Genomic DNA, 70,891 nt, shown 5'->3' with positions numbered 1-70,891 from the left:
GGGTGAGGCTGCCTCAGCCCGGAGACCGAGCGGTTAATTTGTTTGTTTCCTTTCTGTATAGGATATTGTTACCAAAAAAAGAAAAGGGGGGTGGGCGGGAAGAATGGGGGAAAAAAAAAAAAAAAAAAAAAAAAAAAGAGGAAAAAAAGCTGAGGCTGAATGATGAAAAGCCCTCTCTCCCGCAGCTATGAAATCTCACCCGGAAGGCGGCGAGGGGAAGTGTCTTCCAGCGGGGTACAAAGTCAGCAGCAGAGCTTTGAACTCGGGGGAACTCCGCGGCGGCGCAGAGCCCTGCCAGCGAGCCCCAGCTGTGCATACCTCAGCCGCAGCTGAAGGCGCACGGGGCCGCATCCTGCACCCCTGCACCAAGCCGGGATGAGCCCAGCACCCGGCTTCAGACCTGTTGCTGGAAAGGGGGTTTTCGCTGGACGGGCAAGAGAAAGGCACGTTCCCTAGGCCAATAACCTACCCGCCTTGAAGTCCTGTCTTGTTTTGAGGTGGGTTACCCTGAGCTGCTGCTGATGGGAAGGCTGGCCCTGGAGCGTGGTCCGTGGCCAACACCTTCCTCTGGCCAGGACGGGACTTTGCTGTCCCCTCCCCTGTCCCCTGGCAGCTCACACGTCCCCCCTCCGTGCCTCCATCGTTGCCATCGGACTCTGAAAGCACCTGGTTCCCCTTCACGCAGGTGCTCCGAATACGCCAAACGGGAAGGTTTTACTCAAAAATGGTAACCAGAAAGCTGGGGTTTGGGAGAGATCCCAAGCTACTTGGGGGAATTTGGGCAATTAACCGACCATGCTTTTTTAAAAATTTTAATTTCACTCTAATGATTTCAGGGGTACCCTTTTCCCATCTCATTTCCAAGTGAAAATGCTCAGTTACTGAACCGAGGAAGGAGTTTAAAAATGGGTTTAGGTGCCTCAAAATGAAAGTAAGCTTTGGGATGAGCAACAGGCTCTGGGTGGAGCTGGAAGCCAGGTGGAGGTGCTGCTGCTGGGCTTTGCTTTTGGCTGAAGTGTCCCTCACCCTGACATCAGGCCTGGCTGGATCTCTGGGGAAAACACATGAATCTGTGGCCCCATTTTTTGGGGGGGATCACAAGTGGGTCAAGCGGGAGGAAAGCAACACTGTGAGCATCCAGGCAAGGTACGAAGCAGCACAGCATCAGGTTTGGAGCTTCTTCTCCAGATTACCCCCAATATCCTCAGCAGCAGCCTTTGCTGCAAGGGTCTGCCAGCTGCAACACTTCTCCTCCCTTATCTGCAGCTAATCCCATAAACAGGCATTTGAAGATTTTTTGCGGTATTTGCCCATGAAACAACTCTCAAAGTTGCTGTTTTCTCAATGACTTACAGCTGCCGGATCATGCCGCTGCTCCCAGGGATCCGGTGACAGGCGCACCTCCTCCCCTGGGAAAACACTGCCCAGCCCAGAATGGATGAGACGCCACAAAATAAATCTCCATGTCATAGGTATTTCTTAGGGTTGTAATCCCCGAATAAACATCCTGCCACTTGAACCTGTTGTGCGCTGCGTGATGGTCAGCATCCCCAGCAAAGATGCCGTGACAAGCTGCCACCGGTCCAGGGATGGAGCAGGAGGGTGGAGGTGACGAGCGTGGCTTTTTGGCTGTTTTGAGGCTGATGGTTTGGCTGGGGTTTGACCTGTCCTGGTGCCGAGGAGCGGTGCCACCAGGTTAGGGAGGTTAGGGAAGCGGTGCCATGATTTCTGGGGTACCCACACTTAGACCCACCGCGCAAACAGTTTTATTCTTTGAGTTGAGGGATGAAGTCTGGAGAGCCTGCGAAGGACGGGCAAAGGAAATTCCCCATCCTTGCACCACCGAGGTGGTGCAAACCGTTGTGCCTCAATTGCTCGTCCCAAGGCTGACTGGGGCAAATCCCGATCCCCCGCACAGCCACTGGAAAGCATCTGCCTTACAGCATCGGTGCAGGGACACCCTCGGACCACTCTTGAGCCATCCGGAGATGGAGGGGATGTCCCAGGAGCACACGCCCCACCAGAGTGGGAGCACTGCGTGGCCGAGGCTTCCAGCTTCAACCTTGCATTGATAGTGAAACAATGCCATCATTTGAGCAGGGTGGTGTTTAACTAGCTTTTACTTGAAGGAAAAGGGGGTGGTGGTGGATGGAAGGAGGTGTGGGGGGGTGTGGGGAGCGAAGCAAAAGACCAAGAGAAAATCCCCTTTTCTCGATGCGGAGAGGACGTTGCCTGGGTGCTGCAGACCGAAACACCTGCTGCCCGGAGGGAAAGCGAGTTCCCAGGAAATGCAAGAAAGGCACTTTCCAACATGGAATATGTTGAAAAGCAAAGAGGAGGTGAAGGGGAGGGGGGGGGTGGAATGGCTGCGGAGATGCATGAATATTAAAACGATTATAGCGCTTAATAAAGCGCCGCACAGGGGAGGAACAATAACAGGTATTGTTGGCAAGCCTGACGCTCAGCTTCCCCTTGATTTGATGGGGGCGATAACCATCGCAGTATCTCTTTCATGATCCCTGGCTCCGTATCTCTCGCAGCCCGGCAGAGCCACACACATTCCAAGGCGAGACTTTGATGTCTCTCGCAAGGCGCAGACCTGCCAGCCCTGGGCAGGCTGCGCCGCGCGGCGGCTCCCCCGGCGAAGGGCCGTGGGTGGGAGACGTGGGGAGGGGGCTGCAGAGGGCAGGGGGGGGGGGGGGGGGGAAGCAGCCAGCAGCCGTTCCCCTGAGCCCATGGGTTTGCCGCCCCTGACCCCCAGGGTGGCCCAAAATACCCGGTCGCCTCTTTAGGGTCACCCCCAAGAGCTGAAACCCCAAGAGACCGAGTTGCTGGATGCCGTGGTCCTATGAGTGTCCAGTGAGAGATGCCCAAGGGGGTCGGCCAGGAGGGAAAAGGGCACGTTCCACTCCTCCATCTCCCCAGACAGGCCAGGATTTGGGATGGACAGAGAGACCCAGTTAAAAAAAAAAAAAAAAAAAAGAACAATTTAGGGATTTTTTTAAACGGTTGAGCAGCACAGCTTACACGCTATCAGGTGATAGTTGTGGTGGGTGAGCAAGGCTGGCCTCAGGGACAGGCTGGGGGGTTTTATCCCCTGGGAGAAGGTCTGGAGCCCAGCAATGCATTTTGAGGGCTGGCAGAGCAAGCCCCTCTGTCCACCCCTTCAGAGGGACACAGATGTGCCTGGTGTGACATGGGAGTTCACCCATGCCAAAGGGATGAGCTGGTGGCTGTAGCACAGAAAGACACGGCTGTCTGTTGGCAGGAACTTTGGTTTGGGCTGACTTGGTGGCCGGGACCAAAAAGGCACCAAACTTTCTGCAACAGATGAGGAGGGCAGATGGGCAGGAACAGGAAGGGACAGTGGGATTTTATCCCCGGAGAAGAGGATGCCCCAAAAATATGTTTAGCGGGGACGAGTGATGCAACTGCACCCATGAACACAGCATCTCCCAAGCATTTCTCCCTGCTCCTCTAGGTCTGAGAGCTCTCTGATTTGGGGGCAAAGTTGCCTTATTTCGGGCAAGGTTTTGAGCAACCTTGTGGATGCTGGCGATGGTGGAGTGGAGCCAGTGCCGCTCAGCCACAGCCACCCAAATGCTCCTTTGGTGCAAACCGAGAGGGGGAAAAGTGCTGCCGTAACCCACATGCCAACTCCAGAGGGTCCCATGCCTTCTGCAGGTCATACCCCGCGTTAGCCGTGGTTTCTCACCCGCTTTCCCTCCCTCCCTCGCTCTTTCTGACCATCTGTACGAGACAAACTATCAGGGCTCCCAACCAGAAGTGCTTGCTTTGCTGTTTTCAAATCAAACTTCTGCCGGTAGCTTAGACCTCACATTTAATTTGCTTTAATTGTTGTTGGGTTATTTTTTAAATTTAATTATTGGTTTCAGAACGCAACAGAAAAAAAAAAAAATTCCAGCCCTTTTTTTTTTTTTTGTGTGTGCGTGTTTTCTTTCTCGTGGGAGGCAGCCGCAGTGGGTTCACTCCTCCATGGGTCCGGCTGGAGAATTGGGGTGCCGAGAGCCGGGAGGGAGCCGGGGCGAAGCCGCCCCGTGCTTCCATCCTCCCCGGCACTGCGTCCCAGGGCTGCGGCGCAGCCGGATTCGGGAGAAGAGGCCGCGATGCCTTTGATGCCTGCTCTTCCCCCGCGAGACCGTGGCGATAGGTGTGCGTGTCTCGCGCGTTGGCTTTGCCTTTGAGATTTGCCCCTGGTCATTTCTGCTGGGAGGGAGCTGAGGTTGGTGCTCTGATGTGGGTGGCCCGGAGTTTGTTACCCGAGGACAGCTGGCTTACCTCTGAACTCCTGCCTTCCCAACGGTTGTTTCTCTGCTTGTGCCTGCTTGCATTTTTGCCGTGTGTCTTGCTGGTACGCCTTGACCAAGCTAAAGCTAAAGCTGTTCCCCGGGGAAGGGGCCGGGGTCTGGACGCCGGGGTGGTGGTGGGAGCATCTCCTACCCCAAGGCTTCCACCCTTTAGGCACACGTAAAGGTTTAATCTGGGTGAATCCAGCACCCATAGGGATTTGGAGTTGAAAAGGAAGGACCTAAAGGCAGAAAACTCCCACCATGCCACGGAGGGAGAACGGGAGATCAGACGGAGGCAGCCAAAAACCCTGAGAGAAAAGGCAGCCTGATGCTGGTGCAGGGCTTTGTCCCGAGGTCCAGCAGAGCCATGAGCAGCTCCCCCAGCCCCGCTCGCTGCAGGTGCTAATGGGGATGTTCCTCAGGGACCCCAGAAGCACCTATCATTCCCTCTGTAATTCTTCATAGGTATGCAATGTGGCAAAGAAAAAGAAGAGTTGTAAGAACAAGAGAGTTTTTTGGGGTGAGGCTCAAACTGTGCTGATGCTGAGCAGCTTCCGAGCCCAAGAGGGAAGGGAGGGCGAAATTCCTCCCTGACCCTGCAGGCAACCAGCTTATGCCTTGGAGCAGAAGATTTGATTGCCTTTTACCATTAGCTCTGCTTGCGTCGGTACAAAGAGTTATAAAAATGATCCCCCCCCGCTCCCGCCACCTCCCAAAGCACAAAGGCAGAAGAGCGGCAGCACGCAGCCCTCCCGACAGCCCAGGCTGCGGCGGTGACCTGCAGCGGGGGGAGGATGGGGACGGGGCGGGGGGGTTGGTGGAAACACAGTGAAACAGAAAAAGATTGACCCAATATCACCCAAGCTGGAGAGACGTTGTTATTCCATTTAAACCCGCTGAACAGTGCCACAGCAGGGAATCTGTCTGTCTTGGTTAAGGGTCTCGCTGCCAGCCCAGCCTTGGAAGTGCCAACACTAATCTGCAAATTGTTGCAAACCCTAAAGAGCCGCGGAGCTGGGAACCTTCCTTCAGCCCAGACCCCTATGGACCGGGATGCCCTTCCCCATTAACGTTCCGCTCCCCGCCGCCGCCAGGCAGGCTCGGTCAGGCACCGCTCGCTCCAGACGGGCTGTAGTAAAACTCCCGGGCATTAAAATACCAGCTCCTGCTGGCAGCCCCGTTGCAGTGGGAATGGGATGTTTGCCACCGACGGAGGTTAGATTCAGCCCGGGGAAACTCTTGCGTGCTCTGGACTAAATTTGTGCACGTCTTTCTGATTAGTGTCTTTCGGCAGGTCCCCAAATAGATGATGATTCCCTTGTCCTCTTCTGACCCCACAGATCACATTCAGAGCCTCTAGCTTTTGCTGAAATGCCTGGGTTTTGGCCTGGAAATCTCTGGTGCAACCTCTGGTGTTGGCCAGGAAGAGGGTTGTCACATGTGCTCTTAGACTAACAAACAGCACTGTTCTTCTAAGACCATGGGTAGCAATAATTCAGGGTCAGTGAAAAGGGCATATCTAATAAGAGGGCCTGGTCTAAAGGATAAAAAAAAAAAGCAAAAAAAAAAAGCAGCTAAAAAAACCTGGCTAGCATGATGGAAGGAGACGGATGTGGAAACCTGGCTGTGGAGCTGGAGACAAGCTGCATCAGGGAAAACAAAGTGATTCATGGAGAGGGATTGAGGATTGGGAAAGCCTGGGCTTAGCCGTGTAAATCACTGCCCCTCCGAGCTGCCAGGTGGGTAGGAGGCTGCAGCACACCAGCACCCGGGCTGGCTCCTTGCTGCACATCCTAAGGACACCAGACAACTTGCTGGGAGTGTCCCCACAGAGTCTTTATACGGCGCTGATTTTTGTTCAAGACAAACGGTTAACCCAAGGATGAGATCTGAGTCCAAATAAAAGACCGGGGCTGACAGAGGTGGTAAACAGCTATTCTTAGTAACCATATTTATTATTAAAAATATCAGTTGGAAGGAGAAATGTGAAGAGCAAATTTAGAGGAGCATGAATTCCTTTTGGCAGGAGCTTTAGAAGCAACCAGGGTTTTAGTCAGGTTTTCTGAGGTATGTAATAAGATGCCAAAAAAAGCACAAACATTCTTAAGAACATTAAAAAAACCAAAACCTAACAAAACCTCCAGTCAATCACAAAAGGGGAAAAAACAACATTACTATAAAAAAAAATTGCACAAAGAAAAAAAGAAGGCTCCTAGAGCATTATCCTTAAGTCATGTAAAAATCAAAAAACCACTATGCAAAAAATAACCTGTCTGCGCAGAGACTTGCTTATGCATATGACTGTAGCGTGTGCCTTTGCTTGTAGTAAACATGCCCTTTGCCTTCCGCTGATGACATGACACTGGCATGTCACAGCTGATTTATAAACACAATTGGATTTTCAATCTTAAGGTCTAAATTCATTGCAGCAGACCCCAGCAGGCAATGTATCTCTGTTTATCTGTAAATACCAGTTACTGTGCTTTCCTGGATAGAGGCAGGTACAGTAGGATGTTGTTTATTTTTACTTGCTTGCAATAAGAGGAAACGGTGTTTGGTATCAGTCGTCATCATGAGCTAAGTGGCTGCAGGGCTCTTTCGAGGGCTCTGAACTGCATAATCAAAAATGCAAACAATGCTCTGCAGTGAATCCTTCAGCTATCGCTGGGGACTCACCTTGCAGCTCAGCGAGACCGAGGAAGAGGAGGAGTGAGAAAGGCTTAGAAAATACAGCAGTGATCAAGACTGGGGTGCAGGCTGCAGATATTCCCAAGCCATGGGCGAGCTGGATTCAGTGGGAGCTGCCGTGCTCATGCACTGAGGTTCCCAAACAGCAACGGTTCACGTGGGGTGGGTTGGGTAAGGGTCTCGGACTCAGCTCCTGGAGGTCCCTGCCAGGGTGGACACTACACAGGTGCATGCAGGGGAGCCAGGTTGATTTGGTTCCTCCAGCCTCCAGCTCAGGATCGCAACGGCCGCAGTCACAGGACGCTGCAAGTGGCACGCTGTAGAAACATGCCAAATTGCTTATCCTCAGATATTCCCTCTGCAAGGGAAGCAAGCTTTCCTGGACCAGAAGCGGAAGCCTAGGCATGTAGGTTGAAGGTGGAGAGGTGAACCTACCTCTACGCTTTCAGCCTCCCTGTTGCAAGCCAAGACCCAAAAAGCCCTGGGACCCCCCTCTCGCACCCCACAAAGTTACTTCCCTTGGAAGCTACCAGACCTCCAGCTCCAGGCTTGAGCTTGAGATCCAGACATTCTGGGATGGGCTCTTAGGATCCTGCGTAACCTGACATGGGTTTGGGGAACCTTGGACATCTGGGTCCGGCAGCTGTCCCTGGGCTTGTGGCATCTCCTGGGCTCCCCCAGGAGGGTACCAGCTCACCTCGCAGCCTGCAAGCCCTGAAATCTCCAGTTCACATGGAAAGCTGGGAGCTGCTCAAGAAAATGGTCATCCTTGCTAAAGCTCCTGCAGCTAGAGGTGGTGGAGCATCAAGTTCATGTAGTAGCCACCAGGGAGAACCTTGGTCTGCAGAGATGCCCATCAGAGTCGAAAGGAGCCAAGCTTTTGCTGTAGGCAATATGCTGGTTAGACTTGACAGGAACAGAAAAGGTAAAAATGGGCAAGGATTTAAAGGTGCTTGAAAAAGACTGAGCACAGGGAGAAACAAAGCTGGGAAACAGCTCTTGATGGTCCCTGAGCTATTTAAAAGGGGCTTAAGGAGATATAGTCAAAAAAATGACAACAGATTAGAAATAAAATCGAATAACAGCAGCTATGTGTAGCCCTGTGTGGCTGAATAAGCGTGAGCATCAGAGATGATCAGTATCCAGGATGGTTTAATTTTGGCAGAAGAAGAAGAGGAGGGAAACAGGGGAAGAGGTGTTCCCAAGTTTGGTTATCAGATTGCCCATGGAGGGGCTGATTCTACTTCCAGGACATGGGTCCAGTACCGGAGCAGAGCCTTGGGTTAGACAGAGCTTGTGCTGCACGTGCCCCTGAAGGGATTCAGGATACCCCAAGGGCTCATCTCCCTGGTAGACCTGTCCTTCCTCAACTCTGCAATGCAATGGACTACACCAATTACACATCGATCCTGCGATCTGCCTGTGATGTGTGTCCATCCTTATTTTTCCGAAGGTGACCGGTTCTCGGTGCCCTCAGCACCGCATCAAGCAGTGACGTCCAGGCAGTTCCCCTGGCAGTGATAACGAACTCAAATGCCACAGGCTGCAACCACTGAAACAATGGCATGAAAGGCAGCTCATCTAGGCTCTCCTCTTCTGCGTGCAAGGAAGAGCCTTCCCGGACTCCACGACATACCACCAGCCTATGGGGGTGAGGAAACCAAACCACTGTTTAGATAAAGAAAGCCCTTATCAAGCAGAAAGGAATTTTTAATGAGAGCTCCTGCCGGTGGCTTCATGTTAACAAGATTTTCCCATAAGCGGTGATGGTTTATATCTTAATGTTTTCTAGTATGGTAACGTTCCCAGAAAACATATTTAGAAATAGCCATAGGTCCTCAAAGCCTTGCCAGATGGAAAATAACAGCAATAACTGCCTCGGTCTAAGAAAAACTTCAAAGCCTTGGTGTCTTCTTGTCTGTCTCATGCAAAATCGGGAATGTGCATGCCGGAGAGTGTGAAAACACAGTATGGGTCAGTATACCACAGAGCTTAGTCCCTTCCTCAGGAATTTCATGTATAGCACAGCATGGCTTGGCAGAGAGATGGTGGGACTGTTCCTCACTCTTGCCCTGTTTTATCAAGTGATCCTGGACACATGGCTGGTGTCCCATGACTTGAGATGATCTGTCTGGATCATCCAACGGATACAGGTTTTAAAGTCCAGTCCCGAGTTAAGTGTCTCCTGAGATGGACTCAGTATCAGTAGACTTTCCTGGATGATTTCCATGTGGATTTAGGTCTCCTTAGGCAACATCCATAAGTAGGTCACCGTAACAAAGTGCCTCCATTCACTGTGTGCTGATGTCATTACACTTTCTCCTGCTGCCACCAGAAAAGCAGACCTTTGTTGTTTCAAGGTTTGGTGATCAGGTTTACAGCTTGTAGATAAAGTCTCCAGGAGCTGCAGTGAGGTGGTGGGAGAGCTTAGGATGCCCCAAGACCCTCACGTCACTGCCTAGGAGTGGTCCTGGTCATGCTGGGGGCTTGTTCGTGGGCTGAGTGGTGGAGGCCAGGAGAGCCAGGCAGCTTCTGCAGGCTTGCAAGAAAGCCAGATGACATCCAAGAGTGGAGCAGGCCAGCCCACGTACTGAATGCAGGCAGAGAAAAGCTCAGCAGGCAAGCTGCACACAAACAGCGCGCATGGCAAACAAACAAACAAGTCGAGCAAAGGCCACGCGAGCAAGCCAGAAATCACCGCTTGGTGCAAAGGGTGCTTGGGCCAATGGTTTGAAGACGTGAGAGAAGGGCATCTGCCTTGTCTACAGGGAAAAGCGATTGCAGCTGGACCGAAATGGGCTGTAGACGGACGCGTGGACAACCGCATGTGGACACTTCTAGATGGGCGTGCGAGACAGCTTGGGTGTGCAAACATGTTCGTGCAAGATACGGGCGTCCTGAGCAGCGCACCCTTGGCACGATCCTTCCTCCAAGCCTGCTGTACCTGGCCACGCTCCCTGGAAAGGCGGCAAGTAATTTGGCCATTGGGTTGAAGAGTGAAGAGCGTGAAGCTACCACAAGAGCAGCTGAGCTCCAAGTCAAAGCTCTGTGTGCGACCCGTTTCGTCTTGGAGCGAGGCTGCCCTCAACAGTCTTAATTGCATCAGAGGAGGAAGCCGTTATCGTCAGCCAGATCCCAAGGTGTCCACCCAGTGGTACGGGCAGGGTTGACTCAATCGGGCTAAACCGCGTGGAGCTCCCCGGGGTTGCTGTGCCCTTCGTACTACTTACCCCTGGAGGAAGCCCGGTTTCGGGGTGAGGGGCACGCAGCGATGGGTGGGACGTGCCTCTCGATCACGTCGCAAGGGCGGGAAGCCTGATTAGAGGAGGGCTCTGAGATCACAAAAGCCTTTTCAACATTGGGAGAGGGGAATTTTCAAAAAACACCCCGAGCGGAGAGAGAACGTGTGCTGTTTGGGTGTAGGACTGGATCTCCAGCACGTTCACCTCTGGCGTTTGTTTTGGGCCCATCTCTTCTCCCCAGGGCCTTGGGGCAAGCAGGAGTGCCATAACAGGGAGCCATGAAGAGAGCGGAGCCAGCCAGCGGCAAGGATTTTGTTAGTGTTTGGAGGAGAAAACAGGGAATTTCCACATATGGAAAAATGTTCCTTTAAACTGTGATTATGTAAAAATACAAAGCCACAACTGATAATATCTCTCACTCTGGGGAATGATGGAGAGTGTTTGTTTCTTTAATTGCTTTTAATACTCATGAAAGTTACCAGCTTGCCACCACTGCAAGCGAAGCTCGTTTGTTAGATTGCAGCATGCACAACACCAGCTTCCTTTCCGTGCTCCTTCAGCAACGCATTTTGCCCTCGTTATTAAAAGGCAGCTCCTAATTTGCCACACATGTTTGATCACTGGTGTTTTGCCTGCAAATTGCCCGTAGAGGTGTGAACTAAAATTAGGTGTATGATGAGTTTCTAAATGAGGACCCTTGACTAGTCAAAAGCGGGCTGACTCCTGTTAGGCGGGAGCAAAGCCACGAGCCAGGCTCTGACGCTTGCCCCGGGCCGAGCATCCCGTATCTTAGGTGGCTGCAGACATTCTCATTATCCCTCTGAACGGTCATCACCTTTTTGAATCTCACCCATTTTTTGGTCTCAAATTTTTAACAAGTTAACCAAGGCCTGGGTGGAAAAGTATTTCCCGCATTGGTTTTGGATGTGCCACCTTGGGATTTTGCTTTGATTCCCATTCAGAAGCTCCCCATCCTCCTTCCCTCGGTATGCTTTTAGCCCATCCTCTCCTGTATGCCTCCTCGCTAAGGTAAATGATTTGGGCTAACGTATAAAGCGACGCAGAGGAAATTCAGAGCGCAGGCAGGAGCCTGTGAGAGCTACGCCTGACACAGGCTACGCTCCTGTTGCTGCTTTAATTCATCAGCATTCGAGCATGTAAAACCAGGACAGTCGCCGAAGCTGCAGCACATGAATCACCCTTTGAAAGAAACGTGTCTCTGCGTGCTCCGACAAGCCCTTCTTTTCAAAGTGCCATTGACAAACCTGGCTTGCTAAAAGCGTGGATTTAAAAAGCTCTCACTGCAAAGGTAAATTATATACTGATCCCTGCCTGGAGTTTGGTGCTGTGCCAAATAGGTGCCGAAACCTCCCAGTGAGTCATATAAATCATAGACCAAAACCCCGAGGGAGTTGGATTAATACTGGATCAATGTGAACGTGCCACAGAGTTATTTGATCGCTACAATGCTGGTATTGACTGTTATACACCTGTTATATCATTATGGATTACATCTGTTGTAAACATGCTGTTTGATGTTGCAGGCTGTGCTAACCACATGCACCATAATCGTGGCTTGTAGCTGCTGTGGTGGCCTCAACATGCCCGAATGATGCTAATTTTCTTGTTGTGTGGGGTGGCCCGACAAAAGAGGTTTGTTCAGGGTGAGCCTGTGCAGAGGGAGAGTGAGTGCGGCGCACGGGGGGAGACGGGAGAAGGGATGGGACGACAGTCTGCATTGCGATGGAGATGACTGGGGAGGAAGGTGGGAATAAAAATAATACCAGACTACGACAGACACCGGCTGAAGGAGGGAGTTTCCCAGTTCTGGCTGAAGTTTATGTATGACCAGGGTAAGGTCTGAAAGGATGAAAAAAATCAAATAAGAATGGGCACACGGCCGGACAGACATGAGGCAGGGTTTAGCCGCAGCAGGGGCTGTTGGTGATGGGAAGGAGTGAAGTGAGGTTGTTCAGCTGGGGTTTCACACCTCGGTGGGGTGGTGAAGCAGACTAGCTGAGGGTCCACTGCCACCAACAGCAGTAGCAGCCTCGACAGTCCCTCCTTCAGTAGCGTGGGCCTGCAATTTGGGACCTTAATGGAGCAATTTTGAGCTCACGCCAGTGGTTCCCAAGACAGTATCAAACCCTTCCTTGCTGGGTGTATTTCTGTGATCTCTGTTTTGGCAACTTAACACTTTCTTAAGCCTGAGAGACGAGTTACCTCATGCCGGCAACTTTCCTAATCCTTTCTCATTTTTCCCGTCTCAGACGCCAGGTTTCTCCCCCTTACACTTCTGCTTCCTGCCCCGGAGAGGAGCCAGGCTTTCTCCAGAAACTATCTCCACAACGTCCCAATTGGACATGCTGATGGCAGGACTGGGAACCAACCTCTCCACCTGGTGTTGCTCTTCCAGCTGAGCATCCAACACAGATGGAGGACCTGACCTAAACCCCTGCATTTATATGAGCCATGTCATGACTTCAGTGTAAAGAACAATCTGTCCATGCTTCCAGATGGTGGAGCAGAGTAGGACACCCTTCCGCCTCCTATATCTGGGTGAGGGCATAGGCCAAGGGCATGTGGTTATTCTGTTCCCACATGGGGACTCGCCTTCCTTGGTCCCCCGGGGGCATAGTGCCATTGCAGTAACAGGGCTCAGCCAGAGGAATGGGGGGTGAAACATTTAGAATTAGAAGTGGCATCTCAAAAAAAAACCCCAGAAAGGATCTCTGTGAAAAGTTCTTTCCTTCTACATTTGCCATGGGCTGAAGGTCCAGCCAATATCTATAGCCTCCTAAATTCAACCCTTTCTCTCCCTCTCCAACTTACCTGTGGTTTTTTTTCTTTTTTTTCCCTAGTGACATTCCAGGCCTAACCCAATACCAGCTGGAAAACTCATAAAGACTTGGGGAAGAAGACAATGCAGGAGGTATTCCCCAAATATTTCAAAACTTTTGGGTCATAATTTTTAAGCAGTCCCAAAACTTTATTTGCCTGAAACTGAAAAAGAAGGATGATGCTAAGACTTTTGAGCTTGGAGGGATGAAAAGTCAGTACCATTTTGCAGTCCCCTCCTGGAGGTATCTAGTGAAGGGTTGAGTTGGCTGCCTGACACATTTGGCCAGTCCAAAGCTGTGCTGGAAACAGGGTGTCTGAGACTTTCTGCCCAACTCTGCTCCACGCTGACCCTGCCCCAGGCTAGCGCTGACAGTCAGACACTCCTTTGTGTCCAGACGTCAGTTCAGTGATGTAACTTATTGCAGGCTAGAAAGAGAGAGAACAAAAGTGATATTTTGGAAGAAGCAGGTGAAGAGAGAAAAGGACACCTGAACAAGGTCTGACCAGGGGAAGGGTCCTGGGCTGGCAGCAGCCTGGGGCTCAGGGCAAGCCCTGCCTATGATGTTTGAAATACAATGTTCAGGGTGGGAGGAATGATGGATGAAGAGGATTAAAGTCCTTCTTTTACCCTAACCCCTAGAGATGGCTCAACGGTGGAGTAAGAAGGGCTCTGATTAGGTGGGAAATGCTGAGAAACCCCACCAGCTATGAATGAGAGCACCTCAGCTCTTACCCCATCCCAGGTAAGCATGAGTCAGGGTCAGAGAGGGCTCTGAGAGCTGTGGTGTGCAGACCTGGGTGGGAGCATGTGGGACTGTGTCTCACTGGGGTTCCTGCCACCCCTCCGTTCACCTCCTCCTGCAATCTTTTCCAATGCTTCAAGAGTGTATGCATGAGTCCAGGTTGTCTTTTCTGAACTTTCCCTGGGAATTCTGAGTAAAAACATGCCCTACAACTGTTGTGATGCCCTGGAAGTACCATCAGAGCCCTTCAACTTGTGACAAGGTTTTCCACTGAACTTTGTTCCCCCAAAACAACACACAGTCAAAGTTGGTCTGTTTGGCTTTTGGCCAATTTAATTTTGGCCAATGTTTTAGCTTTTACCCAGCATCAACCCAATGGGTACAAGACCCAAAGGGTGTACTTCTTTGAACTTGCCTTGCTGTCATGAGGAGGAAAGCAGGGAGCAGGGTGTCCTGAACTTTGGTTTGGAAAACAAGGCTCTGAGTGAGTATCACCCCGTTGAGCCTGGTGGCACCCCTGCTCCTGCCCTTCTCCTGACTTGCTCACGCGAGGCAGATATTTGGGGCATGTCCGCCTTGGTCCAGTGCATTACTAAGGCAGTTTGGAGGCTGTGGGCAGCGAAGGCAGAGCATTGCAAAGGGAGCTGTGGCAGCAGAACCGTCCCCACATCGGTGGTCACCTGCGTCTCTCCTGGACCGGGCTCTGGGCTCACGCCATTCCTTCTTGGGCCACCAGCCAAGCGCTGCACTGGGGAAGTTGACTCACAACCAGGGATTATCAAAGCCATGATCACAACAATCAGTTCAGTCTGGCCCAGCTGCATCAATGTGACATCCAGCCTTCGTCACCCAGCAGTGTATTACCCAAGGACAAACTGACCCATCAGGCAACTTCTGGGATCTTTTCTGCTTGTCCAGGCAGTGCAGAAGTACCCTGAGACACCTTCCCGAGGTGCCCTGAGCTCTTCCTCATGCCAGGTCCTGACACAGGGGCACAAGCCTTGCAAGCTGGGCTGCTCCATGGGTAGTGATGTGAACTTACCCCGCCAGAGCAGATGTACCGTTTAACCGCTTCATACCAGGGAGGGCATAGATGGGTTCTCGCTTTCTGGGAGCGCTGACTCACACTTTGGGGCAGCAGCATCCTTCTTCCATGCTGAGACCTTACCACAGAGCTCCCCATCCACCCTGGCATCCCAGTAGCCTTTCCTCATCCATCACCTTATTTCCACCCTTTGGGTACCTGGGCCCTCCATATGCTGCATATACGACCATGGCCCAAAAAATCACATTCCCATTTCCCCTGTCCTCCCTCTCCCCTGTGTCTCACCCCCCTCCCCCAAGCTGGGGATGAATGAGACGCTCGCTGTGGCTGCAATATATCATTCTTACTATTTGTTATGAGGTTTTAATGAGTGCGGAAGATTAGGATGTTTGCAACAGCGTAACAATAAAATACATATCTCGCTCATTCCTTGCCAAAAAGTACTTACAAATAATAAAAGTGAGGCTAGCTGAATGCATAAATCTCCTTTCACAAGCCCCCACCCACTGTGCAATAATTAGTACAAAGTGCAGTGCTAATAGATCATCTTACTTGTGTGGGAAACTTGACATTATGCTTTGTTTATATTATCCCTTTGGCAAGAATCTGCATGGCAAATCCTGGCAGCCAGCAAACAAGAGGCTCTCAAGGAAGGTTTCCAGACTGTCGTGCAGAACAGCAAGCCACAGGATTGCGTGCTGGTCAGGATGCCGAAACCAGCTGGGGAGCTGAAGCGTTAGATCCAGCTTTTATGGAGTTGAGCTACCAAGTTTCCAGCTGACTAGGAGCAACATCCTGCGACTGATTTGCAAAGGGCTGTTCCCACCCCAGCCACAACAAATCAGTGTGAACCTTGGCTTCAGGATGGTGCCCTTTGCTTAATTATATATTCAGGGCCCAATTTACCGCCTGGGCCTCCTAATGGGAACAGACGGGGTCGCCCAGACTTGAGACAGGCACTGAATACGGCCCCTGCAGTCTCTGGCTGTGTAAGTAGAGGGTTTTCAGCCAGTGCCCAAATAGCTCCAGCTCCCAAGACCCTTCTCCTCCACTCAGCCCCTACGGAGACCTTAGCTGATGTGGGAATCACCTCCACTGGGACATCTGGCTGTGTCCCATGGTCCAGGGTTGCTGCAGTACGACTTGCCCAGGGCATGAGAGGTCTCAAAATGCTGCCGGTAGGTGCAAGGGCTGTCTTCAGCTCTCTGATGACCACAACGAGCGGTGGGTCGATGTGCTGGGTGGAAAGCCAGCCCTCACTCCCCGTGCCTGCTGCTCTTCACCCCACAGCCCCCCTCTCTCTGGTTGTGCTCAAGTTCCTTCCTTTTGCTTGTTCCTCCACCCCAGGGAGCAGTGGAAAAACCAGAGCCCAGTGCTTGGACGTAGAGATGCATTCCTGTCCAGTGAATCACAAACCATTAGCACCACAGGTCCAGGTATATTCACAGGAGGGCACATTCTAGGGAGGAAAAAAAGGATTTCTTGCCAGTTGGGAGAATGGGGAGGGGAAGCTTTCCTTTTTTCCTCTGAGAAACTTGGGAGTCACATGCAAGCTGGCTATTTTGGGAGTTTAGTGAGGGAGTGCCACCAGGCTGGACCCTGTCCTAAGGATATATCCCAACAGTGACAGCTTGTGTTTGCAAAGACCTTACAGCTCACCACCCAGCACTTTCCTCTGCTGAGGGTCTCCCCAGACTTGTCCCAGTGCTCCCCAGGAGGCTTTTTCCCGTATGCTGGTCTGGGCAATAACAGAAAGCCAACAATGCCAAGCTACATGCTTCCATGTGGGCTTTTTCACTGCTGTCTCATGAAGTTTCACTGCCTACACAATGTGCTCCGCCAGGTCCCTGTGTTCTGCCACGTGAGGTCCTGGAGCATCTACCCCTGACTCAAGCTGGCGTTGGGGTGTGCTAATCATGGTGACCTTCCCTTCCCTTTCTTCTGAAGGGCATTTGGAAGGACTATCCTGGGAGATGAGCTGATCTGCTAGACAAGCCCCAGCAGCCTTCACAGCGGCAGGTGTGGCTCGGACTCCACCTTCGGACAGGCTTTAGCCATGCACGTCCAGATTCACTCCTGCTCCGGCAAAGTCTCAGTGTGCCCTCGATTCCCCACTTCCCTGCTGGACCCCTCCTCATTACATCCCACCCACTGTTCTTGCTTCTTCCAAATGCACTGAGGTTGTCCTGCTTCATGGCTAGGGAATGGAGACGAGGTGTCTTATCCAGATGGAGAAGTGACTCAACCTCCTGGGAAATATGTGGCGGAGTCACCCAGTGCACGCTGCCCTCTGCCCTTCTCCTCCAGCTCTGTGGTGAAATCACCAGGAAAGGGAGAAGGTTTTTACCCACGGGCCCAGTGGACATGTTCATTTGCAAATTTACACCCTGCTTGCTTTTTTTCATTTGGGTATGCATTCTCCCATGGGTTCACAGCAGCGTACTCTACCGCTGGAAGAAATCTGGAACCAATTCCCTGACTTTGCATGGTATTTTTAAAGCTTTAAAATAAGAGTTGGCAACCGTGGCCCCACATGGGCATGACGAAGAGCTCGCTTTGTAAGGCGTTGGTCAACTGGGAAGAGTATTGCAAACATGTGCTCTTCCATGCCAGACCCAGCATGCTAGAACCACTTCAGATATATTTATTATTTTCTTTATGCCGGCGGGCTCAAGGAATCCCGGTAACGTGCGAGTAATCCTGAAAAAAGTGTGAACCACAGAGGCAGCATCGCCATGCTGACGAGGCTGGTTCAGGCAGGAGGAACTGGGCAGAGCCCTGACATTTCGATGACTGGTGAGGTTATTTGAGGGGAAAGCGCTGGGAGCCTGGCGTCCAGCAGCCAGTGCCGGCAGCAGCCTCTCCTGCTACCCGTGTTGACTCTGCTGGCTCAGGACAATGGCAAATGGGCTGAAACATTGACAGTTTCCTCACAGACTCTTCCCAGAGTTACTAAAATTAACCTTTTTATTCCCCCCCACTGGAGGAATATAAAGCTTTTACTTCCCTTAACCTCTCTTTCCCACCCAGTGGGAAAGAGTTTGTCAGACCTACAGTTAAAATAATAAGTTAAGGGTTTCCAATGGTGCAAGTCAAACTTCACATTTCCTAATGATTCCAGATGCCTTTTTTGTCCTCAGACATTTCGAGTTAAACCTCTATGAAACTGACCTTTTGGCTTGTCAGTCTCTGTAAGGACCCCAGAGATGAAACACTTCTTTCAGTCTGTCACTACTGTCCGTAGACTGCCCCCCCTCTTATCCCCCCTCCTCTATTTTATCAGCAAGAACCCATAATTGAGCCCCTTGACAATAGCAGGACTGTGCATTTCTTTGTCAACAACAATGGGCCGTCCAAGTTCATTACTGGAGATTGTTTAAAAATTGATTCATGGGCCAGTAGTAGTAGCTTATTATACAGCATAAGTGACAGTGTGATCTGGATGAAGGCCGAGTCATTCTTGACCAGTCATGTCCAATTAGAAAGAACATTGCACACATTCCTGTTGGAGCCACATTAATGAATTAGTCCTACCACAAACTGAGAGAAGCTTGCAGGACCCTAATACCTTTTGTTCCTAAGGATAATTCAGTAATTTATAAAGAGAACAGTGCAGAGCACATTAGCAAAAGAATAGTAATCCCAAGATTCAGACAGTCCTTACACTTGTCCTTCCTTTCAGGTTTCTGGTGAGCTCCGTTCCCTTCGAGCTCTACGTTTCCCCATATAGCACAAACCTCCACTAGCCACCTCTGCGGCTCCCAGGGTTGTGGTTGCAGTGCTGGTAGAGACCAGGGCTCTGCGGGCCTCTGTGCACCTGAACTTGGGCCAACATCTGGCATCCAGGCTCTGCTTCTCAGGATAACAGAACAGCCCGGGCACACGGTACGTCGTCATCATGCAAAAGTCACATCCAAGGGCATTAATGTATTGTGGTGCTTCCTCCTTGCTCTGCGGATGCGCACTGGCGTAACTCCGCTGTGTTGGCAGAGTTACGTCTGGCCAACACCTTGTGAAAAAGAAGAGAGGACCATTCAAGGCACAATTTTCAAGCTTAGAAGTCTAGAATTGGTGTTTAAGCTCTTAAATCACAAAGCTGATTTTTAGGCATGCCGAAATCAATTTAACTTGCAGGGAACAGCTCCCTGGGACGAGGAGACTTCAGTGGATTTGGGACATCAGACACCCAGACATCAGAGGACAGTTCGTGTGTATAAAGTCCTTGCAAGGGCTGTGTTAGGGGGAAAGATGGAAAGAGGTGAATGTGTCCGGCTTGCCAGGTGCTGACGAAGTCCATGAGTGGAAGGTAGGAACACCTTCAGCTGATATCTGAAGGATGCTGAGGAATTTCTTGCATAGGTACAAGCAAATGCAATTCATGGATTGAATTATTTCAGCAGAAAACATTTGTACTTTGCCATGGGAGCTGCAGAAAGAGCGAAATCGAAATAGTATAAACTCCCAAGGCAGAGAAGGTTATCAATCTTCTCCATTACAAAATCGACTCCCAAGAGGAATCCCCCTCCCCAGGGATGTTTAGATGTTAACTGCACAAAACACAGTTTAGTTTACCTACTCAGTGGATGTGATCACAAGTGGCTACTGCTGCCACTGCCTTCTAATATGTAACAATCTTTTATATGGAGCAGATTCTGCCTATTGCTTAGTAAATGTCCTTCGTTAAGGACCATAGAAACCCATTCTTGGTTGGCCCACATGTCCTTAAGTAGCATTAGTGGTAATAGAAGTAGAAGCAGTACAGTAATGTCATCTTCCTAATGACATAATAATATTAAGACTTCTAAAACCACCCGAGCAGATGAAAAGTAAGTAATTCACAGACAGCGATACCAAGCTGTGATATTTTAATAAGAAATGTTATTTGTCATCAAGCTGTCCTTGTTGTGGTTGTAATGTTCATATGCTGTCACTCAACAGCCTGTGAAATTTTAATGTTTACAACTTCAAAAGACCTGCGAATTTTTGTAGCTAGTAATCATTGATCTGCATTCTCCCTGTCTATGGAAAGTTTTAAAAATATACAGTTCACCATGTATGCTACATCATACCTGTCTAGGTCGTGCAGTTTTAACCCTGTGTAAGCAGAAATGTAGTGAATGTATATATGTAAATGATTGTTAAATTTGCCAGTATCTCAAAAAACAGAAGAAATAGCATATAATTCGTCTCTAATCTTAACACAGTCACAATTAAAAATGTATATAGATAAAAGTTCAGTGATGAGTCATGCTACTAAAACGTGTTTACATATCTGTTCTGAATGGAGCCTGCATCATCCTGAGGATGGATAAATAAACATTCGCTTTTGAATGAGAATATTTGTTGGAAAACAGAGATTCCACTCTGTATTCAGTACTACACCATTACCACCAGCAAAAAAAGTCTGAAAATGAGAGCATATACAAACACACATACATTCATAGTAGACTACTGAGTACATACACGTGCTGAAGGCTTACTGAACTGCAGGATTATATTCTTGTTCACTGTTTTGATAATACAAGGACTTAATGGAGGGCTTCAGCTCCTCTTCAGATTCAGGAACTTTTGGGTTTATGTCATGATTTTATAAATTATGTCTTTTATATCCTGGTCTGGCAAATGGTGGCATACAGGTAGTCCTGATGCCATTATTTTGCTTCTCCTCTGCCTAAACTTTTCAACCCAGGGGCATGAATTCTACCATCTCCCATTTAAAAACTCTAGGGAAAAAAGGTGCAGAGATATTAGAAATCCAATTCTCTAACCAATGCCTCAGTTTTTGGCAGCATCATTGGACTGGGAGGGACTTCAAAAAGTCTATCTCCACACCTCAAGGCTGTTCCACACATTGAGTATGCTTTCTGAAGGTGTCCAGTGATGCAGGCGTCCCAGCCCGCTCACCAAAACTACCCCACTGCTTCCTGACCTTACTGCTGGAAAGGTTTCCTAATGGCTAAAAGTAATTCAGAGACCATTACTGCTTGTGCTGCTCTATGGACATGGAGAACAGACCATTCCCTTCTTCTTCACAGCAGCCTTTTACATATTTGAAGGCCATCAGCCTATTCCCACTCTGTCTTCTCCTTAGGCTACGCAATCCCAGTTTGTCCAATCTTTCCGTGTAGGTTATGACTGATACAGACATTTTCTGTTAACAACTTCTAGAATCCTCCAGTGGCCCACATCTTCTTTGAACGGTTATGCTGAGAAACTGAAATACTATTCCAGCAAAGGACTGAAGGATTGCTTCAAGGGGCTGGTGTTTACACATCCCAGGATGGTGTTTGCTGCTTTCACAATGTGATGACTTCAACTCTTCAAGCAGCCTAATCCCCAGGTCCTGTCACAAAGACTACTACCCAACCAGGCATTGTATATCTGTGCGATTGAAGTAACAACATTTTGTTTTCTCCAGCCTAAATCTTTGACTTGGCAACCTCATTCCGAGTCCCTTTCCTCCAATGTGCTGGTGTTCCCTCACACTTGATCCTCAGTGCTGGCTTTCCATGACTATGGCTTGGCACATCATCCCCTGTGTTGAAGGGAGAGCAGATACTTCTGAAAACCTGGATGGGAACTAAAAGTCACTCTTTTGGTGAGCTAATACCAGTCTTCTGCTTCATGCACAGACTCAGTCTTTTCTGCAACCTGCTGTCCTTATGATCGAAGAACGTTCCCCTGAAGCCAACAGCTTTGATTGCAGAATGGTCTGCAGTACCGAATCCTTCCTAGCATGTCTCTGCTGCTTGACTGAGCCATTTAACCTCACCCTCAAGAGCATCCAAGGCTATTTATTTTTGAAGGAAGTACTGACTTTGCCCAAAGATCTTCCAACCTCCAAAATCCAAGGCTGAGTTCTGAAATGCATCTGCTCATTCCTCTCTGCCTGTACTCAGACTTGCAATTAGAGCTTCCTCCAGCAGATAAAGAAGACAGGAAAGACACAGAGGTGAGTCTTTTCAGATTCCACCTCTTGGAGTTGAGATTTACTACTCTGTTATTTGTAAAAGCTGCAAAAAGCAGCAGGGGACCTAAAGTGGGATCAGTTGAAGAGGGAAATAAGCAGTTATTGAATAGAGTGTGGACTCTGCAAATCATTAGACGGTGACCATAATGGCTTTTCACCCACAGTTAATTGTTACCTGCATTTGGATTTTGCTTTGCTCTCCCTGTTGATTCCATTGTACCCTGCATGTACATTTTGTACTGAATCATTAACAAAATCGTGAAGAACAGGACGGGCAGAGTAACTCTTTCAACATATGCCAATTTGCATGTGAAAGAATATCTCTAGTGTTTACTAAAATTATATGCGGAGTCATCTTACTGTCTCAGAGAAGTTTTTGGGAAGGGAAGCTATTTGTTTCTCAAGGTGAGCTATCGACTGTCTGTTGTGTGTATTGAACATACATGAGCTCATGTCTTATATGGAAAAAAACCCTCCTCTTCTATGCATAGGGGCTTTCACACTAGACACCTGGTCATCCCCATGGTTGGCCCCTTGTCCCCGCCTTGTGCCCTGCACTGAAAAAATCTTTCCATTTTTAGCAAGCCAACATATTTTAACAATTGACAAATGAAACAGAAGTATATTTCTGGACTGGTCAGAAGCTCAGTCTCACAGCAGAAGCATCCATTACAGGTAGTCACCTCCCAGTAACAAAATGCTGACTTAGGGTCTTTGGACCGTGTGGGAACATGTAATTCTTATTGTCAGGTTGCAGAGGTACTGACCTGCTGGGCTGTGAGAGCTGGTGCGGAGGGAGGGAAGGGGCACAGCAGTGGCCACAGGAGCTGACCAAATTCAGAGTTCTCCCGGCAACAACTCTACAACCAGAGTTCACCCTGACAGAGATCTTCAGGGATAAGCATGGAAGACAATCAACAGGAATAACAAAGTATCAATATCTTCATTTTCTAGATGGGGAGCTGGCTCACAGGCATGTAGGTATCTATTCCAAAGCCACGACTTAACTTAATTTTCTGCTTACTAGCCGAGTGCTCTGACCACAAAATTGCTCTGGCTGTGAAAGCTCCCATAATGGTGAAGCAGCAGAGAAAACGGTCAAACTCTCATTTGCCTGACAAAAAGAAATGTCTGCAAGCTGGGAAGGTAGCTGTGGGAGCCTTGGAGAGCTACTTTTGCAGTAAAAGATGTCAAACCATTTGGCTAAAGGATACCATGACAAGGCTGATGCTCAGTCATAAAGCAGAAATCCATACTCATGGCAAGACAAATCTTTTGAATATCTAAATGTGGAAACAGATGCCAGAAATCCAGTTTTCCACCATGATGGATGAAACGATTCTATAGTTCATAAAAAAAATTTTTTTGCAAGTTGCAGGCTGTTCAGGTGTGACACGATCACAACCACTTGAGTTAATTTTATAGGGCCAGGTATGAAAAATGACCATGGGCTTCCCCATGTAAGTAAGTGAATGACAGGGAGTGCTGTACCTGTATGAAGAAGATCACCAAACTACTGCAGAATGTTGGCTGTGTGCTCACATTCACTGGGCATGTTTCAGAGTCTCTCCTCTATATTTTCACATTCTGTGCACTCAATGATCACCTGGAAGATGCTGAACATGAACAGGAAAATATACTAAGGGTATCTAGTCCATTTTGTGCACACTTAAAGAGTGCAGGAAACCATGCAAAAGCAATTACCTTTTAATACATGACCCCCATCTTGCTGTCTAATCAAGAACCTGCTTGAAGGCACCCTGCTCCGTCAACACACCACAAGACCTTTGCAGGGGACGTGATACATCCCATTCTGGGATGGACAGCCAAATGAAAGCATGCTTGGAAAAGGACGGGAAAGAAACTGGAGTGATCTGGAAACTGCAGGGAATTTCGAATACCGTAATTTCTGCATGAGCAGATTTCTGTATGTAATCTACAGAAGCTTTCCCCTCCAACAGCCAAACACACACAGGGAAGGCAGATATCTGCGTGAGAAGAAACTCGGATGACTACACATATTTTGAAACACTTTAGGGTTCCAGCATCTGCAATGGCAGAGCATTTACTCATCGCCATAGATGCGGGATCCAGCTCAGCTACGTGCGCACCAGCTGTCACGACCGCGCACAACCCATAGTGGAGGTACGCGTGCATGGGAGGCACACCAACTCTCCTGACAGTGAGCAGTCCTCCCTAACCATGAGTACATTACCTGCAAGCTTCCCCATATATATCCTATTAAGGAAAAGTTTTAAAGAGTGGGAATTACAATGCAACTCCCTGGGCAGGAAGGGAGGCAATGGAGAGCTGGAGGCAGGAGTCTCTTTATCCAGACAGGTGAATCCAGGAGAGATGTTCCCAGCCTTGGAGTAGAATGTGAATCTCAGGCAAGATCAGGAGCAATGTTATCTAATGTACCTTGCTGCCAAAGCCTGCTTTCCCTTTCTGCTCTGAGAAGTCTCTCCTTACCCTCTGCGTTGGGTACTGTGAGTACTTACACGCTACGAATGTTGAGTTTCCTCTGAGCTGATTGAGGCTTTGCCAAATTGGGTTTTGTTCCCTTTTGGCTAGTTTTCTGTTAGCTTTACAGCAAAGGTGTCACATCTTTTCTTCAGCTGGGTGTGTTACATTGGATTGTATTAAGGTATATCTGATGGCACTAATATACAGTAAGATTCAAAGTCATACAACATGTTCCGGCACAGACAGCATTATGAATTTACACATAGCATTGTTTAGATCTCGTATCGAATATCCTCTGGCATCAGATCTGAAATGAATTCTATATTGCAACCAAAGAAACGCTCTATCTGCCTGAATAACAACAACAAAAAAAAAAAAAATAAAGAGAGAAAGAACTTTGCTGTATCACTAGCTCTAATCTGGACAAATGGCAAGCATCCCAGCGAGCAGCAGACAGGCAGCCCCATCGCTGCGAGCCCTGTGCTGTTCCCACAGCCCCCTCTCCCCTCCACATCTTCCTTTCCTCTCTCCTGCCTGGACTCCCTTTCTGCCATGAAGGGCTTTCCAGCCATCCTGGTACTGGAGCTCCTCTCCACCTTCTTCCAGCTGAGCAACGGTCTTGTCCATCGCCTTCCCCTGGTTTGGATGGTGACTTCTCCGGCCATGTTCAAGGCTCCCTGGCTGTCATTCAGCAAGAGTGCAGGCAGGTCTGATGATATAAATTTAAGCCACTGTTAGGGTTTGGTCAGCAGACGTCTAGAGGCACAGCAGGCAATCGGTTTCCAGCCCTTTGGAGCCATGAGCAATGCAGGGCACTGCGAGAGCAAGGAGAAGTAATCACTAAAGCAGGAGTTCTTCGGGAAGACAGATGGGCCAGATTGGGCTGAGGTCTGGAAGCAGCCTGAGGACAAAAAAAGCCGCTTTCCCTTTCACAAAGACCCACCACCACGGTATCTTCTTGAGTAGGAGAGGTTGCTCCCTCACCCCCAGCACCACAGGGATCCTCAGCTACTCTCCATGGCCCAGGGTGATTATAAGAACTCACACCAGCTACAGGTCTGTCTTGAGACATCTGTCATTCTCAGGGTAAATGAAGTTTTCCAATGAGCAGTTCTGCTTACACAACTGACTCCCTGTTGGTTTCCCAGTCCATGCCCTAAAATCCACTTCTTTCACTGGATTTCCATTTTCCATCTACCAGTACCATCTGTAAGGACCTCTGTACCATGGTACCTGGAACGAGACAGCTCTGCCACACCAGCTAACACTGGAAAACTTTAAAAACTCTTGTCCTGTCTTCTCACAGCAATGAAATGAGGACATGGGGCATGAGGGACAGAACTTGTGTTGAACTTCACAGTTCTTCCACCTCTCGTCTGATCTTGTCCAACCTCATGCCAGACTGTTCAGGGCTGAAGGGAAGGATATCCTTGTGACTCCTTCTGCTCTGTCGTGGGCCTTGCATCACCTTGAGCATGTCAGGAATAGGCATTTAGGCATTTAAATTTCAATAGCAATTGATTTTAAGGGGAATTAGGTGCCCAAATAGAATTGAGGCACTGACATATTTTCAAAGATGTTAATATCTGACTGCCTCTCAGTGGATGGTGAGGAAAAGAAAGCCTGTGAAGATCACGAATACCCTGGCTAGAAGTCCCTATGAACGCATGAAGGTGCATTTCAGTGGTGCTGCCTGCGTATGGGCACATGTGAACAGGATTTACGTTCCCCACCTTCAGCCATCTGAAGTCCAGGCTCTGCTGTGGACTGGTTTCTTTGGTCTCCCCTGAGGGTGAAGGAGAAGAGTGGGAGCCCAAGGAGGGTGTGAGGTCTCGCTGGGGTGGACAGGATGCCTCTGCCTCCCCCTTACTCTATGGGGCTACAGGGAGAGCACTAGCTTAGGCACGGACAACAGATTTGGTGAATCCAAACCCCTCTGTGTGTCCATAGTGGGTGAAATCATATCCTCCCCCATTAAAACTTTTCCAGCTTTGGGAGGAAACCAGGGTTTTACTTCATCGAGCTGCTGTGTGCCTGTATGTACATTTTACATAATGCCATTAGTCCCCAAAGTCGCCTGAACTCTCTCCAGACCTTCCCAATGGGAGTCTCTGGTGTGGAAGGTGACGAGTAAACGTAAAACATCATTGTTGGCCTGTCTGTAACGCTACAACGGAGCATTAAAATTTTGTGTTAAAGTTTCTGAACATGATTTTAGACAGCGTGTTAAAGGAGCTGGGTCATTGCTTTGATAGCTCTGACTGTGAATTGCTCGGGTCTGCTCAAGCATGCAACCCCTTCGTGAGCCACTCTGTTTTTGACAGTGCCACAAACCACCGGTTTCACATCACAGCTTCTCCAGCTAGACCTCTCGCTGGCCGGCGTGCCCTACGCGGCTGCGTTTCCCATGGAGGAGACCCAGGTGCCTGACGTTTGCTGAGACCTTGCAGGCTTGTGTCCCTCTGATTCTCCTAGGAGAGTCACAGCTGTCCTCCTCACTGTGGGGACCTGGTTCATAATCACCCTCAGATGGCTGCTGATCTCCCCTCCAGCCCAGTAAACTGTGCAACTTCAGGACCAACTTAAGCCAGCTGAGCATTTGAGTGTTTATTGGCATTCAGCTCTGGCTGAGCCAACGTCATTTTTCCCCTCCACTATCACAGAAGGCTGTGAGGAGGCCAAAAGGAGAGATGCATGCACAGCCAGAGCTTTCTGGCAGCCGCTTTTAGTGCAAATTAACTCATTGCTTACCCCCTTGCTAACTCCAAGCATCACGGACCTCCATGCTCCCCAAAGAGGCTTCCCCTTGTCTTTGGGCTGTGTTTGGAGATGCTCTCCGCAGCGAGGATCAGCAACTGCGTGGCCCCACCGAGGGAGGAATTACAGCCATGGGTCAGGCTGTGCCTGCGCCAAAACCAAGCCTGTCCGGGCATCGCTGAGGGCAGCGCTGTGTCTCAGAGAGCTGGATAAACCAGAAAGTTTGGAGAACCCCAAGAGCAGGTAAAAGAAAGCCCTGTTAAATCATTGCTTTTCAAAGAACCTACCCTGGAGCTAGCTAACTGATCCTGTTAGATCTTTCGTAAGTCAGATAAGAAAAATAACCTGGCAGTAGTCATCAAAGGTGGAACGATGCATAAAAAGTCCATTGTGTGGAGACCCTGGAATCAAAGGTAGAGGGTTTGCAGGCAAGACTGGTGGGACTCATGAGCACCAGCCCCATGGAAATTTCCACTCCCTTCCTGGTTGTAGGAAGCAGGTTTGCCCCACTGCCTTTGACTGAGAGCTGCTCTTCCCATTGATAGCAAATGTCTCCTGCCTTCCCCGTCTCACATGGTGGCTCATTTCCAAGGAGCTGGGGATGAAGAAAGGAAAGGAATGGCAGTTAAGGGAATAATCAATCCCTTATTATTATTTCAGCTTAGTGGGAAACAAGTGAAGGCTGCATAAAGGTAAAGACAAGGGTCTTGCCTTATCCTGATACCCCTTCCCCAAGGTCCTGCTCTTGGCCCTGTTGGAGACAGATGACTGGTCCGCGCAGAGGGGTGATCTGAGCCAGACTGGCTGCTCTTATGTTCTTCCTTTTCCTGATGATAAGAAAAGTACCCAACAACTAGATGGTGCTTTAAAACACTATCTGGCCCTCACACTAACCTTTGAGGTGGATAAAAGAAGTAAGTATCACTATCTCCATTTACAATCTGAAAATGGGACAGAAATGTTCTCTGAGATGCTTTATCCCTTGAACAGCTTGAAGTAGTGTGGCTCTCCGCTGTGAGAATGTGTCTAAGCAAGGTCTAAGTCACAACTGGCCAAGGAAGATTGGGGCCCTCTCATTGAAGGCCTACAGATAAGACATGAAGGGAAAAAGAGGACAGAACAGCAGAAATGGGAGCTGTGCAAACACAAGGTGTTGCCATAGGATCCACCTTATGTCTTGCCAAAACACCCATAAGCCAGAGATCTTGTCTTATGTTGCCATATGTCACACACTATACATAAATCAGTTTGGATTTGGCTGCCTGCTATTCCTCTTGTTATAATCTCTTCTGTATCTTTCCATGTGTAATTAAGAGTCAAGCCCTTGGAGGAGAGGTAAAGTCATTAAATGTCCTGCTGGCATTTCCTTTGAACAATCTGCCACTTGAGATGTTGGACAAAGGCGTGGAAAAAGGAGAAATACAAATAAGGTAGAGAAGCTACACCTCCAGGTTAAAATCCAAAGATAAGCAAGCAGTTACCTTTTTACTCCATTCCCTACCTGTTTGGGACTCAACTCCAACAACAACAACAAAAAAACCATGGCATGAAAAAACACCATCAGTGAGGAGGACGGGGGGATGCCCAGGAGGACGAGGTTACAGATCATTGTCCATCCTTTCCTTCCCTCTGAGACGTTGGTGCTATCTTGGCGGCCGAGCAATCTGCAGATGACCACGGAACGCCATTCCTTCTTCGCAGTTGTGCCGGGACGTCAGAGTGGTCCACCCCCAGACTGAGGACGGGATTTCTGGACATGACCTGCATAGGGTCACTGGGCTTTCTGGGCCAGGCTGTGAGGGGTCCCTGGTGTTCCTCAAGGGTGTGGTATGCACATGGGGATGAATAATACAGGGTATAGATGTCAAACCCATAAAAAGAGATGCTGTTAGTGGCCCCTATAGAATTTAGCTGGAGTTGTATACACACCAGAGTTTCTATATCTTTGCTATTACAGGGTTTGAGTCCTCACTTCAGTTCCACGCTGAAAGGGAAATAGCTTGAGGAAAGGTAGCTCACAGTGCTGATGTCCCAGATGTCCAAGGGGGTATATGTGATGGGCAGTGCCTGAGGAGCTTTCCTGCTCCTGGCCTAGCTGGCTGGCGTTTCAGTGGTTTTCCAAGGAAAAGGAAGAGGAATACCCAAATCAGTTGCGGATAGAGAGTCAGGACTCGTCTTGCCTAATTGCAGATGTCTGTATTGTAGATGTCTACTTCTGAGCTGTCCACCCCACCTTTATACCTCCATAGTCAACAAAGCAAAGTAGGGCATGTTTCATCAGTTAGATGCAGTTGAATTAAAGAGCGATGGAGTCAGGCTCTGAGAAATCCAGTTTCTCTCCCCTGATGAGAAGAGAAGCCCGGGGGCTAGCTCAGATGGAGGAGCGGGCTGGGCAGACACCTACCTCTGATCAGATGAGCCTCACCTATTTGGCCCCTAAGCATGCTGCACCTCAGGAGGTACTCCAGCAGCAGAAATATTCTTCAGAAAAAAACGAGTCTCCAGGTGAGCAGAGCTCAAGAATTCTTGATAGCAATGTTGCAATAGTGTCCAAACCAGCCCATGCAGCACCGGCTCAATCTGACAGTGCCTGGAGCTTCCAAAGTCCAACCTGCAGGACAAACTGGAGGGAAAGAAGCTGCAGCGGCTGCTAGGAACCAGCAGGGCCATTGGCATTAGCATCTGCTGTCAGCCAGAGCAAGGGTTTGCTTTTAAACGGCAGATCCTGAAAACAGAAACTTTTCTTCAGACGGGGTTCATTTTTACATTTTTCCACAACCATTTCTAAGTCCCATCTGAAGCTGATTTGGTCCTATCTTCCTGTTTTCTCCCTTCAAAATTGTCATGTGTAATTATCAGTTTAAAAACATTTTTCATTTTTTTCCTAAGGAAAAAAAAATCAAAATCAAACCAAAACGTTTTGGCTTGAATTGCTATTTAGAGCATTAAAACACTGAGATTTTGGAAAAATATACTGAAAATATGTCTGCATGTTGACACTTTCTAATTTATGAACATTTTGCAGGGTATTATTTCCAGGAAAATGATGGTATCTTGGCTTTTAATTCCAGTTTTAGAAATAAATAATTGAAATTAGAGAATTTCCTGCAAGCGGGAAATTCTGATTTTCTGAAGAGGTGTCTTCATGACTGAATCAACTATTGTGCAGAAAGCCATAGTCTGATTTGTGTAATGACCCTCACAAATACTATTGAGAGATCTAGCGTATTTATACATAATTATAATCAAATAGTGACTGTTCTCCATCATTTATAACATGGCTTTCATTACGCTGTCAAAAGAGCTCGTAGCATTTGTTAAACTAAGGTGTTCTCACTCTCTGTTCCTTTTAAATATTTGAAGCTATTTTAAACTCCTGAGGGAAGGGATTTAAATTATCAACAGAAAAAAGAATTATTTTTGAAAGAAAACAATTACTCTGACGACTGCTGTGCATACTAATCAAGAATAGTTTCTTAGCTGAGTTTATGTTTACCAAACTCACTTTTCCTTGCTCCATGCTAATTATGAGGATTGCTAGATTATGTATTTGGAGGTTTTGTTTGACTGTTTGTTTCCAAACAAGGTTAAAGTATCTTTTAGAACATTTGATAATGGAAAATTACCTACTCACTGCCTTACCTGGAGTCACTGATACCTCTTCGCAACATGCCTTACTTTCTTACTCATTTCCAATTAACATGGCCCAGAGGTTAGATTACAACCCAACCAAAGACTACAGCCCAGTCAAAGCATTTAGCCAATGCTTTTTATAGCATTCCATCTTTAAAGACTCTAAAGCCCAGCCTGAAGATATTAAAATATCAGAGTTTTAGAGGCTTATTGTGATGTGTAATTACTTTTGCTCCATACTCAGGACAGAACTATACCAACAGTATTTTAAATGAACACATGTGGGAAAATTATTCTGGAAGTGTCTTAATACTTACAAGAGGAACATCTTTTTGCCATCATGATATGCAATGAATCAGGGAAAGCTTCAACCTTGAAAAGAGTCTGGTGGAGATTTTCCTTAGTTTGGTTTTATATTACGTGATGCTTAGCAGGGCATTTCTAGATCTCCCCTCAGGAGCATTAATTAGACCAAATGTAATTAGTCTATAGCATCCTTATTAAGGCAGAATTCTTACATTAATCCATAGAAGTTTTGCTGAATTAAAGTTTTGTCCCAGGTCTTCCCATAAAACAATACTGACTTGGCACAGGAGCCAGAAAGGATTTAGAGGACAGAGCCAGCAAAATCTGTTGAACCACAGGAAGCATGAACAGAAACTTGAAGTTGTAGCATCATCTTTATCCTGTGGTGGACCTTATCTCCCTTGTGCAATGGTTGACTTCAGTTGACTTCAAGGGTGTTCGTCATAGGGCTCGTCTGCTCATGGAGAGCTCATTGCATTAGCTAACAGTATGAATTGAAAATTCCCACACAGGTGGGATTGTGACCTTCTAGGAGCTCCAAAGAGAAGGATTTCTGGGCAGATGTTGGGGTTCTGTGTGCAGAAGTTGAGCATTCAGCTCTCCCCTGGCACAGTTCCTGGGGTACTGCAGGAAAATGCCAGGTGAATACTCCTGCTTTGCCTTTTGAGCTTGCAGTGACCTGGCTGGGGTTCACAGCAGGCTGGCGAGGGAGGTCACGCTTGCTGTAACTCCATTTCCCTTAGCTTTGCCACCCAAATCAGAGAAGGAAGAACAGATACTAAGACCGTAGAGAGGTATGATGGCACATTGCTCTGTCCTGTATTCCCTGGTAGAGCAGCAGATGCAAGGTTGCCCTCAACCTCATGAATCTGATGAGGATTCCTGAGGACACAGCTCTGCCTATCACAGCAGATTGGGTTGGAAGGGACTGCGGGGCATATCTGGTCCAACCTCCTGCTCCAACCAGGCTCAATACTGAATTCAGACCATCTTATCCAGTTGTAGTATGACCAACAGGGCTGCAAGAAAATAGGATAGGCACCCTGCAGTTAGGATCCAGTTGAACTTTCTCTGAGAGCGCATCTCTTCTTCCTGCTTTCCAAGCAGCTACACTTTTTATCAAGGAGATGGCCTGGCTCCAGCAGCATTCTCTGTGTGACAGGCACTTACCCTGAGGGTGCCGGGATTGCCCTGAACAGAACTTCTTTTGGGACTAGGGTCTGAGCTTGCACTGCCTTCCTGCTCTTCCAGCACAGATAGCTCCTCTCTGCAACTTCCCTTGGACGTTAGCAAAGAGCAGCAGGGAATGCATCAGTCCGATGTTTTCACCCAGCTTAGAGAAGCCCATGCATGAAAAAAAGTTATATGGAAAAGACTGGTTTTGCTCCCAGGGTAATGCTCTTGGGATTGACTTGAGGGAATGAGAAAAGCAACTTTGTGTGTATGTAAATCTTACAGCGGAGGATCCCGTTCCCCAAAAGGGTTAAAGCAACCTCTCTTTTCCCCCAATAGCTTCATGGCCCTAACAGCTTTCATTGTGAAATGGGTGCAGGTGTGGGCTATGCTTTGTTGATCACAATCCCTTTTGCAGAGGAAGCTTTGAATATGTTTGACATAATCAGCTCACAGCCTTTGCCCGCACTCTTTCATAAACAGGCCATTTTCACATCCTTTTCATGGGATCCGACAAGCGGAAAAATAATTAATGTTACCTCAGCCTAACAGTGACCCAGCTTTGATTCAAGAAGACGGCATGTTGCATAAACTAACCATTTAATTGAGTGATAGAAAAAGCCCACATGTATCAATTCTGCCTCCACGTATTATGATTACTGGGGCTTTGCAAGGATTGTGCTCCCTTGGTCATAAAGCAGAGCTTAAATTCAAGCCCATGAAGTGGTTTCAGAAGGACCGATTGAGCATGAGCTGGGGATTATCCGTGTTTACAGTGGCGGGACATGGGAGCAGGGGAATATGTGGGTACCCAGCCATCATGGCGCATGTTCAGGTTACGTCCAGGTTATGTCACATGCCCTTGTGTGAATTGACAGTGGCCAGACGTTATCCAACCACAGGACATTTTGGATGCTGATGGCACAGCACTGCCACCTTGACGTGACCTCAGGGCCAAAGCTAACTGGTATATAACACAGTTAGGACTACGCCTAATATGAATAGGACAGGGTAACCCTTGAGGTAACCCACCAAAAAGAAACGTCCAAGATGAATCTCAGTTAAATTCAGATTGGGTCTTGAGGTAGCAGTGGCTCATCTAATGAACCAGCTCCTCTTGTGGTTGCAGAAAGGCAGCCATTTTAGTAGAAAGTGAATGAAACCAGGAGCCTCTATTACTAACCGCCGTGAATGACCATGAGTGCAGTGTGGAGGTGTCATGCACTGGTGGAGCAATGTCCCTCCAGGAGTGGTTCAACACAAGCTGATCACTGGTTCACTCAAAGACAGTGCTGGTGGAGCCATTTGTATTCTCCTGGGGAAGGAGACTCTGCAGACCACCTGGCATCCCTTCCTCACTACATCGCACTTTAGGAGCAGATGAAACATCTTGAAATAGCCCTGGTTCCTCTTCTCAGGCCAACCATAGGCATAGACCGTATGTTATTGTGATGTTAAATGGAAGGGCTTTCATAAAAGCAGCCATGCAAGTGGGTGAAACAAGGTAGGTTTGTATCTCACCAACTCTTATAATGCAGGGGCAGAGGAGTGTTATCACAAATTCAGAGGGAAGACTTTTAAACCCAAGGGAAGGAAAAGTCTTGCCACACAGGTGCAGCTGGGCTATCAGACCCTGCTCTATTAGACATCACTCTTGTCCAGAGCTTAGAGGATTTTAAAAGGGTATTGGCTATTTCTATGCTCACAAGAATACGACAAATTAAAACAGGCTGGGGGCAAGGAGGAGGACTGAAATCCTCCTCTCATAAAGGAGCACATAATAAACAGGAGCTGGACCTTGGTCTGATCGCAGCAAGGCAATAACTATGTTCCTAACCCATCCTACCTGTGGGGATCTCAGGATGCTCAGAGTCCTTCCTCTTGCTATTTGGCATCTGTACAACCCTGCTGGGTTGGCAGCCACCTATGCCAGGCCCAGGTCCAAATTTCTGGGACTTGCAAGCACAGCATCATTGGCCAAGCTCGAGTGAGATCCTCCTGGCACCACTAGTGCTTTGAAGGTGTGCTGAGAAACTTGCCTTTCCTAGATCCACTTCAAGGAGGGTATTCACACTGCAGCATGCAGTCAGCATGAAGCCTTGGGGTTGTCTGGAGAGCCTCCAAAAAAAGGTCCAGGTAAGTGGCAAGGCACCCACCTCTTGCTGCAGCTGGCCAAAGATCAGGCTGTGTGCTTTCAGGTGAGGTGACATCCAGGCTCCATACCATATTTCAGAAGGAAAGTGTCTTCCCCTTTGACATCCAGCATTGGGCAGGCAGAGGGAACGTCATCCCCTTTGAGCCAGCAAGAGGAAAAATATCTCCAAATAACACTACCTTCACAACAACCCCCTGTTGAATGCACCACCTTACATGGCCCCTGCCAGTAATTTTGATGCAAGCCCTTCTTGCTTACACAAGAATTTCCCCCTGTAATGTAGGAGGGGAAAAGATTGTCCTTTCCAATAGTCTGAAGCCCCGATACAGCAGGCCAGAAAAGCACTTAGCGAGACAAATAGATCGATACTTGTGAAGCACATTACCAGGGCTTCTGAAGACATACTGATTTGCTGGTGTAAGGACTCTGTGCTTAGTGTGGGTGCAACAGAGGTGGGTGAAATGAAGTCAGTGCGTCTTCACAGCCACGGACCCTCAGAAAGCTGCTGGAGAGACGTCGCAGGCTGTTTATCATCGAGATGATGTCAAGTGCCTTCATGATTAGGTCAACTAGGAGCAGGTACAGAAACCACTCTTCCTCAGAAACCTTTAGTGTTCTCCCAGTGGGCCATTTTGTCTTTAGCAAATATTGTCTTTAAATTTATCATAAATACTGATGGAAGAGCTGGGGAACAACCATTGTACTTCAGGTGACTGCATTTAGTTTCATACCCACTAACACAATCCTCTGTATTTCTTCCCTGTCCTTTGACTCTTCATACCTCCAGGTATTGGTCATGTTTCTGGCTTGTCTGCCATGCTATTCGCACTGAATTACTCTCTCTGTCTCTCACTCACTCCCTTAGCTTTTTTGTTGGACTTCTCTGAATTTTTTTCACAGCTGTCCATGTCTTTTCCATGTCCAAGTATCCCAGTCCAACCTGCTGGGGAAGGAGGGCCTGAAGAAGCAGCACTGATCTCTGGGTGTTTGCCAATGGTGGTGGTGATGGTACTTGTGGCCACAGGAACCAAAATATTGTTCCTCCACTGGCTGGTGCACAACCCATGAAAGGGAAACCATGGAGGAGGCCTCCACTACGCATCTTCTCAAGGAAAAGCTTGATGGCACTACAGGAACCAGACCTAAGACTGGTTGCTCCAGCTCCCAGATCTGTGCACAGATGGGGCTGGGTGACTTCTCCATGTCTTGGAGACAGACATGACCTTCCTGCCTTCCCTGCTGTGCATACTGCCTCTAAAGTAAGTCTGCACAGGCAGGGGCTTATACTTCTCAGCTCTTCAGCTTAAAATCTGTCCCCAGCACGGACATGCCATGTAGAGAGTATCCCAAGCTTTGCTGCTTAATGCTCCCAGCCTGCGCTCCTTTGAGCTGCTCTCTTCCCTCCTCATGGGGCCGTTACCCCGAAGTCCTGTGGGTGACCCAACTGCAAGAGAGTTGCGCTTTCCCTGGAGATGCCTGCAATGGGGCAGCTTGCCTGGGTGGGCTGGGGTGTCCCTGCGAGCTCCTGAAGCTGAGCAGTGCGGGAATTAAAATGACTAGGTGTTTCCCAGGGCATGGAGGTGGGCAGCGGAAAACAGGTCTGAAGTGCTGCTTCCACGTAGTGAAGTTCAAAACGTTTTGGGAGGAAACTATTCAGTGTTTGTAACACAAAAGCTCTACAGTGACACAAAGGAAGGGCTCGTTTAAATCCCAGTAAGTGCATCAAAGACAATCCTGCAGCCTACCTGCCAGCTCAGGGAGTGTATTCTCCTCACCTCTGATTCCTCCTTATTAGTCCCTAATGCACACACCTTCTCCAAGTACCTCTCTATTTTATATAATCAGTCACTGCATAATTTCCATTCATTTGTATTTGGGAAGTCAAAAGGCTGCAGACTAGGATGCTCTTAAGTGCCTAATTCTGCCCTCATAGGAACAAAGTAGGGACAACACGGGCAGCTCTGAGATATTCCTCGGAGGAAGACACAGGCAAAATCCTGGCCCTGGTGAGGTTTTATCCTCAGCTGGAACCAGAATATGCTTTGAGGCATGAACTGCACAAACTGTCTAAAAGCAGTGCCATCACATTCACCTTTATTTTGGAGGAGGCTACAGATTTTATACCCTGCGGGGATGGCAACTTGCTTGAGGACTGATCCTGCCAACCCTACTTACAATGGGTATTACCTTACTCTGCCTGTTCATTCCCGCAGAGCACTGGTAGAGTAGGATGCTGTTCAAGATGAAGGTGTGCGTGGGGGGATCAGCCCTCGGTAGAAGAGTTTTAACGTGAAATAAGATCAAACATCACTGCCACACCTCTACCTCCAGCAGTTTCAGCCTACACAAGAAAGGGGAACGTGCAGAGGAGCAGAGTGCTAGCACTGGTGTAACTTCTGGAAGGGTTTAGAAAGGAAAGAGAAGAGGAGAGAATGGCATGGGAAAGGGAAAGGGAAAGGGAAAGGGAAAGGGGAAAAGAAAGGGAAAGGGAAAGGGAAAGGGAAAGGGAAAAGGGAAGGGAAGGGAAGGGAAGGGAAGGGGAAGGAATGGGAGGGGAAAAAAAAGGAACGAGTAGACAGGGAAAAAAGAAGAAAAAAAATTCAGAAAAGAAAAAAAGAAAAAAAGAAAAGAAAAAAAAAGAAGATTATTTATATATATTTATACAAGAATAAAAGAAAAAGAAAAAGAAAAAGAAAAAGAAAAAGAAAAAGAAAAAGAAAGAAAAAGAAGGAAAAGAATGTCTGGAGCTGAAAAGTGAGTTTGGCTTTCTACTAACACCCATGGACCTAATTGGATTTACTGCCTGAGTGCAGGAAAACTTGAAAAGATTATGGAAAGAGAAAAGAATTTGAGATTAACACATACAGTACATTTCAATACAGGTGGCGGGACAATTAGAAATGTAGTTAAGCTTTGGAAAATCTTTATAAATCTGGAAGGGATTTAAGTCTGAATGTGATTTGGTGTGCCCAGCCCTGATTTTTCTAGACCAGCCAGATGTTGGAAACACAATGTGAAGGGATGGTTTGGGGGCTCTTCCTCCCCTCCGTTGAAAACCTTGAAGAGAGGGGAGGAAAACACAGAGGACCTTCTGCCTCCACTGACCCCTGGAAAGGACAAAGGGAGATTTTCCCCTTACCTCGTAGGACTGGGGGTGGTGGACTCCAAGCAGCAACGCTGGTGGAAAGCCTGCATCGGTTGGAAGATAAACCCGCCTGTGTGTTTCCAGTGAAACACAACTGGAGCAACGCACTGGTTAGGAGAGCCCATGCGGGCTGTTTCTCTTCACTGCTTGAGTGGCATTTAACAATCAGAGCTATTGAATTCTATTTCTCAGTGTCAGTCAGTCAACCTGGGCCCAGCGTGGCTCCCTGTGCTGCTTTCAGAGCAAATGAAGTTGTCCGTACTGTGAATAGCGGGATGTATCCAGGGGGATTTACATCAGAAGAGGGACTTGGCCTCATTCCTTCAACAATTAGAGAAACACAGTGGTTTCTCTAGGTGTTAGAGCGAAAGAAAAAAGACCTCTTCCATGGGCAGTGAAATGAATGAATTGCTCCTGATGGGTTTGTCTTATCTCGCTTAACCCCTCTCTCCCTCCACATCTCCCACCTCGCTCTCTGGGCACACAGCAGCATGGTCTGAAGGCCAGGGCTGCTGAATTATAACTGTTTCCCTGGGGGAGGCACTAATTTGGGTCTCTGCCTTCTATGCCCTTGATGGCTTTCATGATATTTGCAGTACTGCGGGGAGGGAACTGATCCGACTAAAGCAGACCTGCCCCCCTCTATTTGCAGGAAAGATCTAGGGACCGATTCACCCATTCCTGAAGGAGACCTCAAAAAAAACCCAAAGCAGGTGCATCGCACCCACTTCTCTACTTCAGCTCAAAAGGGAGACAAGGGTGATTAGCTCAGAGGCCGACATCTGTGCTGGAAACACTTTAAGTTGGTGAAACTAATCCCACTCTTAGAAAGAGGAGTTTTGGTGAGGATCTGAGAGCCAGGCATGTAGGTGGGCAGGGAGGGCAGGATGCAGCTTGCAGGTAAGACACTGAATCGTACGTGTCTGCAGGTGGGTGTCTATAAGTGAGCGAGGTGTCCAAGTCCTGTAAGAAGCAGGGGAAATATGCTCTGTACAGTCAGAGGAGCCAAGGGAGTGAGCCACAAGTGAAACGTCTGACGTAAAGTGAGCTGGGGCAATTCCTCTGCTGCAAATTGACATGTTTTCCTAGACTTATTGAACAAACACCTCCTAATAGCTGAGGATCTAGTCGTGGTGGCTTGGCCAGGCAAAGGCCACTTCTGAGGTCAGTTCAGAAGTCATCCCTTCTCCTGCTTCCAGCATTCTCCCCGCGGAGGCACTGAGCATCACTTTCTCCTAGTGGGAACAGATTGCCCGTAGCAAGGGGGAAAGCAGCATTCCTGCATCCAAAGCATTTCAGCAAACCAGAGTTCAGGAGCTCATCTGTCCACCAAAAACTGGGGAAAAAAACTCCTCCCATCCCTGGGAACAGGGAGCGCAGATTCTCTCAGTGCATTGCAGCAGCTACCTGGCGGTGCACAAGTGCAAGCAGCTTGTGTTACGTGGGGAGCGAGGCTGCTGCTTGGAGAGAGCTTAAACTGGGTGGAATCAGATCGGTATCACTCCTGGATGCAAACATGATTGCACTGGGGGTAGAGAAGGGACCTGAACTGCTGTAATTAGATTATCAGATCTCCAGAGCAGGATTCGGCTCATAACACATTTTAACCCTTTCTTCTAAGATTGTGGCGTGCAAACTAAATACTGCTACTGTAAAACCTGAGCAGGTTTGTAATGCATGGAAATGGATTACAAGTTTCTGGTTACTGCGGCTCCCAGCTGCTGGTATTATTTCTGGCAGGTTTAACACATTTCCAGTTGTCCTGTGGTTAAGAACAGGTCTTACACACTATGAAAATCCCTTGGGAGAGAACCAGTCTCTAGCTGTGCAGGCAACTTGTGGGGTTTGGAGGGAGGAAGATAAAATGCTATTGCATTCCCTTGGCAGGAGCAATGTTCCCCCAGCAGCACCCATGCTGCTGTGTAAAGCAGCTATAGGTAAGATTTAGGCAAGAAATGTTGTGAACCATTGTGCTTTCCTGTAACAGCACCAAGGAAGGATGAGTTTGGAGCCATGTCAGAGTGTTTCAGGCTGACTCAGCAGGGACGGTTTTGTGATGGAGGCATTGGGAAGTATGGATTTGACACCTAACTCTGCTATAGCACTGTGTGACCTTTAGCAAATCACTTTCCCATGATGTTCCTTGACCTCTTGCAGTAAAATGGGGCCAGTAACTTGGTCATACTTGTCTCTTTGGATTGTCACCTTTCCGGGGTGGGGAATGAGGTTTCACGCTGTGACAAGCAGCTGCTGTCTGGAAAGAAACAGCATTCAGAGCTATGATAAATGACCTTAACATTCATGACATGCTTATTGCTCTAGTCTTCAAACTGCTCACATATTCCCTGCCAGGGACAGTGAAAATAAATACAATCCCTTGTTCAATTATAATAAATGCATTCCCTGATTCTTTGAAGGGTCTCATTGGTTTCTTGTCAGGTCTGCTTCCCTGCCGTGCTGCCAAGGATAAGCTGCAAATGTTGGAGAGGAAGAAGACAGTAATTTTTTCTCCACTGAAGTATGACAGCTCTTATTATCTTTTGACAACATATATCCACATTTAGGCACACACTGCCTTGGCTACCGAACCCAGCTGTTCTCCATTAGCTCGCATGGGTTTACATGCAAGCAGGGACAAAATGGTCCCTACCTTTCGCATGAGCTGAGAGCTCTGTCTGCAGAGACTACAGTTTATTTTCACTCGCTAACTTATAGGAAAGCCACAAACTCACTAGGATGTAAATCAGTTTCCCTGAACTTGAAGATGAGCTCTGATCTAGCGAAGGGCCTTAATGAAACTTCACCAGTGCAAGGCCAGGGCATCTTGCCATAGCTCTCTCAGGAGTGTTGCTCTCCTGTTGCCCAGCAAAGGTTGTCCAACCTTCTGCCACTGAGACATCCGATGGTTTTGATGCTACTGATCAAATAATGGTTTGGGCTTACGATTTCAAAACTGCTGCCCCAGCTGCTGGGGACAGCTTAGGGTGCAGTGGAGCTGCAAATCTCGGTGCACCACAATTCTCACCTCCTGCTGTGTCCAGCCAGGCTGTCCTTCGCAAACAGCTTTTTCTATGAGAAATGCAGAGCAGACTGGACATGTAGGAAACAATATTTCCCTGAAAAACCAAAAGCTTTACACTTCATGAGCAGTTCTTGTAGCAGGGAAGAGAGAATACACATGACGTATTGATAACGTTGCACTGCTGGTAGGTGCCTACACTGATTAGGGCAGTGTATAACAAGAATGCAATAAGTAGAGTTAAAAAGCTCATCAAACCTTCCTGTCCCATCTCAAAGAGATTCCCTGGCTCTCCCCAGAACAGAATGAACCAAAGCAAGGCTGAGATGCTGCTGTGTGGGAGAAGGAAATGCTATGCAGGTGTTTTCTTCTCCCGTACCTCTCCCATGACTAAGGAGGCTCACCTATGGATTACATCTGTGTCTTGCTTTGAAACCTCCTTGGAATCCTCCATCTCTGGTGGCCACGGTACTATGTGTAACCAGATATAAGACCACATGTGACAGATGCCCCATATCTGCACATACCCATGCATTCCTGCCCTGAGGGAGGTCTAAAAGCTTGGCCTAAATTAGCCCTCCAGGCTTCCTCTGCATTGGATGGAGAGAAATAGGCACCTGCAGAGAGCAACTTGTCTGCCCTAACTTAGCCAGCTTTTTTTTAGGGTGAGAACTGCTGCAGCAAGCTGAGCGTCTTCAGTGCTCATGCAAATCAATAGGATTGGCTAGAGCTCTTCATCAGCCTGTGCTAAGATGGAAACTTGAAATGATGCTTTCAACTGCACTACTATAAATATAGGAACATAAAATGGTTCTGTTGGATCAGACTGTTGAACTCGCTGTCCTGCCTCACAGTGCCAAAAGGTGGTTGCCTAGGGAGGGCTGTCCCATACTTCCCCCAAAGTATATTCCCATGCTCCAACACTTTGCGGTTCAGGAACTTTCTGCCTAAAGGTGGGGGTCTTTGCATTTCCTAACCCCTGCTGGGTTTCCTTTCTGTGAACCTGTCATGCCTCCCTACAAGCTTCCCTCCTCCTGAAGCAAGGAGATCCCCAGGATACCTCCACCTCCCCTGGTCTGCTTTGAACCTGTTGCCTGGCAGCTTCTCTAGATGTCCATTGTTTAGACTAGAAGAGCAGTTACATGGGTGTAAATATCATTCCCCCCCCCCCCCCAATATAATTTGGCCCCATTTGAGTATCATTCACTTTGCTGAAGGAAGTCCAGGCTTAGTTCTGCTACGTGTTAGCTTTGACTCCCTCCACCTTCTTGGAGTTGAGGCATGTTTCAGGATCACTATTTGTGGTGGTCCCAAAGTGGTAGGGTGAGGTGTGGGTTCTGCAACTGGCCTGGGAGGGAAATGGCACAGCTCAGCTCTGCTATTTACTTTAATTAGATATAAAATCAGCACCACTCGAAGGGTCCAAGGGCAGATTAACCATTGGTCCTGACCTGATTTGTCACTGTTTATTGCAAACGTGGACCGGCCACACGGCGAGAGCTTTGCTTTGTCAATAAATCCCGGACACAATGGACTGCAGGAAAGGGAAAATGATCCGAGGAGCCCGGGCGGACGGGGGAGACGGCTTCCGCTCTCCTATGGCAGCCAATTACCTGGATCAGGCCTACGATGTTTAATTCACAAATGTGCAATCTTTAGCTCCTTTTACGTGTCCCCGGGCAGTCTCGTAGACACCACCTGAAGTATATTAGAGCCTGGCTGATTATGGGTCTGCTCCAAAGCCCTCTGAAGTCAGTGGGAGTCTTTCCCCTGACTTCACTGTGTTTGGGGCAGGCCCTGGATTAATATCCCTCAGGTTAGACAGTTTAATCATCCATTCAGCAGTACACAAAGCAGATCACATACACTTTTAGCCTGCATTGTATGGTGTTATGAAACGAGAAGATTATTTGATATGATTCAGAGATAGCTCAGGTATAAGGTAAAAAAAAAAAAAATAACACCTTTGATGTTTTACATTATACTTCAGTTATTCCTTGAGGGGCAAATTCTCGTCACCTTACCCAGGTGAATATTGCGCTCAGTAATTTGGTCAAAAACATTCCATCAACCTTCTTTTTAATAGAAAATGGTGGTGGTGGTGGGGGGAGTTCAGCTTGATAGAGATTTCTGCCAAAAAAGAAGGAAAAAGAAAAGATAAATCCATGTTTTATTTCTTTCAACAATCAGAGAGAAAAAAATAATTGGGAATAAAAATCTGTTTTGGAGGGATTTTCTAACAGGACAATAAAACTAGTCTTTTTTTTTTTTTTTTTTTTTTTTGCCAAAGCCTAAGGAGAAACAACAATTTCCCACCAATTGCGGTGTCCATCTGGCATAGCTATTTCTAACTGAGGCATCAGCCATCCATGTACCATCAGCCAGGCCCGATTCTCATCTTGCCTCTCTTGGGTCAAGCTACAAAATGAGGCTTTGTCCCTCTTATTTTGTGTGCTATCAGAACGAGACTGACAGGACAACCTTCCATGAAGAAGCAGGGCAGAATTTAGGTACATCGCATTCAAAGTCAGGTGAGATCGGCAGAGCTTGTGGGGCCTTATCTCAAGAAGTCTGATGAAGTTTTTCTATTGCTAGAAATATAGAGAGGGCAAGGGCAGGATACCTGTAGTTTCCTTGAACACTACTACATCTTTTGAACTATTCCTAAAGATTTCAGGGAAAAACCAAACTCAGTCAGCATAAAAAAGGCAATAAAATCTTCTGTACAGGCACAACATACTGTGGCCAACTTTCACGGACTTTTTGAGCGACAGCACAACTCAAAAGCCTCCTCCTTCAGAGGAGATGCAAACCACAGTCCATGGCCAGTGGCAGTAATTGAAGCCCTACTTCCAAAAGAGTTGGCGGGCGATGAAACCCAGCGCGGATGGCTATGTTCTGCCTCTTGAATCCCCTCCCACCGCCCCGCAATATAGTTGGTGTTGCTGGGGGTGGGGGCTTTAACTTTACTGGCACAAGGGTTTCCTTTGTTGATGGGAGCTGGGTCTCCTCTAGGGGACTGGGCTGATCCAGCTGTACTGGCAAAGCCTTTGTAATGTGGAGTAGCTCAAGTGCAGACCTGCAGTGGATGCCTGCCTGAACCTTTGTTGGCATGTCGATAAGGCCAGCGCTGAGCAAAGTTAAACGACCCCGTGCTGGAGAAGTGCCACACGTAGGAGCCAGCATGCATCTGTGTTACTGATCCAACGCATCTCTTGAAATGCCTTTGGACTGTACTTCTTTTCAAGCAGGGACTGCCTTTTTTTATTAGCTGTGTGTGCTGGAAGAGCCACAGTCCTTGGCTGGGAGCATCAGAGGGTACGGGCAGCATCAGAGCGCAGGGCAGAGGTACCAGGCAGTTGCTCCTGCAGTCATCAGCACGAGCATGGTTCCACACCGAGTACCGCCGCGCTACGTCAGTCTTGCCCAGTTGTGGTGGCATCTTTCTAGGTGCCTAGAAAGAGTGGAGAAACCAAGCAAAGATGAGACTTCCTGCAATGCTCAGCTTTAGCGTCCAGCAGCCAGGATCTGGGGGCTCCCAGCTAACCCCCATGAGATCACTGCTCCCTCAAAGCCAGAAGAAGTCGTTTTACAGGGTGATTCCTACGGCTGCCAGAGCAGAGAGGAGGGAGGCCTGAGCCTCTCTCCAAGGGAAGGACATTTCTGCGGTGACTTCTCTGGGAGCAGGCTATGCCCTGGGCTGCTGGGCTAACACACCTGACCCAGGCGGAGGAGAGGCTCATTGTCATGGAGAACTGCCCATCTAGGCATGGCCTTGGCATATAGAGGGGAGTCGGGAGGGGTGGGACCAGCGGGCTAATTGCCTTTGTCTTCCCCCTCCTTCAGTGGGGGAATCACAGTAAATCCCCAAAGCCCATGACAATAGCCCTGCTTCTTTTAAGTGCCTTTCATTAAACCCAATCCTCTTGCCCTCCCTCTCCCAAGATTTGCTAAAAGAAGATTCTCTTTTAATGACAAAAGGAAACCTAAAAGCCTGCCATTAGCTCATTCACTTGGCTCCTCTCTGCAGACTAGGTGTCTATTTGCTGTAATCTACTCTTAAGTGTCCCTTGGGCAGGTTGCTTTAGCATGAGCACACCAGCCTTTGGGGTGGTGTGTCCGCAGGAAGGGCCACAGCCACCCGGTTCCAGCTAAGGGCTCGCTTTCCCTGGAGGGAGCAGGATTTGGTGCTCATGGCAGGAAAAGCGCACTGGGGACAGTTATACCTGCCAAAACCTCCCTAGAGCCCACCACCGTCCCTCACGAGCGGGGCTGGAGCACTGTGGCGGCTGAATCCTTCCCTGGCTCTGCTCTGGCAGGTTCTGGCTATGCTACCACCCGACTGATGTGTCATGAGAAGGTCTGTTGAGCCATGGGGTATTTGCTGAGGACATACTGCCAGAGGCAGACCTCACCGCAACAGAAATTTGCAGATTTGGGATCCTCAGGAGCAAACGTTTATTGGTACTGTCTGCAGAAACACGGAGGTGATGAAGTGGGAGAGGGTAAATCCTGAAACAAATCTGGGTGGAAGAACGTGAGCTGGACATGTGCAGGTGTCCCACGCTGGCTCGCTGCTTGCTAAGGTCTGGCAATAGGCTGGTGGAGCTGGGGAGGGGTGCAATGGTCACTTAGATACATGAGTAAGCAGTTCCTGGGTTACTTAAGGGCTGGCTCTAAATCTTTTGAAGGTGTTGGGAATCCCTCCACTGCTTTTAGATCAAACTCAGCAGTCCAAAATCCAAACAGAGCTATTCCACACCTGGTGTGATTGAACTCCAGCAGGGCAAGACTGACCACCTTGTCTTTTTGCTAGTGGCAGTCTGCCCTTTCCCTCCCATTATCACTATCACTGCATCACCTGAGACGCAATTAAAAATCAAGACATGGAGGAATTAACCCTAAAGCCAGGAAGATGGTATCTGTGCTGGGAAGGGGTGAGGGAGAGGGGGATGAGGCGGGAGTTGCCACCCGCCCACTGGTCTCAGATATTGCACAAATGGCGGTTGGCCAGCGCTGGGGCAAGTACTCGGTCCCGATCCCAAGCACATGGAAGTCATCTGACGTTTCGTCATGGCTTCGTTATATTTTGGATCAGGCCAGTGGTTTGTCTTGCATCACCGCCCTGTATGTTATGCAGGTAGCCAGTGAAGAGGCGCTGCGTCGCGCTGCCAACAATTTTGTTTTCTGAATAGCCTGCAGGGAGGGCCTTACATCACGGCAGATGCATATATGTTAAATAGCTGCACTTTCACGCTTAACTTCATTATTGATGCTACGTTCCTCATGAAGACATTTATATTTATGCTCTACCCGCACACACAGCGCCCCACAAACAGCTTACGCAAACGGCAAGAATTGGGAGTTGATCGTTTTGCATAATGGCTGCTCTAGGATGGATTCTTCTTTCCCAGCAGCATGGACCAGGAAGGAGCCTCAGGAGTGCCTGCTGACAGCAGACACTCCGCCTGGCCCGCTAGCCCACGGGTCCGATTTCTCAACTAGCCTGTCATTTTAAGCAGGTGCAACTCTACTCGAAAAACAGATTTGCAAAACCGATCGAGCCAACAGTCAAGCTCAGACTTCGTACCTCCTGCTAGCTAGCACCACGCTGGAACCAGCCCCGCTTTTTTTACTTTTGCAAGCTTTTATTTTTTTTTACTAAACCAGGCTGAAAAAGGACAGTTGTAATTCAGACAGTTGACAAAAACAAACAAACAAAAAAGCCCAGAGTGCCCACGCTGCACAGTGGGACTACGAGAGGCTGCAAGTCAGCTCAGATGCATCTCCTTTGGGCCCAGAGCAGTTTTTTTCTGTCTTACTGGGCAGATGAAATTGTTCATAAATCTTTGCACCTTTTATCCCAAACCACGTGAAAGCAAAACCTGTCTCCCACAGAGTTTTGAAATACCTCAAACATACTGAGGAACAACCAGGCAAAAATCTAACAATTGTTAACATTTTATTCCCAACAGCTGTTCAGCCTGAAAAGTTTCATTAATACACTAACGAACAAAAACAAAACCAACAAAAAATTCAAAACAAATAAAACAACAAAAAAGGGGAAACAAAGTAAAATAAACTTTAACAAAGTTTAAAACACATTATAAATAAGTACAGCTCCAGAGCATAATTTACAAATATAAAACCACATAGAAACATATGTACAGAAGAGTTACATTACGTACAAATATGTATAAAAATACCCCAGTGTTTATTCTCGTGCTAAAGCTGCATGGCTAGAGTTATCTTTGGTACTAAGCTCCAGGAAAAAGATTGTTTTACAAGACATGGCCCTGGCTGTACAATATGCCATACACAGGAAGACCAGAGCAAACCTCCGTGGGTTTCGAGGAGGTCTTAAGTGGGTGTTTACCCAAAGCATCCCCCCCCCGTGCATCGCATATTGCAGGATCAGGGCAGAAAACAAGGGCTTACAGAGGCAATTGCTGGCAGAAGAGTTTTTTAATACATTGTACAAGGCACTTCATAAGAAATCTCTTCATTTTTTTTTTTTTCCTGTTCTCTTCTAAGACTCACTGGATGTCTACACTTGGCTCTTGCTGGTATCGCTTTAAGGTTATAGTTTTTAAACTTCTTATTCTACATTCAGGATTAGAAACCTCTGAAAACATTAATTCAGTTTGCTTTCATCTGCACAATTAAGATGCCGAGCCATCTAAACCACCTAACATTTTCCAGGATGGGGAAAAGACTTTGCATCTGCCTTCTGCTGGTGTTTAAGGGGTGTTCTTATTTTGAAAGGTGAGAAGATCTGTCCTCCTGGAAGAACTCCTGGGAAGTGTCCACATTGAAATGCTGTTTGCAAACGCATACGGTCCTCCGTGCTGCCAAATACACCTGCAACTCCCATTCCCTTTGCAGCGCTCACCGGCCGACTGCCCCAGCATCCTACACCTCCGTTCCATCCCGGGTGTAGATGAGGCTGTTAACCGTGAAGTTGTAGTAGTGGTTGTACTGGGCTCCCTGGCTGCTGCTGCTGGGATGGAAGGAGCTGTAGTATGCAGGGGAAGGTCCCGCAACCCGCTGCAGCTGGTCTGGTGAAGGCACCTCCTGAGAAGAGCTGCTGGAAGGGGTGAAAGTGCCACTGCTCAGCTGTCCAGCAGAGAAGTTCCTGTGATGCAGGTCGCTGCCGAGACCCCCCGTCAGCCGGCTGCCTCCGCTGCTCAGGGAGCTCATGCCGCTGAAGAAGGTGCTGAGGCAGCTAGGGGTGGATGAAATGATACCGGAGGGAGAGGAGCTTTTTGGATGGTCCCTGGCAGAAGGCGAGGGGTCCAGCTCTGGGGGTGGGCTGTTTCCACACGGTTTGCCTGCGGCTGGGATGGGTCTCTCTTCCTCGGCTTTCAGGCCCCCCAGAGAGGAGGCCGCAGAGGCGGTCGCAGGGGCGTTGGGCTCAGAGCGCCGTTTGCGTTTGCGACGGAAGTTCCCGTTGTCAAACATCTTCTCACAGTTGGGATCTAAGGTCCAGTAGTTTCCCTTCCCTGGTGGAAAACAAGAGAAACAAGAGAGAAAGTCAACTTCTGTGACAGCGAGCCCCACCGCAGACAGCTAAGCAATATCCACGTCTTGCCTGATCGGCACAGAACCCACATGTCTCCTACACCTGTTCCTCCTCCACCTGTTGTCCAGTACAAGGATCCAAACCCTGGCACCAGGACATCATCACCTCCACCCCTCCGATGCCCAAGTGAACCTTAAGGCCACATGGAGGAGGAGAACCTCCCCACCACAGAACATAAACCTCCCCGGAGGATCTGCGCCTCTGCCTCCGACCTGGCCGAAGGGAATGCGAAGCCGGGCTCCCCTTGCTCTGGCTGCCTCACAGCAAGCAGGGGCAGCTGCAGCCTTCTCAGCAGTGGGTGACACGGTGGTGCCCCTGCCACGGCTCTTCTCAGAAGAGCTGGTGGAAAGGTGGGCTGCCGACCCAGGTGCACTGAGGGGAGCGCTGAGCCGCGGGGGCTGCAGACGAGCTGCCCCACACCCAGGACTTAGTGCGAGGGGGCTGTGGTGCTATTAGCTGTCCCCGCACGCCTCTTGCCCCGGCCTGAGGGGAGCAGTGACCCCACAACGTCCCCCCGCAGAGGCTCCAGACCGGCTCGTCCCCTCCCCGCCGGGCCGGAGCAGCGCTGCCCGGGCGCGCCTCCGCCCACTCCCGGGCACCGGCGGTGCCCCGGGGCCGGGCCGGCGAGGGGCGGGCAGGGAGGGGAGCCGTGAATCACGGCCGAAGGAGCCGGGCCTTGCACAACCGGCACTCCCGGCGTGCTCGGGGAGGGGGTGAGGGCTGGGGCCAGACGCCCCTCGCCTACACCTCCCGCGGGGGCCAGCGCCGGGCCAGACGGGGGCGAAGGGGGGCCGCTCTCCTCACAGCGCCCGGCTAGAGGGGACGAGGGAGCCCGCTCTCCTCACAGCGCCGGCCCCGAGGGGACGAGGGAGCCCGCTCTCCTCACAGCGCCCGGCTAGAGGGGAGAAGGGAGCCCGCTCTCCTCACAGCGCCCGGCTAGAGGGGACGAGGGAGCCCGCTCTCCTCACAGCGCCCGGCTAGAGGGGAGAAGGGAGCCCGCTCTCCTCACAGCGCCCGGCTAGAGGGGACGAGGGAGCCCGCTCTCCTCACAGCGCCCGGCTAGAGGGGACGAGGGAGCCCGCTCTCCTCACAGCGCCCGGCTAGAGGGGACGAGGGAGCCCGCTCTCCTCACAGCGCCCGGCTAGAGGGGAGAAGGGAGCCCGCCCTCCCCACACCGCCGGCCCCGAGGGGACGAGGGAGCCGCCGGACAAGGGGACGGCTGCTGCCCGCTCTCCTCACGGCGGTGCCGGCGGCCCCGCGGGGTCTGCGCCCGCCACAGCCCACCCTCCCGCCCGGCGCGGCGCGGCGGCCTCTCACCGGGGTCGTCCTCGTCGCGGGGCACCTTGCGGAAGCAGTCGTTGAGGCTGAGGTTGTGGCGGATGCTGTTCTGCCATCCCGCCTTGCTGCGCTTGTAGAAGGGGAAGTTCTCGGCCACGTACTGGTAGATGTGGCTGAGGGTGAGCTTCCTCTCGGGGGCGCTCTGGATGGCCATGGCGATCAGCGCCGAGTAGGAGTAGGGCGGCCGCACCAGCTTCAGCAGCTCCTCCTGGCTGGCCAGGCTCAGCCAGCTCAGCTCCGCGCCGCCCGCCGACGGCGAGCCGGGCGCCGAGGGCGAGCCCACCAGCTGCCCGCCCCGGGAGCAGCCGTACGAGGCCGGCGGCAGGAAAGGGGCGGCGGCGGCGGCGGCGGAGCCGGGCGGGCCCTGCAGGTAGGGCGCGGGGCTGTTCATGCCCCACAGGTAGCCGGCGTTAGCGGGAGCCCCGTAGTCCCCCAGCGCGTAGCCGCCCGCCCGCTGCCCCGAGGAGGCGGCGGCGGCGGCGGCGGCCGCGGCGGCGGCGGCGGCGGCGGCGGCGGCGCCGGGCGGGTGGAGGCTGGGCTGGGGGTAGACGCTGAAGTTCTCGCTGCAGTACACCGCCATGTCGGGGGCTTCCTGGGCGCTGCGGGGCTGCGGGGGCGCGGGGGCGGCCGCCGGCGCCGAGGCTCTGGGCTGCGCCTGCTGCAACTCACCGGCGCTCATAATCCCTGCCCATGCAGGGCGGCCGGCGCTCCCCGCCGCTCCCGTCCTCTCCCGCGGACAGCCGCCGGCCCCGCCGCCGTCGTCGTCGTCGTCGTCGTTCCGTCGTTTCCCCCCCCCCCCCCCCCGCGGCCCCGGTGGCCCCAGACCAAAAAAATCCCGGGGGGCTGCGGCGCGGCACCCTTATAGGAGCTGCCGTGCGCCCGGCCTCCCCGCCCGCGGCCGGGGCTGGGCGGGCGGCGGCGGCGCGCAGGGAGCAGCCAGTAGCGCGGCTCCGCGGCGGGGGAGGGAGGCGGAGGGGGGCAAGGCCGGGCCCCAAAAGCGGCGATAGGGGAGGGACCGGGGCGGGGAAGCTGCGGGAGGCTCCAGGGATTTGGCTCCCGGCAGCGCGGGGGCAGCATCCCCGAGCCTGCACACACACCACCCCCCCCCCCCCCCCCGCTGTCGTCCCCGTCGCGGGGGTCTCTCCGCCCTTGCCCCGGCGCTCAGGGATCCGATCCCCCTTTCCCAGGGATTCCATCGTCCCTGATCCCTTCGGCCCCGAAATTGAGGTCCCGGGGGGGGGGGGGAGATTAGCATCGCTGCCGTTGCCCCGACGGGCGCGCGAAGGGTGAAATTCGCTTAAACTCGTGTTATTTATGCGTAATTTTGCCGCCCGTCTCACAACAGCCGGGGCTGAGATGGCAGTTAATTAGCTCGGGATAAGGAATTGCCCGAAATTAAACAGACAAACAACATCGGCGTGTTCGCTCGTACTGCGGGAGGAACGGGCTGGCAGTCGCGGGGCGCGATTGAATGAATAAAAGTCGATTTTCCCCTTCGTCCCTCGGGGAAGCTCGAGGGAAAGAAAGCGCATCCTCTTGCAGAGAAAAAGCTCGCGGTATTCCTAACGATCCCGGCACCCCGCGCTTTATACGGGGACCAGCTCCGGCAAATCCTTCTCGTCCGGGGCGAAGCACACCATCGGACCCACACGTATAACAGGAAAAAGACGGCCAACGGTGCGGGAGAATTTAGAGAGTCTTTGTCTGTCGCTTAGAAGATGTAAATCCCCGGGTCTTAAACGGAGTCGTTACTCCGTTCTCTGCTGGTGAAAATGCGTAAAAATCCCCTTTCTGGGTACAGATGCCAAGCGCTCTCCCCAGGGTTGCAAGCGCCGGGTGTCTTGATTTGACGTCAGGATTTTGGGGAGAGAGGAACGTTTGGGAAAAGTCTTTGCGTTTTATGTCTTCGATAAAATAGTTATTGAGGCACATGTAAATCAGTGAAGCCGGATCGGGGCAGCTTTCCCGGGCTACCTCCAACCCCAAATTTTCATCCCTCGTGTGATCTAAGCAGGGATGTAATAACTGGAGGATTTTCACCATTATATTTCGTTTTAAAACAAGTGGACAGACAGTTTGGAGACAATCATTTAAAAGTGAGTGTGATAAAGAATTATGATTTTGGGTTTCCTTCTTTAATCATAAGAGGATGTGTTTGGTTTTGGGGGGGTTTTGGTGGGTTTTGGGGGTGTGTGGGTTTTTTCCTGTTGTTATTTTGTTTCTGTCACTGTTGCTGCTGCTGGTTTTATTTTGTATCTTTTGGGGAAAGAGCTTACCCTGTGTATGTGGATAGCCAGAACAGCAGGAGAAAAATTTACATTATGTTTCGCAAGGTGCTTTTTCCCTTCTCAGCTTCCTTGCCTTTATCATTTTTAACAGCTCCGCATCTCTTTGGAGAAAGGTCGCACTGGAAAATGCTGATCTGAAGTCTGACCGGACAACAGGCATCTAAAACAAGCAGTTTGTGGGGAAATCACAGCTAGAAAGGACATCTAAAGGAAAAGAAACAGGTAGATTTTTAAAAAGCAACTTCCCTCTGTGTTTGAAGAGCTAAGCCGAAAAAGTTATTCTCTAAAATTACAACAAATCTGTGTTTATGCGTTTGCTTAAAAAACCCACGATCTTTGCAAGAGGGAGAGGTATCACCGTATATCGCTCGAAATTGCGATTTTTTGCTTCAGGGATTTGATGTATTTGGGCAAAGGCAGAGCCATCTAGAGGAACAGCCCGGCTATGACGAGGCGGGGAAGGCAGTTTCCCTCAGAGGCATGGTATGCTGCCTTCGAGTTTTCTTTAGTTGATTTCTCTGCTTCCAACAAAGGAAATGGGTGAGAAAATAATGCTGAATTAGCTCTAATAAAAATGCGTGTCCTCAGAAAACTCCAGCTTGCTTTACCAAATAGTAAGGAACGTGAAACAAAAATAGCTTTAGAGAGGTTATTACATAGTTGGGATGGCACGGATATGCAAACCAACACTTAATTTAAAGAGTGGAGAGAATAAAGCTTTGATGGTGTGACGGCTGTAAAAATGTTTAATTTTCTTAATGCGCTTATTCTGCAAGTAGCACGCCGTGTTGCCTCGAAACATCGTCAGCTCTCAGTACAAACCTGTTGCTGTTCCCTTCTGCCAAGGCACGAGGAGAGCAGCATGAAGAGATCCAGCACTCTGCCTCTCTGCTTTCTAAATGCTGCTTTTTTTCCAGAGAGGTCTGGGAGATGTTTGCCTTTCAGAAACGCACCGAGAAGCTGGCAAGCGAAGTGCCGAAATGCAAAACTGAAATCAGTTTCAAGGTAAGAGTCTGAGGCTACTGTCCATCACTGCAAGCAGATTCGGGGTTGGGCTTGAGCAATGCTGTGAAATTACTCTGTTATTACCGAGTCGCTGGGAGATTTGTTAGCGCTGGCATTCCAAGTGTGGCAGTAAGTTCTGCCGGGTAGAGGAGCTCATGGCACCTGGGAGTCGGGGCTGAACCGTATCCCCAGCCAGCTGCGATTACGTGCAAACTTCTCCAGCCGGCTGCCTTGGAAAGTGTTTCAAGACTTCCCGAGGAAAAGTGCTGCAGGAGAGCAAGGTCCTCCCCATCCTTGCCTTGTGCTAGCCACACCATTTGCTTTGGTGTTGTGCTTGTCCTTGTCGTGCACGTGGCAAGCACTTTTCCCCCTGCTAGGAAGACACTGTCTTTGCCTCTAAGGCCCTGCTCCTCTGAACATGTAGGTACAGGCTTCACTTTCCTGTTGTGAATCTCAGGTGTGTACAACTGAACACGGAAACCTGAAAATGCTTCAGACCTGAGCACCCAGCCTCGCAGCAGCAACCGATACCTGCGCCCACCTGGGTCTCTCTCTGTCTCCAGAGGATGCTGAGGTCTAGGTACAGGGAACGTGCTGGAGGATCAGGACCTAATAGCCCATATTGGCTGCTATTGACTTTACTGGTAGGAGAGAGAGACCAGGATCCCTTCAATGGCTCCGAATTGCTGCAGTGAAGCAGGAACCACAGGTTTGGTTTGTTTTGGCTGCATTTGCAATATAAGTCTCACTTTCTCCCTAGGGCTGGCAAGAGGCAAGGCAGTAACTCGATGGCCCACATATAAAAGAGTTCTTCATGTGCAGATGGTATCTTTCTCCAGAGTCATCAACGAAATCGGGAATGAGTTCTTCATCCTCAGGGACAAGACAGGAGAATTACCTTTTCTCTCGCAGTGGTCCAGGACTGTGGCTCCACTCTCAAGAATATCAAGGAATTGACTAAGAACAGCTCAAATTAAATTTAAACTGTAGTACCACTCCCTTATTTACAACTAAGCCTATTCCTTCCTAGACTGGGTGCTTTACACCTATTAATCTGCTCCAAGTAAGTCTCTTTTTTTCACTCACCCTCTGATTTGTCCTGTAAATGGGTAACAGAGAGAGAATATCTGATGGTGTGCAACAGATGTTTCACTGCCATGAATTTGGGAAGGGTGTTCTGTGTACGTGTATACAGGTTGAAGTAATTTTTATCCCTTACCTAAGGAGAATAATGTATATTCCTCCCTCCTTGTATCTAGTCATCTATTGGACTGAAGTTCTGGTGATCAAATTTTGCCAACTTACCTTATGATATGATCAGAGGTTTTCAAATATTTCTTGATTTTTGAGACCCTACAACATTTCCTGGGGACATGTCCTCATTCCACGATTTTCAGGCTACCGACAACAGGCTTGGTTTGGTTTTGTTTCTAGTTCAGTCTCTGTAAAAACACTGCGGGCTGCAGACTGAGGGTTAGCATTTTGGAATAGCAAATGTTTTCCTGGTGCATTTATATGGTGCTGAGCGTGATGGAGCCCCTGGACTCCGCCACAAAGCAAGGAATAAATCATAGTTGATCGCAAGCTGTAGTTACTCCAGCACTTTAGGCTGTCGTGAGCGAACACCATTGCTGAAAGAAGCAGTTCTGCTCTGTGTCCACTCCTGGCTGCTTTTTCTGGCTGCTGTGCTCGCACAAGTGTTTCTGTGGCTGTGGACTGGGGCACTGATCCAGGTTGAGAGGAACACCCTCTTCCCAATCCTTTTTTTTTTTTTTTTTTTTTTTTTTTACCCCCTCAGGTTAGTTTTAGCCTGGGCCTGCCTAGCCCCTTCCTGAATGAGAGCTTGTTAGTGACTGATTAGCCAAAGTTTTGATAAAAGCTTCATTGTTTGTAACCTCTGTAAGCTACCCGGAGCTGTGCTCCTAATAAAAGTGGGATTAAATAGACAACTTGGGAGTGAGACAGTTGCAAGTGGGAATTTCAGAGTTTTGGGGGACAAAGGGATGTGGCCAGGCTTCAGTAACTCTGCGTATCAGAAGTGATTTTACCAAAACCAGGAAAGAAGCCTGACTTTGGTTTTGGAGGGAAAGAGGAGCCTGGTGGGAGACAGAAAGAAGTCAACTGTTTGAGGGTGGATTAAGCACACGCTCCAGGTGTTTGGAAACACGTCTGCAGACACTCTCATTGCCCTGCATTCCTCCTGGCTCTCCTTGGGCTTAAGATTCATAAAAAAGTATTTAAAAATCCCCACTCTGATCCCACAAATTTAATCCTTCCTCATTTTATTTTTGCAACAATAAAAAAGTTTGCCTGACAATGAGGTGTGACTAACTCAGTACTATCGGATAGTGTCTTTTCTGAGAGGAGTGTTAAGCAGGGGGCTTCATCGCTCCTGGTTGAAGCTAGAAACTGACCTGGGCTGAAGTAAAGCAACATCTTTGTGCTTTTTACTTGTTTTTGATATGTAATGGGATATTTGAAACAGAGCTTGGTGTTCTGGGCTGGTTGCCCTATAGTGATCACTCCTACCGAGTAAGGTAAAGGCCAGTATTTTTGGTCTTAATTCATCTGAATAGGCCACCTCTGTCCTGGAATGAGTAATGGAAGTAGAAAAACATAAAGATAAATTTATGGTCAGCTAAGGTAAAAATAATCAAAACTATTAGTAGATAAATGCAGTAGCTGCCATTACTACCACCACAAGTAAACGGAGGAGTATTGAATTAATATTTCTTTTCCATGTTTGTCTGGGGGAGAAAATCAGATAGTGTATTAGTATCAGGTGCTGGTGAAAGACCATTTTGGGCTCCATTAATAACTAGGGATTATGTTAAGTAGCAACAACATAAATTAAATATTTTATGATCAGCCAGGCCCGGTAATTCACAGCCAAGAGTTTCAGAACTCTTGGAACCAGGAACATACCATGTGGGCCATTAATGCTGACTTTTCATTTTGGGACACTAGAAAGATTTTAGAAGACTGAGAAAGCTGATACTGGCTCATTATTTAAAAGGATTGGGCAAATGATTTGGGTAATGCTAAGACTGTCAGCCTGTGACTGTTAAAGGCAAGAAATAGTGGGCACATCACTTGATTAATGAATTCTTAAAGGAAGGCAATGAAACTGATGCAAATGAGTTTGTGTATATAGAAAATAGGCCTTGTCAAATCAATTTGCTGTTGTTCTCCAGTGAGAGTGAGCAGCTCTTGATGTAACTGATTTCTGAAAGTATTTGGTTAATACCATCTTGGAGGTGGATTTTTAAAAAATGGTATAAAATCAACATGGTGCAAATTAAGTGGATCTAACTGCTTAAACAGAGATCTCAGAATGTCACTGTGAAAAATTAATCTTTGAGTCTCTTTGCAGGGAAATCCTGTGGAAGCTGGTTCATTATTCTGTTTCTGTCATTGATTTGGGGAGAATATAAAGAATCATTGTCTACTGAATGTGTAGGAGTCTAAAACTGGGGCTATGGAGTGTTTAATGAAAAGGACAGTTCACTGACAGAGATACCTTGATCTTTGCATGGGAACTGGGAGCAAATGGGCAGGGTGCATTTCAATACGGAAAAGAAAAAGGACATGTTTAGGAAAAAAATCTGAGATTGTTGAGGTGATGGAGTCCATCTCAGAAGTTAATAATTTTTCAAAAAGTTATTCTGGTTCTTGTGAATAATCAGCTGTTCCTTGTTGTGATCTTGGGGTGAATGAGGCACAGGAATAAGGAATTATAATAATTTCATATTGGCACTGCATCAAATCATGGTAGCACCTATAAAAATTGTAAGTAGCAGGGTGAAGTAACAGGGATGAAGTTTTTTACTGTCCAGTCAAATACAAGAGCTATGAGACATCAAATAAAACTGGTAGGAACCATGTTCCTGAGAAGAAACCACTGCACACAACGTGCAGCTATGACTTGGAAGCTTCTCAAGGAACTCTCTTTAATTACTTATGGGAAGGGAATATTATGGGTGACTTGTTTTCAGTCTATAAATATCTATGCAAGAGCAGAAGCATGAGGGTAAAGGACAAAGTCAGAACAGGAATCAGTGGCCAGAACTGAAGCAGGACAGATAGAAGGGGCTCAATTTAGCTGCTCACACAGGGGTAGCTGGGGCTATTTGAGGTGCTTTGCAGTCTCCAGTGGTCTCCCGCTGGTGCTGTTTCAAATATGTCAGGCACTGCAGACATCTCAGATGTTCTAGGGAACCTCAGACAGCTCTGAACACCCTTGTGTGCAACTGAATTAAGTACAAAGTATCAATTTTTACTATTGTGCATAATTATTAGAACAACTTACCAGGACTTATTGTGGATTCTCCACCAATTTTAAAATCAAGACGGGACATTTTTTTCTAATACATACTTGAAAGAAGACAGCTACTAAGAGAAATCTCAGCCTGGATCCTTCCGTATGGATGTGGGTCATCCACAGTGATCTCCCACGTTCCCATTTGCCCACCAGCAGTCCTACCTTGAACATTGCACTATAATCCAGCTCCAGACTCAAAGTTTTCCTCAGTTGGTTTGCTGTCTTTGCACTGTGCTTATTTGGCCCAGTACAGACAAGCTCAGTGTATTTCTGTCCAGGCTTTATTGCCCAGCTGGGCAGGTGATTTTGGTAATGTAGGTACTGCTGTGATGCCTAAATAAGAATTGCTCTCTCTTGGAAGTGCGGCTCTTATGAGAAGGGCTGAGCACCTTGTTATCACCTAACCCAAAAACCCACTCATGAGAAGTGCTCAAAAGATGCAGGGCAACATGTGCTGAGATTCACAGGGCCGTGTCTGCCATGAAGGCTACTGGCAAGAAACGTTTTGAGCTTTGTTCAGTCTTCTTGGCCACGTAGATGCTATCTGATATCTGTAACTAGGTCAGCGTCTGATGAGGGGAAGTGGTCCAGCGAAAGGATTGCTGCTAATGGAAGCTTTGGCCAGCAGAAACAGGAATCTGAGATCACTTTGGGTAAAATCTCACTGCTAATGAGCAAGTTAGAGATGTACCAGCATAATACTGTACACCTTTTGAAAATCAGGTAGACAGACAAAGTAGCGATGCCATGTGGGAAAACCTTGTTTTAAGGCAGTGATGCAAAACACAAGAGGGGCATCAGCAGGAATCACAGTAATAAAAAGAAAACTCTGGTCATCTCAAGGTTCAGAAATCAGCCCTTCCATTTAGGGCTGTGGAACAGGTTCTGTAGCGCTTATAGACATATGGGGTCCTGTGATAGATACTAAGGAAGAATTTCCTTGATTTCTTTGAAGAATTTCAGGCGATTTTGCTACCAGCCAAGGCATGCCTAAGCCATACCTTGGGGGTGAACCATTCATATACCCAGTGACTGATGTTCGTGACTGATGGGCACATGCCAAAGATTGGCAAAGACAGTACTAACCAGGAGCAAAATATGGCAAGTGCCTGCAGGCTTTCATGAGGCTCTACAGACTCCACATAGGCAAAAAGAGGTGCAAGTGGAAACTAAAGAGGCAGCAGAGCTGAAAAGCTCTGACTGGCGTTTAGGAAGACCAAAATGAGCAAGTAGAGGAAGAGCAAGCACTGGGTATCCCCTGGAGCAGTGGTCTTCTGCAGTCATAACCTCATCATCTGTCTCAACAACATTTATTTAACGTGGCTTGGTGAGAATGAAAGCAAGCAGCCACTGAGCCTGGGTGTTGGAAGTCATTCTCCACCTGGCCAGTGCTAAGCAGAATGCATAGGTGAAAAGACATACCCTGAGCAGGCATACCCAGAGCTGGGCAAAATTCAAATAGCAAGGGCAGTCAAGGAGAATTGGTTTAAAAAGCAAGGCAGCATTAAAATGTTCTTCTGAAAGTCCAAATCAAGATGGTCTTTTATAATAGACACTAAGGAAGAACTAGCGTATCCTCCACAACATTAATGCTGAGGAGAACTCCCTGCTTTCAGAAAAGGACAGGCTGAGGAGATGGGTGAAATTACGAGTTTTTACAGATGACCGATCAAGAGATGAAGAGATTCTCAGTGTTTCGGAGATTATAACGCTTCAGGAGCAGGATGACAAGAAGAATCTTGCTAGCAGAGGCTGAAAAGAAGGGTCAGGAGACTGAAGAAATCTGAGGGGCTGAGAATTGATCGATGGGGTTGTAGCATGGGTCATTGACCCAGCCAAGCAACTGTATGTTACCAGGAAAGAAAAGATCCCCTAAACAAGGAAAAGTGGATCCTAGTAAGTGAATTCCCACAATGGTGACCTTCCAAATTCTGTGCATTTTCTGATACCTAAGCAAATTCCTCACTGTGTTCCTTGCTGGAGGATTCAGAAGGTAGATTCAGTTTTCACAAAGCAAGAGGGACAGTATAGCAAAACCAGTGCAAGAGGCTGGTCACTGGCAAGTTCAGAGACACCAAGAACTTCAGTTGCACAATTTCAAAAAGTCATTTGACCCGGTGTGTTGCAATAGGTGTGTGGAGTGTCCTAGGGCTATATGATATGTGTAAGAAGCTGCTGAAAAACATTATGAAGAGGTGAGGTCAGCAGTCCTGGTCAAGAGCAAGCTGAACAACTGGTTCAGCACAATGACTGGTAGCACACAGGGTGACTTGATAATTCGCAGTAACTTCTGGAGCTACCTGTAGAAAGTGAAGGATGGAGTTAAAGTCACCGAAGACTTTGGGCAAAGTCAGACAAGGAGATCAAAAGCTTGAGGATGATCACATCTTCAGTGGTGGTGCCAGTTCATCAGATGCGCCAAGTCAGGTTGCTCTGTCCCACGATGAAGGACGCAGATCAAACATTGGTGTGAACCAGACAAAGACCAGGAGGAAAGGGAGAAAGGATGAGAACTACACAGGCAGGCTGCAGCCGGGTGGACAAGATGGACAGCCCCATTTATCTGAGAAATTTCACCATGCAGGACAGCAACAGATCCCTCTACAGAGATCTGAAGGAGGATGTAGCTGGCGCACATGGGCGTAGATCATCTGAAACGGTCATGAAAAGACACAGGCAAATCATGGAAGTAAAAATCGGGCTACTCAGTAGGTCCCTGTCCTTGCTCTATGTGCAAAGAAATGGATGGTCAGGAAGGCAAAACAAAAAAAGACAGCTGGTCTTTGCAATGAAATGTTAGAGATTGTGAGACCATGTCAGAAATGGGTCAGTCAGCAATACGATATACAAAAGGGACTGTCATCTGTGTGAGGAAACTGGCTGCTGGCTGGCTGGATAATCACTTTCAAGGTACCCTGTTCTTTTTTCTGGTAAAGGGAAGAGGATTAAGATCCTGATTGTAGGAGAAACGAGATTATTGGTTTTCATTCTGATTTTTCTTTTTTTGTTTTACAGTTCTCTCAACAGAGGTATGGACCCCTATGTACTGAATTTACACTTACTTCTGTAAGCTGCTACTTCTTAATCTTCCTTCATAGACCCTTTGGGTTTGCAGTCTGTGGATCGAAGGGGTGGATGACATAAGAAAATGAGTCTGTATTTGCTGAACACAGCGAAGCACTTGAGAATGCCTTGTAACTGTCCTTTATGGTCATTAGTCTGTGGGACAAAAAAATAAAGAAAGGGCAAACCTCTCTGAAAATGGAGATAACAAAGAACAAGGGAACTGAGAGGGAAAAGGGACAAACAGAAGATTTATGCATGCAGCAGTTTCAAGTTCATCCTTGAGCAATGAAGCCACTTTGAGTTTCCAAACACGGATCTATGATCTAATGGGCCAGGTAGGCAGACCCCTGCCAGACAGCAACCAGCACCAAGTGTGCAAAAGAAGAGGCAACATCCAACTCAAATTTCCACACTCTCCTCTTAACAGGTAATCTGGCTCTTTACAAGTCAGGAGGTTTCTGCAGAGCGGTGCATTCACATTGTGTAGTCCCGAAGATTTGGATGGGATACAAAAAAAAAAAAAATAAAATGTGCAGGTTGGAGAGAAACAGATGATTTAATCTGGGTTGTAGGAAGTGTGAGTGAGATAGAGGTGATTGAGCAGCATCAAAGGGTGACAATCAATTTGAATTTCCCCAGAAGTGATGTTGATGCCTGCGTTGCTTCTCCCTGTGCTTTTTCTTTAATTAAATACTGAATGTTCTATTAGTAGTTGGAATAACATGCTGTTCTTGGGGAAAAGAAAACCCAAGTAATCCCTTTATCTGCTAAAATAGATGATTTCTAGTAGATTAAACAATGGCCTTTCAGCTACCAGAGCATAGTTCAGGCCATAATTGAAGTCCTCTCCTTGGCCTTTCCTTGGTCCCTCGCAGCCAGTAGTCCGTAGAGCCCCATCATCAGACATAACCTCGGTGACTCTTGTCTGCAGTGAGTGTTTCTCCAGATGAGGAGATTAGTCAGAGATAAAGCATATTACCTGAAAATAATAAGTGATTACGGTCCCGGACTGTCTCTCCACATTCATTTCATGCTGGTTAACCCTTGCAAAACTGGCTGCTGGTAGGCTTTAGGTCTTTAAAGAGGAGGGAGGGTGAAGGAAGGTTTCCCACGTCTGAGTGAAAAAGGAGAAATTTCGCCTTTTGGTTTCTGTTTATTGCCCTGGGTGGGAATTTCTGGGCACAGCAGGAGGCACTCGGCTCCTTGCATTGCTGCAGCCCGCGGTCTGTGGAGTAGCCGGAGCCGTGCCTTGCAGTGTCCGTGCGGGTGCCATCACCCTCTGCTTCCCTGTGCTGGTCAGCTTGAAGCTGTGAGGTCTTAAAACTCCCTTGCAAGTCATCTACCATTTACTTGATAGCAACACAGAAAAATACTGGATGCCCGGTACGTACACACTGGCTGTATTTCCACTGCTGCATTAAACAGGACCAGGTTGTGGGCCCAGCCGGTGACCTGCAGTAGTCCGTGTTTTTAAATTATTAGCACGGGCCAGGCATGTTTTGGGGTTAACAGTACTCTCCCATGCCCAGGCATGGCTCAGACGCTATAAACTTCTCAGCGGGCAGTTTCCATGGGGCCAGTCTGCTACAGGGAGCGCTGGCTGGGCTGTGTGGATGTGAGCTCGGGGCCAAAGAACAGTCCCTGGTATTTTTTCTAGCATGGATGTAGCTACTCTGACTTGACAACACAGAATCATTTATAGTTTCCCTCTTCATTCATCAACAGGAGATCCAGAGAAATACAAATACCTCGCAAGGTTTTTGTAGCAAATTGTCAATGTGTCTAGGAACAAAAGATGAACATGTTGTGGTTTTCTAGAAATTCAGGTTGGTTGCCTAGGAGGATGAAGAGAAGAAATGTAAAAGAAAACTCAGGTTGAAGAAATGCCTTGAAATCTGCTTATGGGGCATTGCTGTTGTTATCACTGCTGGGAGTGAGCTCCTACGCTGCAGAAAGCAAGTGTCCTGATGGGAAGATCTTTTCCTTGGTCTCGCTGCAAATATTACAGGTGAAGTCCCGGCCCCGTTCAAGTCACTGGGAGTTTTGTTAACGACTTCATTAAGACCGCTGCTGTTTCATTCATAAAAGGCGTCTTCCCAGCTCTCGTGCCATTACAGCATCCTCTGTCTGTCATCAGGCTTGTCTCCGTGAGTGAGGGACGAGCAGGTTCATCCTTCTTCCTCTAAATGCTTCATCAGCCGCTCCCTTGAAAACTGTAAATAAAGGCCGCTGGGGATAGCTTTTCTGCTTGACCCCTCACCTGAAATGAAAATAAAGGTGACTGAATTTCATCCTGATGCGGAGCTCCTTCCCGGGCTGGCTCTTTCCCGTAGCTGTTGACAGTTACCTGCCAAGCCCCATGGTTACCTTTGATTTTGCCGTAATGACATCTCAGTACTTAGGATGGCTCTGGGACTGTAATCCTCTCTGCAGCCTTAACCAATTTATGGGGTAACCTGAGACCAGGCTCTTACTTGCCCGTGATTTCGCCTCTTGCTAACACTCATCGAAGATATCAACAAGCTAAATGCAAAGGGTTTATTTTATTGCATGCCCAGGGTTGGCAAATATCTGCATACATGCTTGCTGTAAATCTCTGCTTTTAGAAGGTAGCTGCGTGCGATTGCCACATTAAAACTGCACAGTATTTTATTTCCTCAAAGTGTGCTGCTAAAACAAATGCTTTGTTAGCAAAAACCAGGCAGCGCTCCAAGGAGCTGTTAAGAGCAGAAGTGAGGATTCAGCAAAGTGGGATTTATCCACAGTTTTGCCACAGATTTTCTGTGTGATCTGCAGCTTCCTTTATCTCAGAGTGCTTTGTCTTTAAAATCCTTCAAGTCAAAGTCCTTTATCTGTCTTGTGTGTTTAGACTGTAAGCTCTTCAGGGCCAGGGCTTTTTTGTTTGCATAACAGCTTTTATAATAACTCTCCTCTGATCTTTAGAGGACCTACCTGTGCGTGTATAATACAGTTATAAAAGAGCAGTCTCAGCTTCATCGCAGTGAATGATCCTGGCATTAGAGGAGGACACAAGTCCTGGTCCCTGCTCCCTAACCTGTATTAATTGGCTTTTCTAAAGGAAATCTCAGGGCAGATGATTTACATGGTGGCGGAAGTAGGAGGAGGATCCCTGGGGAAAGCAAACACTTGAGACTTCAAGGTGGGATGACTTCGGTGGCACACTTCTCTAATGACCATCTGATCCAGGAGGTGCCCACTTCCTAAGCACAGATCAAAGACAAAAGGTGACTTCTGAAATGACATGCAACCACCTCTCGCATTGCTTAAATTCTCTCCTCCTGCTAGCGTTTGATCTCACTTTACTTTTCCTGTCACTGCAAGCAGGTGGTTGCTTTATTCTCCCCGACAAGTTTAGATCAGCTGAACAGCTAATGGCTGCAGTGGGAAAATCTCCCAGTTGCATATCCAGTCCAAACCTTGGTGCAGTCAATGGAAAGGCTCCTCTTCACTGTAGTCAGTTGTGGATGAGGTGTAGATGAGCTGATTTGGAGTGGTCCTTATCCTGCCAAACTTGCCTTTAAGAAGTAGATGTGATTGTATTGCAAGGTGAGACTTAAGGGAAGTCCAGCCGGCTGAAACCCATGCGTGCCTCCAGACATGTGGGCATATGGCTTGAGGAATTTTCCATCATATGCTATAGATGCACATTTCCCCTATACTTACTGCTAGCAAAGGCTCGTGCTTGTTATTCTGGGCCCTCAGCTCTCCACGGTGGCTCCACTCACTGCTGGTGAAAATGTCAGGCTCTTGGCCACCATGAGATCTGTGATGGATGTGACTGCAAGTGACAGGCATAAGTCAAACCGATGTCGTATTGTAACCAGAGTTATGTTAGAACAAGAGCCTCCCCGAGACTTGGGTCACTTGCATGCACTGCTCTGGATTTCATCTGTTATTCTTATTTGTCCAAACAGCAAGGTGCTGTTCTGCCATACTCGTGCGAGCCTATCTCTAATTTTAACCTTCTCCTTCCAAGGAGAAAGACAAGCAGAATTTACCTAACAGGCAAGCTCTTAACAAAGCCTCGGATATCTGATACACATAATGGTCCCAGAGGCATGTTTACTTTGGACTGAGTGAGTGAGTGAAAACCATTTTGGAAGGACTTTTTCACCTCTAGTGACTTAACCTAATGAGGAGAAAAGTGATGTGGTTAAAGGGCTATTTAAACAACGGCATTAGTGAGCAGATTTAGGTTCTCCAACAATACATATATGTATTTGCCTTACACAGGTGCATAAATATGCATTGATTTGCATCACAGGGCACATCGCATAGACAGTGATGAGATTTCAGCCATCCTTTGCTGATGGATGCTTTTTTGGGGGGAAACCGTGAGCAAACAGCTGATTGTTTCAGCAGGTTACAGCAGAACTGCCCAAAGATTTGGGACACCACCACTGAGTTCATCAGCTGCCCTTGTCTTCTGCGGCGAGGAGTGTCTGTGTAACAAGGAGTTTGACTTTGAGGGCTCGGTCCTGTAAGTGATTTACGTGGCTGGAAGACAACTACAGGTGCCTCAGATTTAGGCTGAAGGACACTGCTTATTTCTGATCACATGATGCCATAAATGCCCCCACCAATTTATCAGGAAAACTGGAGAGAAGCATGAAATAAATAACTCCATGGGAAACCTTCCCATGCTGGATTGCCACACTACCACGAAAGTTCATGTTTTTAGACCCAAATGGATGACTGACCTCATGCTGACAGAACAGGCTGTCAACACTCCTCCCTCGAAGAAGAGTCTCCCCTTTGCGCTTTGTCTCCTCGTGGTGATAACCTGAATGGAGATTCACAGATTACACCCTGCCTCTTTCATGCGATGGGGGTCCTGCTTACTGATCACTTCCCTCTTTCAACATCCTCACAGGGGCAATGAATCTTATTCCTAGCCCAAAGTGCACTTGTCAAGAGCTGGGTTGACAGGGAGGTATGTCCTCCTTGGCCATGTTTTCTTGCATTGAATTGTTAATAGCTGAGATGGTTCACCTGAACCCTGCCGGTACCCAGTGCAGCGCCTTGCACAAGAGCAATACAGGCTTAGATAGCACATTTCACAAGTAGAAAAAGACAGTAAATGTGGGAAATTAGGGCCAAATTGATGTGAAATTCACCTCTGTGTCATGTCCTATATGCTACTGCAGTCTCACTGAGGCTGTGAGACTGACTGCCCAGAGGTATATAGGTACCTCTAAGCACAGGGAAATGTCCAGCAGGATGTCAGGAAGGAGCTGCACAGATCAGGTACACAAATCTCATTGTTTTACTTTATAATTAAGGTCCTTGATTTTAATTTAAACTCTTCCCATCTGATTTTAAAGGACCTGAACTCAGCTATCATGCATTTGGGCCCATTGAAGAATTCTCCCAAGGTGCTACTAAAACACATAATTGTCTGCTTTTGACAATCTGGTCCCAGCTGGCTTGTTGTAATTTCCTTGTATCCATGCACATAGCATGATGTGGAGAGGTCAAAAGCACCAGCACCCTCTGAAAACTGCCCTGGATGTTTGGGGTGATCATTGCCTTGAGAAAGAGAGGCACTTCCATACAGGTACGTGATTTAGGCTCCTGACCCTCAGAATCTCAGCTATCGCCTCCCTGGAGTATTGTGAAAATAAACCAGTTATTTAAGAGCAATTTTCTCCTGCAGGTGTTTATAGCACAGTGTTGGTCTTCAGTATTAACTTCTGTTTTAGAGGTGCGCAGACAGCTGCACAGACAGCAGCCATGCAGTGAGACCTCTTCAATAAACTGCTCCTAGAGCAGGGAAGCTTTAGAAAAACATATAGAAAGTATTTAGTTGGGGGAACGTGGGGACGAAAAGGCACAGGAAAAGCTGCCTGGACAAAGCAACCCCATGGCTGAGATTCACAGGTAACACTGAAGTGCCCAGTGCTGCTTTGTTTAGCCCAGCAGAGTTTGAATGATTATGCAGCGGTTAATGCTGTAGGGAAGGGGCAATTCCAGCTTATGTAAAGCCAACACAATATTTCCATTGACTCCAGTTGGATGTCTCCCTCCTGGTGCTTCTTGTGTGCAGCCTGTGCTGTGTGCGGAGATGCCAGGGGAGGGATCTGACATGCAGGAGCATCCTTCTGCTGAGGTTCCATGTATCGGGGGGCTCAAGAGAAATCTGGGACCGTTGCAGGGAATTGGTATCGCAGGAGAGATAATGGCACTGCAGCTCACAGGCATCTGTGAAGGAAGTTTAAAAACAGTCTGTATGTATAAAAACACTTTACAAAAGAGGCATGTGGCTGGTTTATGTGTTCTCCATATCTGAATTGGCAATGAGGAGGCAGATAAGCTCTCTCGGAGGTAGAGGAAGATGAGAGCTGGGAGTTTGCTTCCTACCCACTTCTAATTGGGATTATGTTGGCAATCATCAGCCCCATCATTTGGTATTTGGGAAGAAAAATGGGAAGCTGAACAGCAATAGTGGGCTGCTCCTGCATGAACTATCCTGGCAAAATGCCTTTTAATTTCATGTGAGCTGCGCCTGCGAGAAGACGGAAGGATCAAGCCATCATCAAGGAAGATTAGGATTTGGAGCCAGGTTTTGGAAATTGTCTTCTATCTCAGCAATGAATCAGACACCTTAGGTGAAATTCGGATCCTACTGAATAAGCATTTTGGTTTTTGAGTTTAGCAGGGCCAGGATTTCACCCCTAACTTCAAATATATCCAAACACTGCTGGTGCCTGCAGCTTGGAGCTAGTTACCAATATTACATCCTAAAATTGCATCTCATTTATCTTAGTCTTGCATAACCTGATTCTGCTCTGATGGGGGTTCAGATGCTGAGTTCAAGATGATGGGACTGTCCCTCCTTTACTGTGTTACTTTACAGAATCATGATATTTTAAAAGTAAATCTTCTGAATTTATATTATTCCTGATGATTCTAGAATGCATACTTGGTTTCATTTACATCAGAAATAGGATCCGTTTTCCCTGCCCTGGAAGGAAGACACTCTCAAAGCTTACTGATATTTGTGTGTTTGACTTTAAGGCAGAAGTTTGTTCCTAATTAATTGAATAAGTGCTTTAATCCCTGGCCTGAGGGCTTCCCATAGAGCATTAGCTGTATTAAGAAGGAAATGGAGTGTAATCCCTTTAATATAAGCACAGGAGAACACGAGAGTTTCACATTTCTGGAAATAATTTCTTTCCTTGTTGCATCATTTATTCTAATGTTAATTTGCATAAAATACAGTGAGGATGAAGGGCTTCTCCTTCTGCCTGATTCCAGTGCTGAACCCTTGCCAGAGCATTAGCATCCTTGGGCTCCAGTTATACACTGGTGCCTAACAGTGGGCAAAGAGAGATAACTCTAGAAATTTGCTCATTCCGACAGTGCCTGTGAACACAGGTCCGTGACCGGTTCTCCTCTGTGGAGGATCCTGGAGCTGAGATGTCATCTTTCTGACTCCTGCTTCATTATCAGCATTTATTGCTATTTGCATTACTGTAGTGCCAGAGAATCTTGTTTCTGAACCAACAGCCAGGCTCATGTGTAGCTACAGAAATTGGACTCTTGGATGAGATTTGGCTCACCAAACCCAGGCTTTCTGAGAAAGCAGTTTATTTCATCCCCAAGTACATATCTACATTGATCACATGAATTGGGCTAAACGAGCCAGGAAGCCAGGAAGGATCAGCTCAGAGGGAGACATCCTCTTTGTGGACATCTAAAATTAGGTGAGATTAGTCTTGGATGAGGTGCATCCAAACCTGGTTAACGCTTGACATTTTTTAAAGAGTAAACACTGCTTTGTGAATCTGGTCTGGTGTTCCTGTCCATTCATGGGACAGAAGACTAAATCTGAGTATCCCATGCTGTCTTACATTGCAGGTCATCAGAGGAAGAGAACTGCAGCATCTGGATGGGACAGTTCAGGCATACTCCTCTGCCCTCCAAGACCAAGCAGAAATTCCTGCCTGCCTTGCTTCTGCAATGTCTCCCACCCTTCCAGGCAGTGAGGTAAGGACGCTGTTCTCTTCCACTCAACGCGCCCACAAAGTAGGTCCTTTCCTTCCCAGTTTCCCCATCTTTTGCTCCCATCTTTATCTTTAGCAGGAGCTGGGGGATGCTTCAAGAGCTTATGAAGGGCAGGCTTTGTCCCTCTCCTGGCCGCGTGTCCCCAGCACGGCTGGCTACAGCTGAAGGAGTGGGTAGCAGCTCCCCAGCTATGACTGTGGGGTGGCTTCTCCTCCAAGAAGCCCCCACCCCACACCTTCTGGGCCGCCCCCCCTCCCACCAAGGCCTCCAGGGTTCTAGAGTGCGGGTGCCTCACAAAGGGCTGGAGTTTTCCCTTGACCCTGGAAACACTGTGGCCAGGGCGCTGGTGGATCCCATCGCACATGTACCCTATCCCCGGAGAGGACACCCGTGTTCACCCACTGGTTGGCTCTGGGGCTGCTGGTGGTGGGGTGCCGCCGTCTCTTCCCTGCTGGGTCCCACGAGGCTGCGTCCCCTGAGGTGTCCGGCTCCATACGTGCTGGTTGCTGGGCTGGGTGAGTATATTTTTCATTGCTGAAGTTGGATGAAGTCAATCATACTCTAACTGCCAATTTGGGGTGCACAGGGCTCTTACAGCCCCAGCTGAATCCCCTTCCTCTTGCCAGTATCCAAGGTCTCTAGATCCCTTATCCCTTGGGGTGGTGTGGAGGAGAGGATCTGGTTTGCTGGTTGTTAACTGAGTGACTTTTCTGGTCCAGGTTCGTGGTTCAACATGGTGGACACAAGGAGGAAAACGGTGCACTCGAAGGTGAAGTACACACGAGCCTCTCATCCTCACTGGTGTTTCAGTAACGGGTTTGCAGGGTCTGCCAGGCTGGGGAGGTAATAGGAGCTGGTGACAGTGACGTTCTGGGCCCTGGCCAAAGGCAGCCACTGGTCTGGGAAGCCCAGAGGGGGAAAAGAGTAAAATGTTAGAAAACAGGGATGAGAATATAAAATATGTTCTTGCCCATAATGGGTGACGTTGTTGGCAAGGCATGAGGAGCCCTCCCTAAGGTGCTGTGTGCTGGTGCAGTTATTGGTTCCTTTTTATCACACGGACGTGGGAGCGCAGACCCATGCCTTGGCTGGCCAAGCCACCCCTGTGTGGTGGACGTGTTCATGTAGCAGCGGAGAGTGCAGTAACACCTTCAATTACTGCACAAGAGCTCATCTGCCCCAGCCCTCTGCCATGCATTGACAAGTTAGCACACTTAACGCTTTAGCATAAAAACAGCTCTCTTGGGTCAGCCTGAAGGCTCATCTCACCCGATTTCCTGGCTCCAGCAATGCCCATGGTGGATGCTGAGGGAGAAGACACACATGTAGTGCTTTTTCCCTAAAATCCTCTCCCCATCTCCAGAAGTTTACACTGTAGAGATTTTCAGTGTTAAGGCAGGTGTCACTGGCTTAATATCCCTTGGCAGAGTTTTCCTCCATAATTTCTCCAATTGATTTGCAGAATGAGTATTGACATTAGCCAGCACTTAACTTTAAATATGTGATAAGCACACGGGAAATATTACTGAAATAGAAGATGGAAGCACATGCTGATTTAACCTGAGTGACACTGGACCTCAGCAGCTGATCAAAGTATTTCAGCAGCTTTGTATTAGTCCTGCGCCCAGGGGTGTCTGAGCAGTCAGAGGAGACTTGAGAAAGGCAGGAGAAAGGTATTTGTTGCAAGGGACCGCCTGGGACAAGAAGAGCCCCAGAAACCATTGCCAAAAGAGCGTAGGACCTTCCTGGCCACCCTGCTTAGGGCTCGACTGAGCAAGGGGTTACCCCTGTTGGACTGGCCCCAGGTGGCCCAGGGGATGGAGGTTATGCCAGAAAGAGCAGCTCATCCTCTCCTGATCTACAAGGGAGCATCTGGGGTTTGTATCACCACTTTTGAAGGGTTACCCCAAGTCCTAGCAGCTTGCCTCCTCTCATTTCAGCCGCCTGTGTCACCAGACATGTACAGGAGTTTGTACAAAAGAGACTACCCGTGGTGCAAGCAGTACAAGCCACCCAACAAGGAGGACATGCAGGTACCATGGCTTTTCTTTGCTTGGCATTTTAGCCCATGGTGTCAGGTCCCTTCTCATGGCTACAGGACAGCCGGGGACTGGGTCGGTGCCAAGGGTGGTGGTCTGTACCACCAAGGCATGGGTGCTGTCTGCACCGGCAGGGTCTGCTTTGGTCCCCATCGCTGTTGACCCACCAGCAGGTCACATCATGCCCAAAGGCCCTTGGCTTGTGTCCCCATCCCTTATGCGGGAAATCCCCCTTGCACCCTCCGGTAAAGCTGTTCAGGGCGGGCGATGCTAATTACACTCATTAAGTCAGGGCACTAACGACTGCTTGCTGAACCGGTGCCGAAGCCTTAGACTCCTATTGCTCCCCGTGGGGCTGGTGGAGTGTGTCAGGATTAGACCCATCCCGGTACCGCCTTGAGGAGGGGGATTGCATTTGGGATGGAGATGCCTCCTTGCCCTGACACAGGCCTGAGAAGACTTCTGCGGGGAAGCTGAGGTTGTTTTTTTTCTAATCTCCTTGCAGTGCGAGCGACCCCCTGAGCTATTTAATCTGATTTGCCTCGCTCCGCCTGCCCTGGCTTAATTGCTTGTGGCAGCCCGGTGGGGACAGCTGCGGTTTGCACTGGGCCACTGCGGAGAAGTGGCGGGGGGCATGTTCGGTTGCTAAAGTGCTTTGGGCTCATACACTCACGAGAGAGGGGAAAAAAAAAAAAAAGAAACTTCAGGCTGGGGAGGAAAAGGGGGGGACA

General features: G+C 48.5%; 2 protein-coding genes and 1 long non-coding RNA gene across 4 annotated transcripts in view; 2 read left to right on the top strand and 1 right to left on the bottom strand.

Moving 5' to 3' along the window:
- Positions 1-46,165: 46,165 nt before the first annotated feature.
- On the bottom strand, positions 46,166-50,195 carry FOXI3 (forkhead box I3). Its single transcript, XM_030027218.1, has 2 exons — positions 49,393-50,195; positions 46,166-47,995 (listed from the first exon to the last, which is right to left on the bottom strand). Exons 1-2 carry the CDS (start codon positions 50,090-50,092, stop codon positions 47,406-47,408), a joined length of 1,290 nt encoding a protein of 429 aa, XP_029883078.1. The 5' UTR covers positions 50,093-50,195; the 3' UTR covers positions 46,166-47,405.
- Positions 49,674-53,313, top strand: LOC115346788. Of its 2 annotated transcripts, none has more exons than XR_003925257.2 (4): positions 49,674-49,783; positions 51,793-51,923; positions 52,619-52,706; positions 53,164-53,307. It is a non-coding gene; the product is annotated as an uncharacterized LOC115346788 (long non-coding RNA). The 2 variants fall into 2 exon arrangements; XR_003925256.1 differs by lacking the exon at positions 49,674-49,783 and adding an exon at positions 50,706-51,509 and having other exon boundaries at positions 53,164-53,313.
- Positions 53,314-68,854: 15,541 nt separating this feature from the next.
- LOC115338888 overlaps positions 68,855-70,891 on the top strand; it is an 8,995-nt gene continuing 6,958 nt past the window's right edge. Inside the window, exons 1-2 of the mRNA XM_030007928.1 lie at positions 68,855-68,890; positions 70,062-70,154. Of these exons, the coding sequence (XP_029863788.1) occupies positions 68,855-68,890; positions 70,062-70,154 (129 nt within the window). The remainder of the gene's footprint in view (positions 68,891-70,061; positions 70,155-70,891) is intronic.

Source organism: Aquila chrysaetos, chromosome 1 (assembly GCF_900496995.4).
Source record: "Aquila chrysaetos chrysaetos chromosome 1, bAquChr1.4, whole genome shotgun sequence".
In the NCBI taxonomy this organism is placed as follows: domain Eukaryota; kingdom Metazoa; phylum Chordata; class Aves; order Accipitriformes; family Accipitridae; genus Aquila; species Aquila chrysaetos.
The sequence above is the reverse complement of the archived record's forward strand: the minus strand, read 5'-3'. Positions and strand labels throughout refer to the sequence as shown.

Bases quoted from the DNA above. Each gene is read 5' to 3' on its own strand.
- FOXI3 (XM_030027218.1), bottom strand. From the start codon at position 50,092: ATGAGCGCCGGTGAGTTGCAGCAGGCGCAGCCCAGAGCCTCGGCGCCG. The intron at 47,996-49,392 runs GTGAGAGGCCGC...GTTTTCCACCAG, and splicing joins CCGCGACGAGGACGACCCCG to GGAAGGGAAACTACTGGACC.